General features: G+C 44.7%; 1 protein-coding gene across 2 annotated transcripts; it reads right to left on the reverse strand.

The window, feature by feature from the left end:
• Positions 1-20,459: 20,459 nt before the first annotated feature.
• Positions 20,460-59,048, reverse strand: TSC22D2 (TSC22 domain family member 2). Of its 2 annotated transcripts, XM_083177964.1 has the most exons (4): positions 56,959-59,048; positions 44,929-44,988; positions 25,696-25,747; positions 20,460-22,988 (listed from the first exon to the last, which is right to left on the reverse strand). In XM_083177964.1, the coding sequence occupies exons 1-4, from the start codon at positions 58,611-58,613 to the stop codon at positions 22,722-22,724; spliced, it is 2,034 nt and encodes a 677-aa protein (XP_083034090.1). In that variant the 5' UTR covers positions 58,614-59,048; the 3' UTR covers positions 20,460-22,721. The 2 variants fall into 2 exon arrangements, with proteins under 2 accessions (XP_083034090.1, XP_083034091.1); XM_083177965.1 differs by lacking the exon at positions 44,929-44,988 and having other exon boundaries at positions 56,959-59,044.
• Positions 59,049-72,089: the final 13,041 nt, after the last annotated feature.

A 72,089-nucleotide genomic window follows, 5' to 3' on the forward strand; every position in this document is an offset into this window, starting at 1 on the left:
GCCAATCCCTATTAGACTATGAATTTACTCTAAAAAATAGTGAAGTGCATTATTATTAGTTACTAATAATGTAGTGAAAAAAAGAAAAGAGAAAAAAGAGAGTGGTTGGGCACACATACCAATATAGATGTGTGTCAGTTTTTCCTGGGTTAAATAGCAGCAATATGTCTACAACAAGTAAATGAATAAAAAATATATATGCATACTGTATACAAATATAATAATAATCGCTATATTTTTCATAAAAAAACATAGTGCTTATTAGCTCAAAACATTTATAGCTATGTGCAAAAAAAAATCCCTCTCCTCTCCTCCCTTCCGCCTAAGTATCCTAAGGGCTATTTCACACGCTGCGGCTCCTGCCGGGCGGCGAAACCCCGCACGTCCAGGAAGCCGTGCCGCACACAGTAGTTTACATTGGAGGGGATGGCCGCAGCCATCCCTTCCAGTGGTGGGATCCGGCTGCAACCGGGCGGGCGGCCGGCCGGGCTGTGGCCGTCCCGTGTGAATGGACACAATTGTGTCCATTATTAACAAAGGTGTGCGGCACGGCTTTTCGCCGTGCGGGGTTTCGCAGGAGCCGGAGCGTGTGAAATAGCCCTAAGCATGATTATGACATTTTAGCCCCGCCTCCTTCTCGAAGACGCGCGGATTGCAGTATTTAAACGCCGCGGTCGGGGGTAGGATGCCGCAATCAGGGGGGTGAGGCGGGGGCCTCTTAGAATCTGAGAGGGTTGCCTATCTTTCCAGGGGGGGGGGGGGGGGCGACGACATTAATCTATGTTGAATTTTACATTTGCAACCAGACTCAGGGTGAGATGTACTGAGCCCTGAAAAGTGATAAAATGGAGAGAGAAAATCCACCAGCCAATCAGCTCCTACCGGTCATTTTTCAAACACAGCCTGTGACATGTCAGTTAGGAACTGATTGGCTGGTTGTTTATCACTCTCTATTTTATCACTTTTCAAGCTAAGTACACCTGGCTTAGGGACCCATTTATCAAGCAATATTTGCGGCTAAATCCCCGAAAACAAAAGAGCTCGGAAACCCTCCTGGCCGAAGCCAGAGCCAACAGCATCACCGTCTTCCAGGTGAGATATTTCAAGTCCGTTGAATCCAAAGGTTCAAATCAAGCCGACTGAAGGAAGGCTAGAATCACTTCCAGGTCCCATGGTGCCGTTGGTGGCACAAACGTGGGCTGTATATGCAGTAAGAAATTCTGGACTTCTGGAAACGCAACCAACTTCTTTTGGAAGAAGATGGAAAAGGCCGAAATCTGAACTTTTAGGAACCCCAGGTCTAAGCCCGACTGCAGAAAATGCAGAAACCGGTCCAGTTTAAAGTCCACTGGCAGAAAAATCAACTTCACACACCATGCCACAAATCTACGACATCTCTTGTGATAGGGTGACGCAGTTACCGACTTCCTGGCCTGGGTCATATTAATAATGACTGAGGAATGAAATCCCTTTTGAGCTTAGATCTGCCGCTCAACTTCCAGGCCGTCAAACGAAGCCGCCCTAAGTCCTGGTAGACAAATGGGCCTTGAACCAGAAGATCCCTTCTGAGAGGCAGTCGCCATGGATCTTCTACTAGCATGTCCAGCAGACTTGCATACCACGCCCTTCGAGGCTAATCTGGGCCAATTAGAATTGCCTCCACCCTTTGGCTTCGAATTCTTTTCAATACTCTTCCCACAGCGGGAGAGGAAACAGGTACACCAAATCGTACGAGCATCCACTGCCTCTGCATGGGGATCTCTTGTCCTTCAGCAACACTTGTTGACCTTCTTGTTGACCCTGGAGGCCATTAGGTCTATCTGTGGCACTCCCCACAGATCCAGAATGCTCGCAAATACCTGGGGATGCAATCCCCATTCCCGGGGTGAATGTTGTGGCGACTAAGGAAATCTGCTTCCCAGTTGTCCATCCTGGGAATGAAGATGGCAGATACTGCCACTGCATGAAGCTCCGACCAGGAGAGGATCTTTCTCTCTCATGCAGGCTCTGCATCTCTCCTTGATGGTTTATATAAGCAACCCTCGTTGTCCGACTAGACCCTGAATTGTCCGATTTTCCAGGAGGGATTGAGCCTGCAGTAGAGCGTAGTATACAGCTCTAAGTTGTTAATATGGAGCTGAGCTTCCCAGGGTAACCATTTCCCTTGAAACTGCACCCCTTGTGTCACCGCACCCCAGCCCTGGAAACTGGCGTCTGTTGTCAACAGAATCCAGTCCTGGATTCCGAATCTCCATCCTGCAATGAGATTTGGAGAGTAACGTCACCACTGTAACGACTGTTTTGCCCGAGCCGACAGGTGAATTAACCTGTGCATATGGACGTGTGACACGGACCATTTGCTCCGAGGTCCCATTGGAAGACCCTGGCATGGAAACTCCTGACTAAAGTGCCTCGATGGAGACCATCATTTTGCCTATCAACCTTATGCATTGGTAAATTGACACCTGCAATGGGGTAATCACTTCCACCAACAACTGTTGAAGTACAGACATCTTGTCCTCCAGGAGAAACACTCTCCTCTCTATCGTATCCAATATCATCCCCAAGAATTGGAGACGCTGGTTCGGAACCAGAGAGGATTTGGGTATGTTCAGTATCCATCCGTGTTCTGACAGCACACGTCTGATGGCGTCTATCACTCAAAGTAACCTTGTCGCTGACTCCTCTTTAAGAGTAGGTAATCCATGTATGGGATGATGTTTATTCCCATGGTCCTTAGAAGGAACTTCATCTCCATCATTACTTTGGTGAAGTTGTGTGGAGCGGTAGACAGGCCAAAAGGCAGGGCCTGAACTGGAACTGCTCGTCCAGTAGGGCAAACCTTAAGTATGACGTATGGGCCCCACACCGGTACGTGCAGATAAGCATCTTTCACGTCAATGGATGCCAGGAATTTGTTTTCCTCCAACCCCGCAGTCATCTCTCTCAATGATTCCATCTGGAATTTGAAGATCCGAGGATAAGGGTTCAACGTATTTAAATTGAGAATCGGTCTGACCGAGTCATCTGGCTTCGGCACTACGAATAGCCCCTTCCTAGAACCGGTACAGGAATAAATCACCTGGGACTGTACTAACTTTTGTATGGCCTATCTGAGAATCCTGCGATCCTGCGCAGCTCTTGGGAGTTCTGATCTGAACAACCTGTGAGGGGACGGTCTTTCATACTCCAGCTTGTAGCCGTGTGCAATAATATCCCTGACCCAAGGGTCAAGGTAGGATGCATCCCACGCGTGGCTGAAATACTTCAACCGAGCCCCCTCCGCGAGTATGTCTCAAGGTGGGGGGAAGACTGTCATGCTGAGGGATTGGGCGCAGCTGTGCTTGTGCTGCGGTCACAATTCGGAGAGGTCATTGCTCTTCTGGGCTTACCACGAGCACCTCTGTTGGCGTTGGAGCCACCTCTGGCCTTAGACTTAAACCTGGAAGACTGAAAGGACTGCTGGGTATTCCCTGAAAAGGGGCGTCTTACTTGTGTGGAAGCAGACGGGAGGAAGGTAGACTTGCCGGCCATGGCCTTTGAAATTAATTCATCTAATTCACTCCCAAACAATCTCTCTCCCGTGAAGAGAAGATTCTCCACACTGCACTTGGAGTCTGCATCTGCAACCCACTGCCGCAACCATAAGGCCCTGCGGGCCGATACTGCCATGGCTGAATTACGCGCATTAATAGCGCCTAGTTCCTTTTGCACCTCACACAGCATCTTTGCCGTATCTTGGATGTGGCGTATCTTCTCAGCTACCTGAGTCACATCCATGTCACCCAGCACCCCTTCCTGTATTTGGGTAGCCCATGTAAATACAGCCTTAGCCATCCAGCAGCTAGCCAGCACTGAGCGCTCAGACACACCGCTGGCAGTATAAATTTCCGTAACCGTGGCTTATGGTCAACCGTATACTTCAAGGTGGGAGACTCCGGTACAGGGAGTACCACCTTTTTAGATAGACGAGACACTGAAGCGTCCACCGCTGGATGCTCCTCCCACGCCTTCTTACCCAAAGGATCGAAGGGGAAGGTTGATTTAAAACTCTTTGACAATTGAATACATTTTTTCTGGGTTTTTACATGCTGCTTTAAACATATCTTCCAAAGCAGCCTGCTCTGGGGACGCAATGTCCTTCCTTCTATGTGAAACAAAGAAGGGGATTCCTCTACAGGATCAGCCAGAGGTAGGACTAATACCTCTCTGATGGCTAGGATTTGATTCTCTGTGCCTTGAATGGGAGGCTGCGACCCTTGAGTCATTTTCAATCTCCTCCTCTTCACCATTATCCTCACCCTCCTCTGTGTCAGAGTCAGGTGCAATGGCAGCCAGCGCCCGCTTGCGGGACATCCCTGACGTAGGTGTGAGAATATCCACCCTAGCTGTAGGCACAGATAAATCCTGCTGCACTTGCTTGGTTTGCAAATTATTCCCTGCAAGCTGTGATGAGACCGTCTCCAGCATAGCTTTCATGCTGCTGGCCCAGGAAGGTTCCTAGGTCTCACCATGTGAAAGGCCACTAAGCTGTGGAGAAGCACTACTGAGCTGCGGTCACATACATTGCTCACAAGTGTCTTGTGATGTAGAATTTGGAGTAAACTTGTCACTACATATCATACAGGTGAACTTTCCCACCATATTGGAGAATGTAACACTCTTCGTACGAGAGAGAGGGAGAGAGAGAGAGAGACAGACACATAGAGAGAGAGATAGAGAGAGAGAGAGACAGAGATAGAGAGACAGAGAGAGATTAGTGACTGATGGCTCAGGAGCTATGAAAGAGGCAGCAACCAATCAGATAGCGTATTTGTATACAAACACAAGTTTCAATGCTTAGTCGCATCTAGAATATTTAAAATACTCGGCTATATAGTAATAAAACTAACAATTTTCCAATAAAAGTTATAAGCATTCTTGCATAATTCTAATAGTGTTAGCCTTCTTAAAACGATGTTTATACTATCGATGATTTATCAGGCATATCCAGACACCAGTTTAAACATACATTGTAACAAGAATAACGAAAAAAAATAAAACCGCATATGGGGACCAGCACACCCGTAACCTTAGTACCCTAGATTGGGGGGATTGGTAAAACTTATGTATGTGCATACAATTATACACCAATGTGGCTGTAAACGCTACACAGTGATATACTAGCTTTCTCTCCTGTCTGAATCTTTCTGCACCGCTGAGGGGTGGTTGCTGCTGCTGTAATGGCACCCACAGCATAAGGAAGCTGTGTATAAGCGCGCTTTCTAGCTCCGGTCCTGCTCTGAGCTAAGCCCTGCCCCTCTATTGGAGCCAGGGCTATACTTATATTTATACTGGCGCCGGTGTTAAACATGTTAACAACAGATCAGAACATGCCCTGGTGGTCCACTGGCTGCTCTTGGCATCCAGTGTGAGCGGGGCTGTGCAGGGACACCGCCGTCGCCATCTTGCCGCACATGAACCAGGGTATTCCACCGTGGGGACACACCACCGAGGTCTTTAGGCTCAGCTAGGGGTATGCAGCGCGCGCATTGCAGCGTGCGCATTGCAGCGCAAGGCCCGCAGTAACAACACCCTCTCAGGTCAGTGGACCTGCAGCAAGAATCAGTTTGGTTCCTTAAGAGTCCTGCAACTGTCCCTTCCCCCGGCTTCCTTCGAAGCAGGGAAGCTGTATAGCCCAAACAGCAACCCCAAAATAACAAAGTAAAATAAACTGAAGAAAAACTCTCTGGAACTCCAGGAGTGTGCATCCTCTCCTGAGGGCACATTTTCTAAAACTGGTTAGGGGAAGTAGAGGGGAGGAGCCAGCACACCCAGGCTGAGGAAGCTTTATGCGACTGTCTTCTGACGCATGACCTCTATTCCTCAATGTATTGAGACCTCAGTATCCCATATTAATGATAGTGAAAGAATGGTAAGTGAGCGCATTCCCTTGGCTGAAAAGCAACCCCACTCCTGAATGGTCTGAGGCTGCTTTACTGTTGGCTTGACAACTGATGGTAGCACTCACTTTTCCTTCTCCAAGCTTTTTCCCCCCCCCGCATGTATACATCTGAATAGGGATTTATCGGGGAGAGTGACTACCCCAGTCCTAAGCAGACCAATTCCTGTAAATTTTCAGAATTAGTATGTCCCTGATGTTGTCTCTGGAGAGAAGTGGCTTCTTCGCTGCTGCCCTTCTTGACACCAGGCCATCCTTCAAAAGTCTGCACCTCACTGTGTACACATGCACTAACACCTGACTGCAGCCATACCATCACAAGCTCTGCACTAGTGATGCCCCAATCCCACAGCTGAAACAACTTTAGTAAACATCCTGGCACTTGCTGGAAGCCCTAGGTTCTTCACAACTACTGAACCTCTCTTGATGATCCGATAAATGGTTCATTGAGATGCGATCTTAATAGCAAAATCCTTGCTGTGATGCCATTTTTGTGCAAAGTTGTCTGCACATTTTCTTTAAGGTAACCATGGTTAACTAAGAAAATTTTCAAGAACCACCCTCCTTTTTCAGCTTTTTGTCTGTTATTCTCAAATGACCATGTCATTTTTTTTTTTGCATTTATAACATACAGTACAATACGATACATTACTAACATTTAACAAATACAGACATCCCCATACACATTTACCCCCCCCCCCTCCCCCGTCGTCTGAATGTATACACTGGAGATATGTATTTTGGTCAACTGCTCGCTTCAGTGTTGATTAAGCACCTTTTACGTATTTGTTTTCTTTTTTCTTTCCCTTTCTTTTTTCTTTCCCCGCCCCATGCTCTTCCTTTACTCATCTTGTATAATAATAATATTTTAAGTAATAAACCTGTCAATCAATTATAAATTAATTACCGTGCCTTTAAGGGCTTATAGCCGTGCATTTGTTTACGTGTTTGGTGTATCTATATATAATGTGTGTTACTTATGTTGATCATAGTGCAATACACAATACAATACTATTTAATAGGTAATATGTTGGTGTTGTTTTTCTTTCCTTATTTTTTTTTCTCTTTCTTCCTGTTTTTTTTTCCCCTTCCCCTTTCTTTCTCCTTCCCCCTTTATATAGGTATACATCTTGTGGCATTTGTGTTTACAGTGATCTGTGATATACATACTTTACTTTATACTGGTCAAACAGATTCCTATGTGGTTTACAGGGTTTTTACTCAAACTATTATCTCCTCCTCCTCTTGCCAGGTTAGGTGGTATTCCCACCATCTGTCCCATTTATCATGATATTTTTTTTTGTGTTTCTCGTATAGAACATATGTTTTTCATGTTTCATAGTTTCCCTAACCAGTGCTCTCCACCCTGCCAATGCTGGGCTTTTTGTTGAAAACCATATGCGAGCTATCACAACTTTCGCCATTGCAATTAAACTAATAGCATAGGAGTAGAGCATTGGTGTGCAATCCCCCTCGATTCCTAGACCCAAGCTCTAGGATCTAGTTGGGTTGTTAAGGATGTTGTCATTCTAATGTCGTTCCAGACTTTTTCCCAGAAGGAGTGAACTTCTGGGCAAGCCCAGATCATATGAAGAAAATCGGCCCCTGTAATCATACATCTCGGGCATCTATCATCCTCCCTTAGTCCAGCCCTATACATCCCCGTTGGAGTACGATATATTCTATGAAGAGAGAAATAGTGTATTTGCTGGTATCTAACAGAGGAAGTTGCCCACTTAATAGACCCCAGTACATTTTCCCAGTCTTCCAACAATATTAGGCCCAAGTCCGTCTCCCATTTCGTTTTCAATTTCTCCAGTGGGGATACGGATTGACATCTATTTAAGTTTTTATATAAACAGGATACCCGACCTCTGTTACCCAAGCCTTGGAGCGTTTTTTTTATCGGGGATTCAGATATGGCCAGCTCAAGCCCCCCAAATTGGGCCTGAATTGCATGCCGTAATTGCAGATATCTGAAAAAATATTCCTTTGGCAAATTAAATTCTCCTTGTAGTTGTCCAAAGGTCTTGAGTACCCCATTGATATATATTTGACGAATAACTGTGATATAATTTAGGTACCATATATTGTCGGAAGACATTTTTTCTAACTCTGGATATTTTTATTAAACCACAGGGGAGTTTCAGTGTCTATCCCCATCCATTCTGCTGGAAAGTGAAGGGATCTCCATATTAGCACCGCCTGGCGGAGAATGAGAGGGAGTCTATATGCAGAGATTCCTGATAGGAGTAGTGCAAGTGGGGAAGCCCATTGGCCTAACTGTTCTTTGAGATATGCTTGCAATAATGGGTCCTTTAGCTTCTTGACCCAGCCCACGAGATGTGCCGCTTGGGTTGCCATACAATAGTTTCTTAAATTAGGAAGCGCCAGTCCACCTTGTATTTTGGAGTTATATAATGTTTTATTTGCAATACGCAGTGTCTTTTCGTTCCATATAAAGGAGACTATTAACTTTTCTAGCGCTTTAAACAGTTTTTTTGGAATATAAATGGGTGAATTCTGCCAGATATATAAATATTTTGGCTGTATTACATTTTGAACATGTTTATCCGCCCAGTGAGTGTCATGGGTAATTTTTTCCATGTGTGCATACGGTCTTTAAATCTATCTGTTACTGGTTGAACATTAAGCTCCACATAACTCTTTGGGCAGGGAGTAATCCATATGCCTAGGTATTTAATTTTCGCAGTCCACTTTAATGAAGATGCGACCTGCTGATTTTCTGGTATATGACCGGAAATTGGCATTATGTTAGATTTCTCCCAGTTTATTCGTAGACCTGAAAAGTCGCCAAATTTATTCACTACGTCTAAAGTTTGCTGTAGGGATTTCCCCGCATCTTGGAGAAACAGCAGCACATCATCTGCATATAAAGCTATAACTTCTTCAATTTCCCCGATTTTAATACCCTTTATTTCTGGATCTACCCGTATTTGACATGCAAGGGGTTCTATAACCAATGAGAATAAGGCCGAGGACAAGGGGCAACCCTTTTGTGTACCCCGCTCCAGTTTAAAGGAATTTGAAATATACCCATTTACAGAGACTCTTGCCACTGGATCTGCGTAAAGTAGCTGTATCCACCTTATGAATTGGGGGCCAAAAGCCAATTTCCGCAGCACAGCCACATGTAATTCCAATCCACTGTATCAAAAGCCTTGGCTGCGTCCAGAGACACAACCAAGGCTTCTGATTTTAGGCTCTGACCTCTCTGCAAATGGTAATATAAACGCTGCAGATTTTGAGATGCAGTTCTCTCAGGCATGAATCCCGATTGCAGAAACAGTAGTCCAGCCCCTTGGTCTCACCACTCAGTCAACCCCAAATGAATCCCGATTGATCTGAATGTACAATGGTAGTTATTACGCGATTAATCCGCGTAGCAAGCATTCTGGCCAGTATTTTAACGTCCGTATTTAACAGGGATATTGGCCTGTAAGATTCCGTGAGTAAAGGATCCTTATCTTTTTTTATTATTAGTATAATCAATGCTTCTGACATGGTAGCCGGTAGAGAGCCCCATTCTAGTAGTTTATTAAACAGCTCTGTAAGATAAGGGACAAAAAAGTCTGCAAATTTTTTGTAAACTTCGGCCGGAATTCCGTCCCTTCCCGGAGCCTTAGAGGCTGGAAGCGATGATATAGCCTGCCCTACTTCCTCCCTGGAAAACGGGGCTTCTAATGACTGCGGGTCTACCTCGGAGAGGGATGGCATTGTTATTGAACTGAGGTACTCCTCTGCTTGTTTTTCCTCGAGTGCCTGCGCTGAGTCATATAGATCTGAGTAGTACCCCGAGAAAACCTCTACCATTTCTTCCCCTGTCGTGTAGCATATTTCCACATGAGGGTTTTTTACGCTGGATATTATATTATTGCTATTATTGCCTTTGGCCAGAAATGCCAATTGACTACCCCCTGCGTCTGATTCATAATACTGCCTGTGCCTGGAGAACATCATCTGTCTTTTTGATTTGTCGTATAAATATTCCACCCACTCCTGTTTTGCTTCTATTAACTGTGTTCTAATGCTACAATTCCCAGAGCTAATATAGTCCCGTTCAAGTTGTTGATATTTACTTATCATCTCATCTTCCTCTTTCTTAACCTTTCTTTTTATTTCTGCAATCTTTTTAATAAATGTCCCCCTCATCACTGCTTTTAGAGCATCATGCTTAATATCAATATTCGAATATTGCTTATTATCCATATAGTACCCCTCCCATTCTTGTACCAGACATTTGTCTGTACCCATTAGTTCCAGCTAAAAAGGGTTTAATTTCCAGGTCACTTCACCATGATCCAACGTTAGATCTATAGTCAGAAGGACGGGAGAATGATCCGAGGTCCCCTGTGGTAGATATTTTACATCGATAATTGCTGGAGCTAATATAGGGGATATTACGGCAAGATCTATTCTTGAATAGGTGTTGTGCGTGGGTGAATAGCATGAGAACTGTAGTGTTTCTTGGTTCCTTTGTCTCCAAATATCTATCAACCCAATTTCTCCTATTAGTTTTGAAAAGAGAGTGGGGACAACCTTGCTCGGAAAGAGCATCCTTGCTCCACTCTCCTTCCATCTATCGGCATTTTTACTCATAACATTATTAAAATCACCCATGCACAAGAGAGGGATTTCCGGGTATTCTGCTATGAATTTTAACAGTTTATATAGGACATCATTGTTATATGGGGGTGGGATATACACCGCCATTATATATAGGGGTTTGTAATTTACAATAGTTTTAAGAAATACATATCTACCTTTTGTGTCTACCAAACTCTTTTCAACATGAAAATTCTAATTTTTTTTAACCAAAACTGTTACACCTCTTGCGTTTTGAGTTAAGGTTGAATGAAACGTGGGGCTGATCCAGGTTTTTTTTAATGCCCTAACCTTGTCACCGTATAGATGCGTTTCGGATAGGCAGATTATATCTGCTGAATATTTGCAAATTTGGGACATCACTAGGGATCTTTTTACCCTGTTATTTAAGCCCCTAACATTCCAACTCATAATATTTAATCCTTGTACTCGTTTAGTTATATTACAGTATTGGTTGGCATAATGTTGGACACGAGTGCCCTAGTACTACCTTTTTATACATTTAGCTTTATAGTGCTTAAAGTGCAACGTTTTTCTCAATGACCCAAGATTACGTACATAAATTCAGGAATAAGAAACAGAAAAAAAAAACATTTAAACATTTAGACAACAGCCCATACATCGTCCCTAAGCAATAATAACGAAACAGACATACACATATAGACAACATCCCGTACATCATCCCTTGTGCCCACCCTAACCCACCCTGTATAACCTCTCCCAGAGGAATACCTAACTTCCTAAATAAAATAGTCTACCTATCTAACCCTTTTGGGAGATGCAGGAAATAATTTCCCACCTCTATCTATAGCATGTGGATACTCCCTCTAACATAATTGTTTCCCTGGTGAAGGGTCTAGCACAAAAGAGAGAAAAAAAAATATATATATATTTTTTTTACAAGTATAAAGGTTAATGGAGCTTGTACCCGTCAGGAACAGCCCGTTATCTGAACCTGGGGATTAACCTCCTCACATTGGTTCTCTGCTCGATCTGTCAGAACCTTTATCATCTTAAACAGCAACACAGTAAAAAAAAAATAATAATAATTTTAATGGTCATGGAGATACACAAGTTATGCAATATATGTCCGTACAGTTGCATGTAGGAGCTTTGTTCCTGTCACACGACACATTTTATATCATAGCATACAGCCTACCCTTGTCACCTAGATACTATTACTTTGGTAACACCAATTTTTTAACGTCTTGTTTTCATACTGGCTAAAGCATAAAAAACAAAGAAAAAAAAACAAAGAGAAAAAAAAAAACACCATAGAGTTTTCCTTATGTCAACCCCTAATGTTCACATAGCACTGAGTCGCGTCTCCACCCATTTTTCTGCTTCGATAGTGAAGAAGCGGGTAGAGTTCTCATAAATTACTCTCAGTCTTGCAGGAAACTGCATTGAATATTGTATATTTTTGTCGCGCAGTTTGCGTTTAACCTGCATAAAACTGGCACGACTTTTCTGTACCTCTATTGCAAAATCGGGGTATAGAGAGACTGCATGATTATCGTACAGCAATGCTGCCTTGGTACGGGCCAAACGTAACACAGTGTCCCTGTCTTTAAAGTGCAAAAAATTAGCTATTAGGGTTCTTGTAGGGGCTCCAGGCTTAGGCGCTCCCCCTGGTATGCTGTGTGCACGTTCAACAGCAAATTGTTGAGAGAATACTTCCTTAGTAAAAAGTTGTATCATCAAGCCTCCCACAAATTTTTCTGGGTCCGCACCCTCGGTTCTCTCTGACAGACCTACTATCCGTATATTATTTCGCCTCAGTCTGCCCTCCATATCTGAGAGCTTGGATTGAATGGATGTCACTTGATTTGATAAATCATCCACTTTTCTTTTTAAAGGGGAAATGTCATCCTCCAGCTGTGATATGCGCTTTTCTGTTTCAGTTACACTCGTTTACACGCGTTTTCTGCAAATCTTGTCTGAGGAGGGACACATCAGACTGTACTTGGCCTATTTTTTCCGTGACCCTGTGCACAGATTCAGAAATTGCCTGTATTATTTGCTGTGTGGAATGGACTGGCTCACTCATGGAATTGTCTATTTCAGTGTGTGGAGCTGGTGAACTTGGGACACTTTGAGTATTGGCTCTGGATGACTGAGTATTACGTGAATATTTTTCTAGTTTGGCAGCTGCCGCAGCTGCAGCGCCAGTTTTTCCCATACTTCAGTTATACCAAGGTTGTCTGTATAGGTCCAAAAGAATATTTTCGTGTACAATATTTAAACAGGCAGTCAATAGTTTAACTTTCTCTTATATCGTGGAGCAGGGGGAGAGCAACAGTTGGCACCTATGTGCTTCAGTGTATCCCTAGATAAAAGGGGGCCTTTCAATGTGCCCGCATCCAACAATATAAGCAACAGGGGATGCACTAAAAAAATAAAATAGGATTTTAATACCTACCGGTAAATCCTTTTCTCTGAGTTCTTATGGGATACAGGGAAGTCGTTCATAACGATGGGGAAAAGAGGGTTTCCGTAGGAGACAGGCACATATAAACTTTTATACAGGGTGCACTGGCTCCTCCCCTCCCATCTAGCCAGTTAATAGAAAACTGTGCCGAAGGAGAAGTACAATATGAGAGGAATATGTGTAATATTTAACGTGGTGAGATTCATCCAGCACACCCAAACATAACTTTCAACATACAGATACCCCTGTAGCGACCACAGAACACGTGGAAGTCTCAGGGCCTTATAATATGTCAACTATTGACAACATTTGTAACTCTTTGTGTCCCAACTGGGACAACTTTATAAGAAATGTCACCTAAGTGACAACAACACTCGTGAACAGCTGAGTTACACAATGTAAACGATAAGGTTATTCAGGTAACCTCCACCCTTGTTAACCTTCAAAGGAACCAGGGTAATGAAAGGACCCAGTAGTGGTCCACGGCTCACCAGAGTGTGTAAGGCAGAACTCTGCACAGAGGCGGGCGCCCTGTATCCCATAAGAACTCAGAGAAAAGGATTTACCGGTAGGTATTAAAATCCTATTTTCTCTTACATTCTTATGGTATACAGGAAAGTCGTTCATAACGATGGGGATATACCAAAGACATCAGAACGGGTGGGATTTTGCAGAGAATGCCGCAGCACCGCTTGCCCAAACTGAGTATCTTCAGTGGCCAAAGCATCAAATTTGTAAAACTTGACAAAAGTGTGTTGGCCTGACCATGTAGCGGCTCTACATAATTGTAAGGCCGACACTCCTCAGGCAGCCGCCCAGGAAGTCCCCACTGAACGAGTTGAGTGGGCTTTCACCCCAGCAGGCATAGGAAGCTTTGCCACCACATAAGCCTGTTTTATGGTTGCACAGATCCAGCGTGCAATAGACTGCTTGGAAGCAGGGCGCCCAATCTTTTGGGCATCATATAAGACAAAAAGTCCTTCAGTCTTACGAATTCTTGCCGTTCTCCGGATATACACACGGAGAACCCGAACCACATCCAAAGCTGTCGGCACCTCAGACTGAGGGCCACTAGCAGGAACCACAATTGGTTGGTTCACGTGCAATGCTGACACCACCTTGGGAAGAAAACGCGGATTAGTGCGTAATTCTGCCCTGTCTTCATAGAAGATCAAATAAGGGCTCTTGCAGGTTAACGCCCCCAGCTCAGAGACCCGCCTAGCCGAGGCTAAGGCTAATAAGACCACCGTCTTCCATGTAAGATATTTTAAATCTATTTCCTCCAGCGTTTCGAACCAGGAGGATCGAAGGAACGTTAGAACGACATCCAAGTCCCATGGTGGAGTTGGGGCCACAAAAGAAGGCTGTATATGCAAGACGCCTTGCAGAAACGTCTGTACTACAGGTATATTAGCCAGCTTCTTTTGGAAAAAGACAGACAGTGCAGACACCTGCACTTTCAAGGAGCCTAAACGTAGGCCCAGATCCAAGCCAGATTGAAGGAATCTGAGGAATCTATCAAGTTTAAACTCCGCCGGAGCAAACTTCCCTTGTTCAGACCATCCTACATATCTCTTCCAGATATGGTGGTAATGTGCAGCCGTTACCGGCTTCCTAGCACTCGTCATGGTCTTGATGACTGATGTGTGAAATCCTTTATCTGTTAGGATCTGCCGCTCAACCTCCAGGCCGTCAAACGAAGCTGCTCTAAGGCCTGGAAGATGCACGGACCTTGCATGAGCAGGTCTCTTTGCAGAGGTAGACGCCACAAGTCCCTTTGAAGACTTAGAAGATCTGGATACCACGTTCTTCGTGGCCAGTCTGGAGCCACTAGAATAACCTCGGCTCCGTCTCTCCTTATCTTCCTTAGCATCCGAGCCACTAGGTGAATCGGTGGGAAGACATAAGCTGTTGAACGCCCACGGTATGGAGAGGGCATCCACTCCCTCCGCCTGAGGGTCTCTCGCCCTGGAGAAGTACCTGGACACCTTCCAATTGTGTCTTGATGCCATCATGTCTACTAGTGGGGTCCCCCACCGAGCCACCAGAGCACTGAACACCTGGTGGTGTAGGCTCCATTCCCCGGGGTGCTCGTGGCGACTGAGAAAGTCGGCTTCCCAGTTGTCCACCCCGGGTATGAAGATGGCCGACAGAGCCTGACAGTGACTCTCTGCCCACGACAGGATCGTTGTTGCTTTCCGCATGCAGGACCTGCTTTTGGTCCCGCCCTGCCTGTTCAGAAACGCCACAGTAGTGGCATTGTCTGATTGGATGCGGACCGCATGCCCGCTGAGGAGAGGGGCCGCCTCCAGGAGTGCATAATACAATGCACGTAACTCCAAGTTGTTGATATGGAGACGTGTTTCCCAGAGGGTCCATTTGCCCTGAAAGGACTGACCCATGGTCACAGCACCCCATCCCAGGAGGCTCGCATCCGTGGTGACTAAGGCCCAATCTTGGATGCCAATCCTTCGCCCTGCCAGCAGGTTGGGTGTGTGGAGCCACCACTGGAGTGACAGTCTCGTCCGAGACAACACCACAATCTTCCGATGCATCGGAAGATGTGAACCGGACCATTTGCTCAGTAGATCGAGCTGGAAGATCCTGCTGTGGAACCTCCCAAATTGGAGGGCCTCGAAAGAGGCCACCATCTTTCCTAGAAGGACAATGCACTGACACCTGGGGTGTTTTCAACAAGTCTGTGACCAGCTGTTGAATGGTCACAATCTTCTCGTGTGGCAGGAACACTCTCATGAGAGCCATGTCCAACACCATCCCCAGGAACAGGAGTCTCTGAGAAGGGATCAGAGAGGACTTTGCTAAATTTAGGAGCCAACCGTGACCCAACAGGGTCTGCATGGTAATCTGTAAGGCCGCCTGCAATTCCTCCGCTGACCAAGCCTTTACAAGCAGGTCGTCCAAATATGGTATAACACAGATCCCTTGTTTCCTGAGAACCACCATCATCTCCGCCATCACCTTGGTAAATATGCGCGGGGCTGAGGACAGGCAGAACTGATAGTGATCGTTCAGCAGCGCAAACCTCAGGTATTTTTGGGTGAGGTGGCCAAATTGGGATGTGGAGGTAGGCGTCCTTCACATCCAAGGATGCCAAGAACTCCCCCTCCACCAGTGCCGCTATCACGGTCCGCAAGGACTCCATCTTTACAGTCAAGAATGGGTTTAGGGATTTTAGGTTCAGTATTGGGCGAACCGACCCATCCGGTTTTGGGACAACAAATAAATTTGAATAATAACCCTGCCCCCTTTCTAGGGGAGGGACCGGGGTTATTACTCTGGCCTGCACCAGTCTTTGGATTGCTTGCTGCAATACCATTTGGTCCACTGGGGAAGGCCTGATTTGAAAAACCTGTGAGGTGGTTGTTTTGCAAACTCCAGCTTGTAGCCGTGCAAAATAAGACCCCGTACCCAAGAATTGAGGCACGAGGCTTCCCAAACATGGCCGAAGAACGCCAGTCTGGCTCCCACCTCACCGTCATGCTGCAGGTTTACTTGCAGCTGCCCCGGATGACCGCTCTGTGTTGGCCGAAGCAGCAGGCTTCCTGAATTTACCTTGGGAGCCTCTGGCTGCATTTGAACCACCCCTGGCTTTTGGGCGGAATTTGCCGGTCCGAAAGGACTGCTGGGTGTGAGAAGGGAAAGGACGCTTGGGCGCCTGTGGGGTTGATGGCAGGAAGGTGGACTTCCCTGCTGTGGCTTTAGAGATTAACTCATCTAAATCGCTGCCAAACAACCGTTCGCCTGTGAAGGGAAGTTTTCAATGCTCCGTTTGGAGTCAGCGTCAGCCATCCACTGCCAGAGCCAGAGGGATCTGCGACCCGATACCGCCATGGCTGAGTTATGGCCGTTAACGGCTCCTAACTCCTTCTGCGCCTCACACAGAACTTTAGCCGTGTCCTGAATATGGTGTAATTTTTCAGACACCTGTGCCACTGTCATGTCACCCAGAAGGCCTTCCTGAATCTGGGAGGCCCATGTATATATAGACTTTGCCATATAACAGCTTGCTAAAACTGGACGCGGGCACGCGCCACTAGCAGTGAAAATGGACTTAAGGGTATTTTCAACCTTTCTGTCCGTGGTGTCTTTCAGAGAGGAAGACCATGGCACTGGAAGCACCATCTTTTTTGCTAAACGAGAAACCACTTCACCTCAGGTGGCTCCTCCCACACTTTCCGTCCCGCAGGATCAAATGGAAACGGGGTTGTAAGTTTCTTAGCAACTTTAAACCTCATTTCTGGGTTTTTCCACGCTGACTTAAAAGTAGTCTCCAAGTCAGTCTGCTCAGGGAAAACAACCTGCTGTTTTTTCTGAGTGGCAAAGAAGGAATCCCCTTCCGAGGACTCAGCTAAGGAAAGGTCAAGCACCTCCCTGATTGCCATAATTAATGGCTCGGTGCCCCAGAGCAGTGAATGTGAAGCATAAGGCTCCTCATCCTCCCCCCCGTCCTCTGCACCAGACTCAGGGGTTTGGGAGGGTGCACTTCTCTTACGAGATACCCCAGGAGTAGGAGTCATTATATCAACTCCAGCAGAGAGGATAGCAAGCTCCCTTTGCACTCTCTGGTAGTAGCTAACTGTGTTGTTACAGTTTCTAGCATGGATTTCATCCCTGCTGCCCAGGCAGGCTCCTGTGAGCTGTTCCGTGTGCTACTTTGCTGTCCAGTAAGCTGTGGGGGAAACCCACTACTTTGAGGGGACATGCAAGGCCCACAAGTAACTTGTGAGGAAGAAGCTGGCACAAACTTATCACTGCACACCATACATGTAAGTTTCCTCACCATTGTGACAAACAAACAATCTCCCCTCACACACAGAGCAAACACAGTGGATATGCGGTGTGATTTAGACACAGATAATTACTATGTGTAGTATTATCTGACCAGTCTATAGCTTAACAAGCTAGTGGGGTGGTGTACAAAGGGGACCAATACACCAAACAACCTGAGCTCTCCAATTTTAAGAGCTGGTATACAGTACAGTAATATAACAGTACTTTCAGTGTATGCAGGCAAGTGCACAAGCGCTGAAAACCTGATGCTGTCTCTGCTAGCAGATTCCCTCTGTTCCACACCGGTGAGGAGTGTCTGGAGCAGTACAATGGCGTTTCCAGCAGCCAGGGAAGAAGCAGGAAGCAGGTTTTGGCGCCCTCACAGAGCTATGGTCCCACTCTGGGTAAGCTCCGTCCAGCGTAATGACGCCGGAGCTTACCTGCATTTTTATACTGAGACTGACATTGAAAAAATGTCCAACCCGTGGTAAACTGCCCTGGACAGTACAAGAGGCAGTACCCTGTCCCAGTGTATGCGGGGGGGGGGGGGGGGGGTTGCGCAGTCCCTGTGCAGGGCACCACCGATACTGCCGCTGCCATCTTGCCGCACAGTAACCCGGGGGACACCGGGGTAGTACTCACCACACAACGTCTTCAGACTCGACTAGGGGTTTGCGGCATGCCAGGGGTGTGCGCGCTGCAGCGCAATGCCCGCGATAACATCACCCACGCAGGACAGTAGTCCTGTGGCAGGGACAGCTCGGTACCATGAAGTGGCCTGCAGCTGAACCCTTCCCCCAGTCTCCCACGACGCAGGACTGCTGTTGAGTCCAAAACAACAGTCCCAAAATAATAAAGAAGATAAACTCTCTGGAGCTCTTCCTGATGCGTGCTTCTCCTGAGGCACATTTTCTTAAACTGGCTAGATGGGAGGGGAGCAGAGTGGAGGAGCCAGCACACCCTGTATAAAAGTTTATATGTGCCTGTCTCCTACGGAAACCCTCTTTTCCCCATCGTTATGAACAACTTTCGTGTATCCCATAAGAATGTAAGAGAAAAAAAAAAAAAAGACAAAGAAGGTTTAAAAAAAAAAAAAAAAGTTTAAAAAAAAAAAAATTACCTTTAGTGGTAAGCCCACCTTTCTGGGCAATGCCCTCTGCCAACTGGCAAGTCTCTAGGGATCCAAAGAGTAACTGTATCAGGCGTCGCAAATGGGTTGCCACAGCCTGGTGTAACACAGTGTGTCCGAAAAATGGGAGAGGGATATTCAGCACAGTAGTAGCCCACCTTTCCTGTGTGGGCCGGTGCGGTGCCTCAGTGTTCAGTCTGCTCCCTAGGAAAAAATGAGGAGTTCTCTGCAGCCGTCCCACCTGGTGTTGCCCCTCAGCACAGTTTCCCTTTGCAGTCACCACGCTGCTAATAACTGCAGATACAGCATGCTGCTGCTGCTGCTTCATGCTACACCAAGCCACACCTCCCCCCTCAAATGACAATGTCAGTGATCTCAAGCCTTGTCCTTATAAACATTCTTAGCAAGGGGTGGGCAATAAGTGGCCCTTGAGAGCTCTTTATGAACTATACATCCCAGCATGCCTTGCATCAGTTATAACCAAGGCAAGGCATGCTGGAATGCGTAGTCCACAACAGCTAGATACAGTCTTCCACATGCTATTTCCCCTATGTGTTTACTGTCCATCTTTACACATAAAGCTCACATGCAGGGCCCTCATGTGTTTTTTTTTCCCATCCTCACTTCTTTAATCTTCTCCCACACTTTTCCTAGTGATAATGTAAGGGCAGATTTCTGAAAGCAATAAAGTGGAGAGGGATAATATACCAAACTCGTGTCATTTTTCAAACAGCTTGTAAAGTGACCAAAGCAGACTGGTTGACACTTAGGGGGTATTCGATCTGGGGTCACGGCTGACGTAACCCTGTCCCGTTCTCGGTCTGCTCGACCAAGGAATCGCAGGCAGGATTCAATGTCCCGCCTGCAGATGAACGAAAAAGGGGTGTGGCAGCAAGCTGTGGCCGAGCGCTCGTCACTTCCCGGCCGTTCGGCAGAAGGAGCCCGACTGCTTTTGAAGTCTGGCTAATTCTGCCGAGCTCCCCTGTTCAATGCTATTGAGGAAGACAGCATTGAATAGGGCCCAGCGGCCATCTCCCCCGTCGGGAGATGGTCGCCAGTGATTGAATACCCCCCTGAAGCTCTCTCCAACCTTTGAAAAACTTGCCATTTAATTGGCAATGCTTATGAACTATTAAAACACCTTATCCTTTTATAGTCAACTGTAAGCTCTACCCTACTTTCCCTTAAAGCAGGGCTGGGCAATTGCAGCCCTCCAGATGTTGATGAACTACACATCCCAGCATGCCTTGCATCAGTTTCAGCATGGTCACATAGCAAAACTAATGCAAAGCATCCTGGGATGTGTAGTTCATCAACATCTGGAAGGCCGCAATTGCCCAGCCCTGCCTTAAAGAATAGTGTATACTTTAAAATGTTTTATTTCCTTAAAACATATCCAGTTATTTGTTAAGTTGAATATGACAATAACTAGAATAATGAATGGTCAAAGAACGAGAGAAAAAAAATAAAAAAAGACACCATGCAAGTGACTGCTTTCTCCTCAAATATGTAGTAGAGATCGGAACATTCTGAAACCACAATTTGAACAAAACTGCAATTTAATAATTTCAGAAAAGTGTGTTAAAATAGTTATCTTTACAATAATTGGACAAATGTGCTATTATACACAAAGATGCTTTTGCAAATGTATATATGAAATGTACATTCGTATCCTGTTAAATTTAAATACTCCTTATACACTGCACATTTTAATCTGCATGTTGAATTTATTAAATACATTAAAATCTGCAATGTAACAAAACTTTGTTTTCTGCATTCGGAATTTTTAACACCATTTTAAAATGAACAAAAAGATGGCTCACTTCAGTTTTTTTTTTTTTTTCTGTATTACAGCTAGTGTATATTACACTGCGGCGTCTCAACCCACACCAGCCGTTTGCTCTGTTTATTGGACGCAGTTCACAGATTACATATTACAATACGAGTGCTGGACAAAAACATGAGGTACGAAAGTGGTTCAGAGATTATAGGTCATGCAGATCATGCTTAAAACAAAGAAAGGAAATAATGTGAATGAGAGAACACTGAATAAAAATTACAGAAAATGTGCATAACAAAATAAAAAAAAAAAATACACAGCTTTGCTTCTTTGGTTACAAAGTAGGTTGAACAATTTCACAGTTTTTTTTTTATCCCACCCTAAAAAAAAAAAATAATAATAATTCACATAAATGGTCTAAAAAGCATAGGAATCATGGCATTTTTCTCAGTCAGAAAGAAGAGAAATGAACAAAGTTTTCTTCATCAAAATAGCTAATCTATCATTTATTTTAGTATCACAATTGTTACTCTCCTGTACAGGTGCATTATGTTTCCATACTTACACTCTTTACAAAATTTACATTCAAACTGGATCTTTTCTAGCTTGCAAAATAAATACCAAAAAAGGTAAAATGGTTGTTAGTGTTCGATATACATATAGGTCTGGGTACGTAGACTCGGTTATTGCAGAAACATCTACTAAATGCAACCCTGCCTCTCTTCTAAATTATGATACGATTTACATTTATTCTCTAAATAAGAAAAATAAAACAGAGTGTCTGTGACATTGTTCATACATATTAAGAAAATAGCAGCCCTGTAATAAATAAAAGACAAACATTAAATGAAACTAAGAAAGAGGCAAAATGTTACTTATATTTAAAGTGTGGTGGCTCCCACTATGCACACAATGCTTAGTTTTGTATACAAAGCACTGACATAAACATGGCTCAGTATAATCGAATGGTGACACACACACCCCCCCCTTCCCCCCCGGGAGAGCCACCACGCCTACATAAGACCCTTTGCTGAATTTCAGACATCAACTATTGATTGAGGCAGCATTTTATGTTGTAGAAAACCAATTTCGAAAGCACTTCATAGGATTAAATAAAATATTTAGGTAACTGCTGGACCAATTTAGATGGAAATGGTTGCGATTGATCACCATCAGCTGAAACATGCGAAGCCACAGCAAATGGCCCGTCCCCCTTGACAAGCACTTCAGTATAACCGATGTAATCAGAAGGTGCCATGCAGATATGCACTACAGTTCTGCATATTGGATACATGTATAATGTAATCCGGTGTTCTAGAAAGCTGTAGAATGAACCTCAATATACTTTGTTCTTCCCATGTATAATGTAGCTAATCTTTAGCATGGTGCGGAGACAGGCCCAGAGCATATGCAGAGACTCTAGCTGAATGTATACAAGCCTTAGTTCTGGACACCACATATAAATAGAACGTGTCTAAGCCTATGGTAAGAAGCAAAAACAATGAAGTTACACGTAGACCTTATCCAAACGGCCAAGGCACGGCCTGGCATGCACTTCCGCTGGTCTGAACACATTACTAAATATTTATCAGTATGGTCCTAAACCCACTTTTGTAACAATATGGGGAAGCTTCTTTTGTCATTTATACATGCAGGTTTTCTAGAACATAAACTGCTGCGTGTAGCCCTTCCAGTGTAAGAAGGGCTAGTGACCTGCACACATTCATTGCCAGTATTCAAGGAACATGCGTGTGTACATATTACATACACACATACATTTTCACAATCCAATTCTGATAAAACCTGATACATAATGTAATAAGTATCACCTCTCCCTCAGTGAGAGATCAGGGAGTACGATTGTCTAATACTGAAAAGGCCAAACACAAATAAAGCATGGCTACTTGCTCTCTTTTTCCATATTTTTTTCCCCCTGTGTTTAAATGTGGAGAGAACAGCAGTGGCACACAAGGACAGACAGCTCTCCGGTTGCTGAATGAGGCGAGGAAGCAGTTTGTACAGATTACGCAGAGGATCCATTCGGTTGCTGTGGTGGGTTTGCGTTCTGCGTAGCAGTGAGAGGAGCTGTAGTCACTGGAGGCTGTTGTTGACAGATGCTGGGACCTCCCTGGCCCGAGAGTTGAGACAACTGATCGCTGTTGGAAAGGGATTTTAACAGTGCATTCTCACGTTCAAGTGTAGAGTTTTTCTCTATTAATTCCTTTATTTGTTCCTTTAGGACTTCCACCTCTTCTCTTACTGCGTACATCAGATGGCTTTTCACCAGGTCCTAGGAAAAAAGAAGAGTAATTAAAGATTTCATCTAACTCCTCTAATGAATTTCCTAGTGTCCCATATTTGAAGCAATAATGTCCCCTTTATTTAGTGATAAAGTGGAAATTTAGAAATGGTTTTATGGTAAATCCAACTTAACGGCCCAGCACCATCTAGCTCTGGAAGATCTGTGGAAATTAAACACTAGAGTTAACTACAAATACCACTAAAGTGACTGCCTCAGGAACCACTTCCTCTGCCATGATTGGGCACACTCTCCAGTCAGTCATACAAAGTCACATGTAAAGCAAACCGATCAACAGACCCTACTCACTGAAGTACCTGCCTGTGTCATATTAGCACAACCCCTGGTTAGTTCAGTCTGAGGGGGAAGTTCACAAATAAAACTGGCAGCACATCAATCAGGAAAATCTATTTTCTTGCTTCAGTGTTATGAAGAGAGTTATACAATAATACAAGATGTAGCTTATGTAAGTAGTTTACGCACTTTGGCTTCATCATCATGTTAGACAAGCAGCAGATAGCATTGCTGGAATTACACTGTTATAGACCGGACCTCTACCTATTACAAATCAGCAATGGTTTAATTGTCAGTGCTCAAGAATACATATTTTGTAAGATAAAGTATCTTATTACTTATTTCATTGGTGATCCCCCTACAGGGGATATCAAATAGTTTTAAAAAATGGGGAGGAGTGTCCATTATCCCTGCTTGAATCGTCTTGAGGGGGCACACATCGGTCAGGCCAACAACTGGTTCTTGGATACCTAAACAATGCACCTCACACTTTCCATGAAGGTAGCCCCTTAACAGGTCTAAACTGGTGAGATATGGTGGCACCGAAAAGTCCAATTCTGTTAACGGATCAAGCTTCCAAAGAAAGATTCCCGGACAGGAAACAGAAAAAAGGACAGACGCTGAGAAGAGGGCCAGAACTCACTTTAGAAATGGGCTAACCGCGGTTTATGCCAATCGTCAAGTGTGCCCAAAAGGTTATGTCTGAAGGATTTGTATGAAAATAGGTGGGCTAAATACTGATACAACTAAATGGATTAACTCACTTGTGCATGCATATAGATAGATCCAGAAAACATGACTTGTTGGAGGTCTTAATATGTATTTCACAAAATTTCCCAATTTTAAGTACCTGGAATTATATATGAACCTATAGGCCATAATGTAATGATATACAGTATTCTACCCTTGCAATTCAATACTCCTAAAGGATGTGTACAGCATTCAAGGACTGATAATTACTTTGTACCTTATATTTCCACTTTCCTTCCTCGGGGCATAGGACATGCTGTGACTTATCTGTAACTGGACAGAATTGCTTACTTGCCAGCATAAGTATGACGGTGCTGCCATAACATGAATAATGAGAAAGCAGCACACAGAAAGCAGAAGTTCCATGACAGACCTATGACCAAACTTCCCTCTAATTGCAGTGCTCTTTGCAAAAAAAAACAAAAAAAAAAAAACGAATGGCCTTAATACGGCATCTCGACTGGTGAGACTGCATATTATTTAACTTATTTAACCAACACTCAGTAAGCAATGACTTATGGGTACACTGAAATGTGACATTCCATGCTTGGTGCATTTCTCGCTCTTCTACATACAGACTGTCAAAATGGGATGATCAATAAGGGCGAGCACCTGCAGAGCATTAATTCCATCCGTCCATAGCAGTGGCACATTGATTTTGTATCCTGATTATTAGCAGTTGGGCACAACTATAAATACTAAGTGCATCCTTTGGTAACCTGCAGGGTTTTGGCAGTTTATTGAACTGGTAAGAAATAATTCCTTAAAGAGTCAATTTAGAAATAGAAATGTAAAATGTTATGGGAACTTTCTGTCACAGTATTGAAATAGATTGTGTAGAAAGCTGCAAGACCGGTTTGCACTCCAGTAACTTGAGATTGTATACCTTTCAAATCTGTACACCCCTCACCTACACACAGCATCAAATCTGTACACCCCTCACCTACACACAGCAGTCACAACTATCGTGGAGGCCATGTTTGCATGAAAATGCAGCTTCTAGATTGACTAGACCAGCGTTTCTCAAACGGTCGGTCCTGACCCCAAAGTGGGTCCCGAACTTCTCAGTATGGGGTCATGATTCCATGTTGCGGACCATCAGGCTGAGGACTTTCTAATCTCAGTCAGTGATTCAAAGTCTGAAGTTAGACAATTCAACAGATTTTCAGACTCCTCCCATCATTTTGTGCCTCCACAATGCTGCCATGTATGTGCTGACCTTCTGCAGTAACTTGCTGGGGTCCTGTCATTTTGTCTGATGGGGTCCAGAGCAAAATAGTTTGAGGACCCCTGGACTAGACGTTACTTACAAATGACAGTGATTGAGCCTTTTGCTTGCTGCCTCAAGAGCAGTTAGGAAAAGGCTTCTTTAACTTTAAAAAGTACCCTTGGGATTTAAAGGATGGGGGGACCCACAGAATCCTGCATTTTGTGATTGGCAGAATAAAAGGTGACCACACAGACAGACAGTCTTCTCACCATAACTGGAGTTGTCAAGTAAGCAGCAGTCCGCTACAAATGGCAGTTTTTCCAATGCAACAAAAAATGGCAGGAAGTAGTCCTCCAATGCAGCCATTACCCAGATCAAACTCGCATGATAGACAAACTGAGAACCAATTGTATTATTGCAGATCTATATTAGGTCTCTACTCACCATTGCCTGTTCTATTTTGTTGTCGATGGCTACAACATTCGCACCCGATGCACTAGGAAAAAGAAAAAAATAGCAAAATTACAATTTACAAAGACATGGTTACAAAAATAAAGCAGACAGATCAAATTAATATGGTAGTCAGACAATTAGCCAAAAAAAAAAAATCTAGGATGTAGCATCTTTCACTCCTTTATACACACTCATTTGCCTAGTGGGTGCAGTGACAGCCACTCTGTATACCAGAGACAGTAGGCTACAGCTTTAACCGCACAGGAAATAGTTTTACACAAATACAAAGTCACAGATACAGCATAATAGAAAAAGCTGCAGCATCATTGCACTTTAGACTAATTAGCACATAGGTGTAGAAATGTTAAATTGATTATTAAACAATAAAGTGGATGCGTCATTTCCCAATGATTTATAGATTGCGAATAAGATGCACATTTTAAATGAAAGACACTGACCAGCAAAGGGAGGCGAGACTGAAGCCACATCTGTATGTGCCTAAACCACTTCCTATAAAGAGGCCATCTCCAACACATACTGTATATGAATGTACAACACAAACCTGCAAAACATACCTATTTGGAATAGCTATCAAGCACTATTTCCAACTCCCATAAGGGTAGGTGATCTATATTTAATGCTATATCAGAAGTACTCCCAGAGCAAGAATTAAAACTTTCTCTTTAGTGTAAACTAGCCACAACGTTGGCAGGTTGTCATACATAATATGAAGAGTTAAATCAGATTCCCATCAAACATTTTCAATTATGGTTTCATATGCTCCCCCACCCCATATAGAAACAGTAAAACCGTAAGTCCTGCCCTATGACCAAGAGGAAGAGTGCAATTTTAAATAGATCCAGCTAATGGGGTGCACATACGCTTCGATTTTGACACTTTTTCAAATAGATTTTGATGTCTGTAGTCTACACTGAGCACATATTAGCCTTTTTAGGTGGAGGCTATGAGCAGCAAGTGCAATTTCTGGCCATGATTATTCAAGACTACACGCTCTTAACCATCTGTATTATGCTAAAAATAAAATTCTCTATAATACAATACCACATCCAACCTAATGCACGGTTGGCAATCAGTACTTGGTTGTATGAGTTCTAGTAAAACACAGAAAGAAGTGTAAATGGTGTGGGTCTACAACCGTTGAATTGCACTCGCCCATTATCCCATCCTTTTAGACAGATCTAGAAACAAAAATTGATAAAACCATAAGAAACTAATACTTTGTGCTGAAATATCAGCTTTAAAGTGGTAGCGGTAAAACCGTTTGCGCACAATAAGTATATCATTAGTTTCAATGGAGCAAACAGACATGCACAGGCTTCAAAATGTTCTAACCAGTCATTGAAGCATATTCAATATTCTGAAATGGAAGTACTGCATATGCGCTCTTGCACTTATTAAAAAGGCACACAGGTAAATAAGACTGGAGTTCTGTTAGTGCCTGATAAAGTGCTATAGTGCACTAGGAGTGATGTTACTCAGCCATCTACTGGGAGCACTGGAACCTGAGTTTATGCTGACTAGTGCACACATTGGACTGCAGATATTCTTTAGCAACTCAAGAACCCAAGTACCCTTTGGTATTAAAAAGAGAAATAGAATAAAAACACTATATTCTGAACATTGTTAGTACAGAGAGGGATAGGGGAGAGAATACATAAACGTATATTTTCATCTCTCGTGCCTATCTGGGTAATAAAAGCCAATGAGGTAAGGCTAAGTATTAATGTAACAAGCTCAGTGTTTCAGCACCCAAGTGTTTCCTTCCTCACCACCACAGCTACAGCGCAGTTTCATTATTACAGTCAGCATGTATTTCTGTATCACTGTTTGTAAGATTATTGGGGCGAGCAAAATATGGTTAGCCAAAAAATAAAACTTCAAAGTTTGCAGAAGAGAATAAAAATGATGCCTTTGTCATAAGATGCATGCACATTCAACCCGTGTATCCCCCAAGGGACACGTTTCAAGCCATAGAAATAGAGCTGTTCACACTGCCAAAGACAGCTCTGAAACGGGTAGGACACTGCTTTTTAACTAATATTTGTTAAACGGTTATAGCACCCTGGAGCTTTCACACTGCAGCTCTACCCGTTTTAAAAGGCTTAAAAAAAAAAAAAAACCCCAGCAATTTACCGTTTAGAGCTGAAGTGTGAAAGGGGTAGACCAGTGAGCCTATCCCAACTGGTGGGTATTGTAGGGTTTGAAAGTAATACACTAGCTTGAAACAAAATACATGTTATGGTTGCCACAACACATTGGGCGGTATTCAATGTGAATACCTGCGAGGTGCAGCGAATCCTTTTTAGGATTCGCTGCACATTCGCCACGTTCAGGAGCCAGCGGGCTCCGGTATTCAACGTGTCAGGGGCTCGCTGCCCCTGACAGGCGAATATGAGCTCCTGCGGCGAATGCCGCAGGGAGCCTGAGGAGGGTGCCAGGCAGAGAGATGGAAGTCTCTCTGCCTGCCCCTGAACGTTTGTGGGGGGCAGGTGGGCTCCCCGGGTGCCAGGCAGCACAGGCTGCCCCCTGGGGGTGCCAGCAGGGGAGCGTATATTCACTACACACGATCGTAACGATCGTGTGCAGTGAATATATGAATATGTAATGAGCGGCTCGGCTCCGGCGCCCCCTGCTGGCTGCTGTGTAAAAAAAATAAAAAAAAAATAAATATATATTTTTTTTAAATTAAAAATATATATTCATGTGCTTACAACAGCACATGAATAAAAGTAGCATGCCCCTCAGAATAAAATTCCTGATTTTTTTACACCAAATGTAAAAAACAAAAACACTTTATTTTAAAAGTTCACATTCCACTTCTCCATAAAAAGATAGCGATTCCTACTCGGTGAATCATGGCGAAAAAAACCTTCAAATGTATTCGCCATGTGGTCATTGAATAGGGTGATTCACCGTTTTTGTCAAAAATTCTCCAAACAGCACAAATTCGCCATAAAAACATGGCGAATCAGGCTCATTGAATACCGCCCAATGTGTCAATGTTCATACATTGCAACTAAGTTACTAAATGGAGGAATGTGGTCACTTAAGAACTAACCAGTTATCATGCACACAGTCAATTAATAGACTGCACTGCATGTTAAGCCACTGATCTCAGATTCTACAAGTTCAAAAAAATGGTCTTTGTAACTGGGACTGGACGTCACAATGGCACTGTGGGAAAATAAGACTCACCAGTAAGTTCTCACACATAAAACAGGAGAGCCCATGTAAGTGTGTCTCCATGCCATTTCCTCTTGCATGTAGAGTTGTACTCCAGAGAAACCCAGAGGAATGCAAGTCTGCCAGCCTTCCCTTCCTCATGTACTAAGATGTAAGAGATGTTGCCCACGACTCATGCGTCAAGCCAGCTGATAAATGATCCATAAACAAGGGGTGGCAACAATCAGGGTTGTGAACCTTTCAGAAGACTGTTAAGTCTTCAGTTGTTCTAAAGAATCCATTCATCCTAATTAGATTACACTAAACTAATCAAGACTAAATTTAAGAGACGTTTTGCTAAATCAGATACAAACATTTCGGATAATTTGCGCTGCACATGTTCAGGCTCATGAAAGATGTCATAAACTTATGCCCTCTACACAAACCAGTTCCCAAGGTTTTTTTAATCATGGTGGCCTAGAGCAGGGATGGGGAACCTTTGGCCCTCCAACTGTTGCTGAACTAACATCCCAGCATGCACTGCTACAGTTTTGCTATTTGGCCAAGCTAAAACTGTAGCAAAGCATTCTGAGATGTGTAGTTCAACAGCTGGAGGGCCGAAGGTTCCCCATCCCTGGCCTAGAGTATTAGAATTTCTCAGTACCCCTTGGCCAAAAGTTTCATGTTGAGAATGTATTTGCAGAACTCCGATCCTGAGCTTGGGTACCAATGCAATTTCAGGATTTAAGTATAATAGTATTTATATTATTCAGGTGAGGCAAGGCAGCACAATACAGCAGCAGAATCATTTTCATCAACTCCGCAACAAATGGCAAAATGATTCCACAATGATTAACCATTGGCCAAAATGCCATCGATATGAACAAAAAGGAAATGTAACTAGGATAGCAGTGATGCCTTACATGTCCCTTTGTGCAAATCTGCTAGGGGGTGTAGGTCATTTCCTAGACAAATACACAGAGTAAAGATTCAGTCTTAAAACACACATTCAAGCGTTTGCGTTACAATTAATGTTGAATATTTAATTTCGGCAGTTAAGCTGCTATGGCATACAAAGCATTGACCCCCATTTTATATTTTAAAGCCAACTGTCCTGTAGTACCATATACAGGTCTATGGTGAAAAAAGGAATGCATCTTTTGCCATATTAGGCGATGTCATTTGCGAATTATAAAATGAAGGTTACATTTTTAAAATACACAATTTACTAGTTTTACCGGTTTTGATACCAACAGCTGGAAGAAATGATATGCTGCTCTCAGCAGAAGAGTTCAGCGGTGTGTCAGCTCTTCCAACTGCACCCTGCTAAGCGGCATGTCAGAGCAGCAGGAGGGACTACATTTTCCCATGTGGACATTGCAGAGAGTCCCAGGACACAATGCTGGGGCTGCAGCCTGGCATTTCCAGGTAAATGATGTCACAGATATTGTTAGTGCGTATGTATCAGACATGCAGAAGGGGTGTGTGTGAAGAATGTGCCCTGCGAGCCACCCCATGAGTTCTGGGGTGAGCTTAGAGGTAGAGGTGAAGCCTTATGGGCAGTCCTATTTGCTGCTTGGCATTGCGATGCCCAGGTTAACCAGAAGATCACACATTTTCTCGGAGGATCAGCAGCTCCCCCCACCAGCTAGCCAGCAACATTGATTGCAGTGTTAATCCCAACAGCAAACCCAGCTTTTATGTATTCACTGTAACTGCACCAAGTGCCCCCCCCCCCCCTAACAAGTCACATGTGACACCTTGCTTCTCCTCATGCCACCTGTTGTACACCACAGCTGCCTTAACCCTTTCAGTGCCAACATCTGAGATGTTCAAAATATCCGCTAAAAATGCCAGCGGCGCTCACATTTGTTATATACATCCAGATAAGAAAAAAAGTGTAAGATTTCCCATATAAAAGATAAACATTAAGGTCATTGATGAATAAAAAGGTTTTATTACACCTATTTTGACAAATTCACTTGACACAAAGGGTTAATAGCTGCTGCTGCTTGTCTTATACACTGCCAGGCTGTTGGGGCTGCATTTCACTACACAGTCCCCCGTCACATGTAGAGCCTGGTCCCAGAGCTTTAGGATAGGTTTCAAAGGACAGCGCCTCCTCCACTCATAGTCCGTTATTCCCTCCATTTACCAGACAGATATGCAGCCTACCCTATTAACATTTCAGACAAAATAAAAAAAGGTTATAAAATTTTATCCAACATTTTCCTAAATAAGATTGGCCAAAATCACCAAGGATTTTATCTACAGCACATACCAATGAAGCACACTTGTCCTCAGCATTGCAGAAGTTGAAAGAGCTGTAGAAACCATATAAAATCTTACAGGCATTGGAATCAATGCTAAACTCTGCCAATCTGAGCAAAGGGATTGACTTTGTAATTGAACTGTGCAAAGCCAATGAATTGGAGGTTAAGACCTTAAAAGCAACTTCTCCAGCCTGTACCTAAAGCAATCTTCGTTGAGTTCAAATCTCCCTTTTTAAAGCATGCCCCTTGTGCTCAAGACAATGCTTTGTGCTAAAGAAATTGTCAAATGACTGCGGCTTTTTAATGTGCACAGCTTCAATTCACCCAGGACGAGTGCTACACTGCATCTTTTTCCATCTTCATGACACAGACCTGTTTATGGGGACAGAAGAGGGTAGCCTGCTTCACTGTGGCACTGCCGTGCGGCATACACCTCGCTTTAACACTACCTTTGAGGAGGGAAAAAAAAAAAAAAACAACAACTGTTTGAAAGCAAGAGTATATATGTGCAAGTGCTACATTTGAAAAACTATGGATATAGAAATGTGACCAGAAAGCTCAGCACATGGGTTATCAGTCCGAGGACACAAACATGACCGATAACAGCTGAGCAGACTCCTATAATGCAAGAGGTGGGAACCCACAGATAAAGAAGCACTCCCTAAAAATGTATACCTTAATCAGATTCAGAAGAAATCTTTACAAATGTGTCATAGGATAAGAACAATTGTATGAATCATTATTTCTCCACTGACCTAAAAAGACTATGTAAACCCCAAAGCTGTCATTGTGTATTTGTGTTGACTCATACTTTATCCCTAAGTCTACTTTTGTTTGTGAAAAAATAAAAGCAGTATAGTCAGAGGAAGGAAATTTATATAACATAGCTTCCATACTTTTATAGAATTATGTACACAGGGAAAATAGTAGGAGACTGAAGAATGTGCAGTACCAAAGATTCTAAGTTCCAAATGGATAGATCCATAAACATCCAGGCAAGAAGAGATGTAAAGGATGAACTACAAATGCTCTGTTTCTTGTGACAAGTCTCCTCAACAGGGTTGGCTGGTTTAAACCAAATTTTTATTTTTTATTTTAAACTGTATATATATATATATATATGCTATGGCTACAGGTACAACACATTCAATCAGTGTCAAAGATATTCTGAACACTAGGCCGGCTCAGGGTGAGCGACGGTAGGAGGCGCCCGGGAGGCGAGACCCAGTGAGCAACAGAGTAGGGTAGGGTGCGGGAGGAGGGCGGCGCTGGACGAGTTGCTGCTGCTGCTCACCAGACACCGTCCTCTTTGCCTCAATCTGACGTTTTTTTGTAAATTGGATCGAGATTGCCAGAAACTGCAATCTCCATCCAACTTCAGATATCAAAGAAATGTAAATAAAAATTGTATTTAAATAATTGTGACAGGGAAAGGCAATATACTTTGAATTAAGAGTTTATAAAAATAATTGTGACAGGGAAAGGCAATATACTTTGAATTCAGAGTTTATAAATTCACTATATAACGCTGTACAATTTGATGGTTATAGATTCAATGTGGAACTTTTCCGATAAAATGAACTGGGATACTTGAAGGGACCATTAGAGGAATTATATAATCTCATTGTGTTAATCTTGTCCCCCCATGTGAAGTATGTTGGCGACAGGAGTCACCTTCCTTTTTTTAAAGGTGTACTAAATAAGTAATATTTTTAACTCACGTAATTATTCAAAACATAATAGAACAGACGTAGTCAGTCTTTTGTGCAAGATCTCTTCTACGAGCATACTGAGCAGTCAGACTTCTTTTTTCTATTGGTTTCTAGAGCATTGCAGTTGCTATTTTGTGGTTATATCACTTATCACCAATATGGGGGAGATTTATTATTTTCCCCATCATATGTAATTCCCATTTAGGGAACACTGAAATTCCTCATCAGGGGAGTAACTAGAAGTTTGTGGGTCCCATAGCAAAATCTTGAAAGGGCCAGGGTATAGACTGAAAAAGACAAGAGCACAATATGGGGCATAGAAAAAGTATCATATGGAGGGACAGATGGATAGAGGGACAGGGGGAGGATATAGACCACATGTCTTCAACCTGTGGCCCTCCAGATGTTGTAGAACTACATGTTCCAGCATGCCCTGACAGTTTTGGCATGCTCTCATAGGAAAAAATGTGGCAATGCATGTTGGAACATGTAGTTTCACAACATCTGGAGGGCCGCAGGTTGAAGACCCATGATATAGACCATGGGTCCTCAAACTGCAGCCCTCCAGATGTTGTGAAACTACAAATTCCAGCATGCCTTGCCACAGTTTTAACACTCCCTTATAGCAAAACTGTGGCAAGGCATGCTGGGATTTGTAGTTTCCCAACATCTGGAGGGCCGCAGTTTGAGGACCCATGATATAGACAGAAAGCACAATGTGTGGCATAGATAGACGTAAGGGGGATCTAGTGGTCAGTGGAACTCAGGTTATGCAGCTTTTTATTTGTGCAGGCAATACCACTGCACCCAATTGAATGATTATTTTTCATTATTATTTTAAAATTAGCGCTAAATTCAGATCAGGGTCCAGCAGATCAATTACAGTCCAGGAGGCAGAGCCGTACTTAATGTAGAAGCAGCTTCCGGCTCCGCTGCCGCCCGCAGACCTTCGGCGCACCACAGCTCCTCAGTGCCTGCTGCAGAATGGCAGCGCCTACCACCAGAGCCTCCATGTAGGGAAATCTTTTACAGGCAGGTAAAAATTTAAAGTGTAAGAGGAATTTAGGAAGGCCACTCTCCTTACACTCCACTTCTCAATAGGGAGCCATCCCAGCAAGCTCCTGCTGGAAGCGAGGTAACCCTGATTAAAATTAAAACAAAACCTACAGTTTCCTACTAGAATGGAGACAGGAGAAAGACACACGGGAGAGGGAGGAGGAGACTATTATACGCAAGGTGGGTGGTCTCTGAGTCCTGTCCAAACTAGGAGGAGAAAGGGAATATCCCAGTGTCATGGCTGCCATGGAGATCGTGGAGAGCTGTCCTCCATGTGGGTGTAGACCGGCGCACATGGAGGACAGCTCCGCAGAGCAACGTGGTTTGACCAAGGTGTAAGTGGTTTCTGTTTTGCTGTTACAACAACTGCAATAGGTCCTAAATTTAAGTTTACCAGCTACATTTTTAACTAAAATTAGCAGAGAAAAAAAAACCACACACACCAAACACACACAGGGGTCAAGTCTATTCTCTGCCCAGTGAATAGTGCTGGGAGAGAGTTCCCATTTTATCACTTTCGAAGCGTAGAGAATCTGGGCCAATATGCTTTGCTAATTTAATTATTAAGTTATTTATATAGCGCACACATATTCCGCAGCGCTTTACAGAGAATATTTGAACATGCACATCAGTCCCGGCCCCAGTGGAGCTTACAATCTATTCCCTACCACATATACACGTGCACACAGACATTCTAGGGTTTATTTTGATGGGAGCCAATTAACCTACCGGCATTTTTTTGGAATGTGGGAGGAAACTTCACATAAGCATGGTGAGAATATACAAACTCCACACAGTTAGCGCAATGGTGGGAATCTAACCCATTCAGTGCTGTGAGGCAGTAATGCTATCCTGACCAAAATGTCAAGTGTAAGACACGTTGCTGCAAGTGACAGTTGCATGTGTTTAGGTCAATTGCTGTCATTACACAGTAAACAAGTTGGCCCTAACACTGAGGCGTGTTTCATTCCACTGGTACTTGCTCATTCATAACAAGTTACGCAATTATCAGCAGGCACACAGCATGTTACATATCTACAGGTTATATTGCTGGAGATATGCAGCACCAGCAGGTTATCAAAATCTGCATAAAAGTCCATACACACTGAGCGATTTTCCCGGAGGCGGACGAGTTTCTATAGCAGGACACTATGGAAAGCCATCCACCCCATTTTACTAATCTGTCGTTAATACCAGTAGATGAGCAGCCGAGCCAGCGATGATGCGGGAGCATGTATCAACGCTCATCACTGGCCTGTACATACTGGGTGGCTTTGGAGCTGAAAGCAACACAAAACGAGTAAACTGACTGCTTTCAGCTCAAAGTCACCCAGTGTATGGGCCTTTTGCGGGCTACCTCTTTTTACCCAATAATCTTTAGACTACATAAATTATTAAGTTAACCATTTGAAAGAGGACTCTATATCCGCGCGCGCACAGGTTGATAGACTGAAAAATGCACTGTTACCCCGGCTCCCAAAGGTTGGGTCCCCACCCATCGTAGCATAGGGCAATGATTCCTCCGGCTCAGAGGAGGGTGGACCCCCGGATGCTTTTGTCACTGTATCGGGGGGTGGTCAGGCAGTGCGCGCACCTTGGGCACATTATTAATGTAAGCAACGCACCAATGTCAGTGTCAGGCTCGGCCACCGCCGTCATTGTTGGGGGCATGCAAGCACCTACGGAGGTGCTCGATTTCCTTCCCCCAAGCTCTCCCTTGCTCGCAGCTGAAGATACCTGCCTGCACACACTTTATTGCCACAAACACTGTGCAATTTGAAAGACGCAATGCGATTGAAACTAAAAAGTTCACAATCACATGTGATAACCACAGTGTGTGGGCACCTTAAGCTGGGAGAGGTGCACAGACCTCAAGTGACAACTTCTGTTAGAAGCATCATATAGAAGGCCGTTAGTGGGTCAGGAAAGTATTACACGGTACTTGTTTCCTAGCACGGCCACAAAGATCTTGATCGTGGGCATCGTGAGTAAAAATCGCATGCACTAAAAAATCGGGTGCGATGGTACCGACGCGATGCCCGCGATTTCCCCATAGGGAACAATGTTAAATACCTCAATTTACCCGCGATGCCCCCGATTTCCCATAGGAATCAATGTTAAATGGCTCAATTTACCCAAATAATCATAGGGAACAATGGGAAATGGGCCAGAAAACCCAAAAACCACTGAACACTGAAATGTCCCCCCAAAAGTAGTTGACGACACCCCGCGATCAACGCAAACCCGAAGCGTGGCGAGCGCAGCGAGCCCGCGAGGGGCGGCGGTACGCGTCCTCCGACCTTTTCATACCCCCACTATCCACGTCGGCGTGGAGTTGAGAATAGAGTGGCGAGCGCAGCGAGCCACCGAGCCCGAAGCGTGGCGAGCGCTGCGAGCCCCGCGAGGGGACACCGATACCTGTGAAGCCCGCGAAGGGACGCGTTTACCTGTGAAGGTATCCGCGTGCGCTCGCCACACTATTCTATTCTCAACTCCACGCCGACGTGGATAGTGGTGGTATGAAAAGGTCAGGACGCGTACCGCCGCCGCTCGCCACGCTTCGGGTTCGCGTTGATCGTGGGGTGACGTAAACTACTTTTGGGGGGACATTTCACTGTTCTGGGGCTTTCTGGCCCATTTACCATTGTTCCCTATGATGATTTTGTGAAATTGAGGCATTTAACATTGTTCCCTATGGGAAATCGGGGGCATCGCGGGTACATTGAGCCATTTAACATTGTTTCCTATGGGGAAATCGGGGGCATCGCGTCTGGACCATTTAAGCCTTTTTAGCCGCATACGACGCGACCGACGCGATTTTGACTTTTTTCAATGTATTTCAATGGGATTGTGGCCGTGCTAGGAAACAAGTACCTATTACACATTTAAAGTGTGCCAAAAGGCTGATGTGGTTTGTTTTTTAACTTTAATATATAAATAAAGGTACTTGTTTCCTAGCACGGCCACAAATCTTATGGATCGTGTACCTTTAGTTAAGGTACACGATCCATAAGATGGACCCGATTTCCTTTGAAATCAGGTCCATTTGGCCGGCTAGGACAAAATATCGGGGGCATCGCGTCGGTCGGGACCGTTAACAATGGTCCCGACCGACGCGATGCCCGCGATTTCCCCATAGGCTTCAATGTTAAAAAATATTTTAACATTGAAATCGTGTCGGGAAAGGTAAAATATTGGGGGCATCGCGTCGGTCGGGACCATTAACATAGGTCCCGACGCGATGCCCCCGATTTTTACATAGGCTTCAATGTTAAAAGATTTTTTAACATTGAAATCCTGAAAAAATGTGAAAAATGTAAAATGGGCCAATATGACCCATTTCACATTTTAGATGTCCCCGTCGTCACCCCACGATAGACGCCAACCCGAAGCGTGGCGAGCGCAGCGAGCCCGCGAGGGGCGGCGGTGCGCGTCCTCCGACCTTTTCATTCCCCTACTATCCACGTCGGCGTGGAGTTGAGAATAGAATAGTGTGGCGAGCGCAGCGAGCCCGAAGCGTGGCGAGCGCAGCGAGGGGACGCGGATACCTTCACAGTTATACGCGTCCCCTCGCGGGCTTCACAGGTGTCCGTGGCGACGCGGACACCTGTGAAGGTATCCGCGTCCGCTCGCCACGCTTCGGGCTCGGTGGCTCGCTGCGCTCGCCACACTATTCTATTCTCAACTCCACGCCGACGTGGATAGTAGGGGAATGAAAAGGTCGGAGGACGCGCACCGCTGCGCTCGCCACGCTTCGGGTTGGCGTCTATCGTGGGGTGGGGTGTACGCCGTGACATTTGGGGGGGTTGGGAATATTTTACATTGAATCCAATGTAAAATCGTGTCCCAGGGACCCGATTTACATTTAATTCAAAAAAAAAAAAAAAAAATCGGGTCCAAAATCGGTCGGTCGCGACGATCGCATCGCATGCGACCAAATCGCATGCGATACGATCGACCCGATTTTTCCGACACGACCACCCCGATGTAAATCGGTGTGGCCGTGCTAGGAAACAAGTACCTAAATAAATTTTAAATTACTAAGAAATTTAACTGGGGGAAAAAAAAAATAAACCACTTTCAATGTATTTGAGGGGACTTTCGAAAAAGAAAAAACCCAAAAGCAATTATTTTGGAGAAATACTTGAATGAAACAGTGTATTGAACTACAAGGTGAATTTGGGGTATTTTTTTTTTTTATCCGCAGAAAGGACGTTTATTTTATTTACAGTTTCTATACAGCGCAGCAGATTCTGTTGTGCTTTTTAAACTGATGACAACACTGAAAGATCAAACTGAGTAAGACAGAGGTTGGAGGGCCTGTAATTAATGGTCCACTCAGGATAATGGAACTAAAAAAAAAAATGCTAATTTATTCATTAGGGGTGGGGGTATGCACAATATTACACTACTGCAAGAATTTAAATAGGTTTCCTGGTTGTGAATGTGGTTACTGCAGGTCTAGAGCAACATGAGACCCATGCTGGACATTTCATATAAAAAAAAACTTTCCCTTTTTTAGTTAAACCACTAGAGTTGCCATGCTATTTTAGTCCAGCAGATGGTGCTATTACACAACGTTAAGCTGGCCATAAATCAGGACAATTTCCCTTTAACTCCCTGGCAGCTACCCAGACCTGATAGATCTTATGCGTGTAATTTCACATAAGATCGAACTTAAGATCTGCAACTGCTAGCATACTAATCATTAGTAGCATCTTCAGATCACGTTTGCAGCACATATCATACAATCCATCTCGAGACCTTCAGGCCCGCGAATCTGATTGTAATCTTACCGAAACAACTCATGATGTGCACAAAAACATGCACAATACATTGCACAAGCTGTCCCAATCGTAAACGTGGGCCTGAAATCGTTCTAATGTATTGCAGGCAGGGCTGGATTTCTCACTAGGCCCATGAAGGATGGGCTTAATATGTTGTGCCTGGGGGGGAGGTTGGTGGTGTTATGTTGTGCCTAGGGGGGGCCAGATCCCTAAATCCGGCCCTTGCCTACCCTTGGTGGGGGAGTTGTGTGTCCGTGGGTCAAATGACCCACAGTGCAATGCCTGAAATACAAACATTGCACAGCGGGGGCGTGGCTAAAATTACAAGAATGTCATCCCTACCATGGCCCCGCCACCCTGATCTGGCAGCCAGAAAGTAGGCAAGTATTATGTATGGCCAGCTTTAAATCTACATATGGATAGAACATACAAACACAAACTTGAACATGGAATTCAATCATAGAAGTTACAAAAGTTTTTTTTTTTTTTAACATTCAAAACAAAAAAAGCATAAATATTGTAATCAGGGTCATGTAAGAGACTGACACGCTGATGTGCATCATAAAGCTCTGAGCAGCACAACTGAGGATTGCAGCTTACACAGTATACATTGTGCAATCCTAGCACTTGCTGTATATAGTTCTATTCACAACATCCTCTTGTATATTTTAATTTTACAGCAATTGCTGTACCACAATAGAATATATAGCCACAGCTTCCCCATTTAGCTCTTAGGGGCCCATTTATGATTTAATAAATAAGTCTAAATACCTGAAAGCACAAGTTTCCGGGGGTTATCCGCAAATATGTAGGTAGGTATGTATGAGACTACAGCAGGTATCTGCGGTCCCCGCTGAGATCTCTCCTACACCGCTCTATCCTCCATATGTTTCTATCGCTTCGGGTACCCGGGCTACCACCATTCTGAGATGGCAGCAGCCCATTGTAGCCTATAGGCTACAGACTGCACTGCCGCCTGGTCAGTACCATCAGCGCTAACGGCGCATGCTGCCCATTACCCACCCGAGAGCACCGCAGGGACCAGCTCCTTTCGAAGCAATGTCCCTACACAGGTGGGAAAGGATACATCCCCTTAATAGGATAACATATCACAATGCGTTTCTAGGTGGTAATATTCCATCCAGATTGCATTATATATGCGGTCCTTAATAAATAGGCCCTTTAGTAACAAAACACAGAAGCATGTGAGTGTGTAAGACAGAGCAGCAGATGGAGGCATTCAGCCCCAGCGTATGCATGGGAAGTCACACTTCCAGTTCTCTGTTCTCTAATTGGCAGCAGTGTAGATGTAAGAAGGATTTCGCTACCAACAAAATTACTTTCAGATCACAATAAAACTTTGCAGTTATGTAAAGTGAAAAGTAGAACATATACAATATTGTTTATGTGCATTAGCAATTACAGATGTGTTCTTTCCTGCAGTCACACCAGAGGAGCCTCTATGCACAACATATGGGGGAATGTAGCCTTGTGCATCTACTAGGACACACAAGGAGACCACTGATTAACCGGACATATGAATATTGTACATCTGTGTGCAACCGGGTATCAGCCGCAACTACTTTCCAATACAAGTTCTGTTCAGTATACAGATTCCATCACAATACACAAGTATCAAATCACATTAATCAGCAGTCTCCTAGTCGCATCCAATGTTATTAGAGCCGCAATGGACCTGACTTACATCAGGCACCTCACTACACGTCGTTCTAAAAGGCTTAAATGTACAAAATCCTATCTGTAGACATTGACAATAGTCGGGGTTGGATTAACGTTTTAATAAAAGAAAAAAAAATGTAATTATGTAATTCCATTAGTTCTAATACTGTGAAACATTGCTGTGTATAAGGAACCTTGATCAATAAAATTTCCGGATTTCTAACAATAAGGGGGGGGGAAGATTCAATCCCGGGTCACGACTGTCGATCCGCCCCGACAGCGGTGACCCTGGCCCCGTTTTAGTTTTCGAAAATCGCCAGATATGATTCAATGTCCCGCTTGGCGATCAGTGAAGAGGGAGTGTCTGCATAAACAATTCATGGGCGTTATTGACAAAATGGGCCAGACAGCTTTTAATGGTCGGGCCCATTCTCTCCATCTGCCTCTTCAATGCTGACGGGAAAAGACCGCATTGAATATTCACCCGTCGCTATTTCCCCCATCGAACATAGCTTCGGGATTGAATACACCCCCTTTACTATCCAAAGTTATTAGGCTTTGATTGGTTTTATTTGAAGACTTAAAATCCTATTTTAAATTGTGTCCACATGGGCTTATCCAACAGCCACCTATATCTATGGCCACCAGGACCCGGCGGGATGCCGACATTTGCTGACTGGGAAGGAAGAACAGCACGGCGAGGGCCATGCTGTATTACAATCAGTAAAAAGACTGTATATCTATAGCGCACCAGTGATTTTCAGCCTAGGTTAACACAAAATGAACATGAATCTTTAAAGTCCGTCCAGGCCTGAGGAATCCGGTCGGCAGCAGTGATAAGCCTGAAAGCGCACTAAAGCCTATCACTGCTGCCGACCGGATTCCTCAGGCCTGGACAGACTTTAAAGATTCATGTTGCCGCCCATTGTCCTTTGAGAGATTTTATACCCCTTGTGCGTGATATGCGATTTTACTTGAAATTTTTTTTACAGTGTTACTTGGTATGAAAGTGATCCATTTACAAAATTGTGTAAGTGTATTATATATGTGTTTTCGCCAGTGATAAGCCTGAAAGCGCACTAAAGCCTATCACTGCTGCCGACCGGATTCCTCAGGCCTGGACAGACTTTAAAGATTCATGTTGCCGCCCATTGTCCTTTGAGAGATTTTATACCCCTTGTGCGTGATATGCGATTTTACTTGAAATTTTTTTTACAGTGTTACTTGGTATGAAAGTGATCCATTTACAAAATTGTGTAAGTGTATTATATATGTGTTTTCGCCAGGGTTGCACAATAACCTTTTCTGGTACATGCTGTATTGAGCAGCATGGCTCGCATTCCAAGATAGTAGAAATAGATGGGTGCAGGATGACTCACCTACTGTCGGGATTCCAACAGTCATTTGTCAGACATTGGAATCCTGACTGTTACAATCTTGACAGTCGGGATCCCGACTTATAGGGCCTATTTTCCCTCATGGAATAGAAGAGGTGGCGAGTGCATCAAGCCACGGAGTCTGCAGCATGGCAAACACAGCCAGACCCTGGAGGGCTCCTGACTGGTGATATCCAGTGAGCGCCTTATAGCACACACCCAAATAGACTGCGCTGCCTAGTCTATTTCTACATTCCATTCTGATGCTGCAGGGCCACACATTGGGTGTGGCATAGCATGGTGCTATTTGCAGTATGTGCTATGAGATTTTGATTATATAGCCAAATCAATCGTGCAAATCACACAATGTGTACAGAGCGCTAGACTAAACAATTAAAACATGCTACCCCCAATATTTCAATATCTGCCAAGACTTATTCAATCCTGTCAGTTTTCAGACGAAACTCTGCTACAGATTTGGCTCTTTGAAAGGCCGAATCTGCATTCGCAGAAATGGATGCTAAATTTGTGAATTGGCGGCCATGTCAACGGAAAAATTTGAATCACCGAAAGTAGGAGACAAAAACAAAAAACAAACAACACTGAATAAATCGAATACAAACTCAACCTATTCTATGCAAAAACATCAGATCTTTTTGAAGATCGTAAATGTCTGCCAGGAATGAATACTCCAATAGCTTCAAACATCAGCTCTCCTAATCCAATTACTGTGTTTTTAAAGCAAGATTTCTCTTAAAGAAAAAATAAAATAAAAAAAACTAATTTTCATGAGGTGGCCTACAATCTGCCCCGTTGCTTGACTCCATATTCTCTTGTGGAGATGGATTATCCTGCCATCCGTTCACAGACAGAGCATGAGAAGATGTAATGGCTCACGTAAAGCACGTTACGCTTGGGCTCGTATTGTGATGTGTTAAATACACCCAGTAAATAAATAGTGACTAACTTGTTAATTCCGCTCATCAAACTCTAGGGATAAATCTCATAGCAACCTTAACGTTAAGGCTTAAAATAAAGCTTCCCAGAGGAAAGAAACTCCACACAGAATAGCGGATATATTTGGCTGGAAGTTTTCTGCATTGTAACACCTCAAACCACTGCACATTGCATGTTGCACACTTAAACATTTTCTACGTAATACATAACCAGACAGTTAAAAATGCGATAAAGTTTTTCAGTAAAATGATATGCAGTATACAAAATAAAATAGAAGCATGCCATTAATAATATTACAATAGTAACAAGGCATAACATTTTAAGCATTGTGATTACATGAACAAACAGATCACAGTATGCAAGACGCAACAACAAATTTATATGAAGCGCAAATCGTGACCAAATTACAAGCCGGGAGCCCAAATGTTTGCAGCACACTACAACATTAGTAAGGCATATCTTATGCACTAAAGTCAGAATGATCAGGGAACTAATTGATTTGCACTGGTGACACTTTCAAACCACGGAACTCCTTATGGCACTATTCAAAAGCGCTCCTTAAAACCTGTATTTATTAATGGACTTACACAGGACCTTTTCAATAAGGGAAATTAATCTTACCTTTTTCCATTTCTTTTTTTTTCTGTTTGGGACTTAGAATAAGTTGCTAAATCAGTCAGAGTTCACATACTGTTAATCCAACTTATTTTTCTTTAACGGTATCCCTGCTCCCTTGACTGCTCTAATCCAGTTCCAAGATCTTCCAAAGCAAAATAGAAATACTGTAGATCTAAAAAAAGACTAAAGAAAAAAAAGTTGTACACAATTAGATGATATAGCTCCCTCAATATGTATTAAGGATCACAGGATTTGTGGGGATGGAGGTTTCTGGAGCAGGTGGTGGCGTGTCAATGGGGGCCCTTTAGTTCGGATGTGGGGCTGCAGTGCCTTATATAGGGACAGATTTCCCCGCCAGTGGGCTTTATGGGAAACATGACCAGAATAAGTTCTGTCAGCTCTACAAGTAAGAAACACATATATGGCATGGTATCCAGTACTGTTCAATGGAACAAGAGGTCACATTCTGAGGGACTACAGTCAGAATACATTACCATAAATTACACTGATTGCCCCTATAAAAACCAGGCAAAAACCAATACTTCAGAAAAACACCACTGATATTAACAAGTCATAGATGAGGAATTAACTTTTGTGGGGTTTACTGATAAAAAAGGAATTCCATTACAATAGGAAGGTCACTACTTTGTGCTGTAAAAGCTTCCTTCACTATTATACCTCATTATGCTAATCAAAACCAGTAATAATTAAAAAGAAAACAAATTTGCTTAAATGCAAGTTCTGGGCTAGTTGCGTAGTTATATTAAATGATTGCCAAGGAAAATTATAATGCAAAAGACGTTTCTCCCACAAGAGGGGTCAGCCTATGTGCTTCCATGTAATAGCTTTGTTAAATACAGTTTAAAAAAATGGAAAGACAAATCTGCAGGTAGCAGGAAGGGGCTTAACGAATCCCAGCTCTTCAGGTATTCAGAATTGTATAATTATTTGCAGAATTCAGTGATCAGCTTCCATTGGAAAAAGAAACAAATGACAGAAAAGATAAAAAGAGAAAGGTGCAAAATAAAAAGTTAATTGGCAGAATACTTGTAGAATTTGATGTGGTTTTCAGAAAGCAGTCACTTCTTCCACACATAGGAATCTTACTTTCCCATAAATATAATAGAGTAGGAGCCTCACTTGGTGTATGAAGTTGAACTTTCAAGCACATGGACTGGTAGAGCATATACAAATTATGATTTAATGCAGCTATAATGGACTCCTGACTGATGGGGCATTAGACTGCAAAAAAAAAAAATATATATATATATATATATTACACGCTTCTGATTTAACTCCAACCACTCCATAAACAAATAAATCCTGGTGTGGTGGAAGGAAATATCAACTCAGATAATATGTTGAAGATTAGAACTGGATTTGAGCATTGAAGGGAGCAGGTAAACCTAAGGGAGAAAAATAGTTACTTCAAAATTAAATTGCACACATCCCAATTGCTACATCAGCCAGCAGAAGCTGAATCATTGTGATTGCCCCGTCAACATATAGTTAAAGCAAGAATTAAGGCTCATTGCAAGCTGTCCATGCAAACTTCTGCACATGGTCAATTCAGTGATCATACCTAGAACCCAGTTTCTTTGACTTCACTCGAAATGCTTCATAGAAAGCAGAGGAAGGATTCCTGTGAGACCCAAAAATTACATAAAAAGGTTTAGCAAACACTACATAAAAACAGGAGTGTCAAAAACAAAGAAAAGCAGGCCTACATACTATGCTTATGGAGCAGATAACTGTAGGTGCCTTTACACATACTGTATTAGAATAATAAGATCGAAACAAAGGTGATGGTATGAACGGATTACAAAATTTAGTTTTGCTCAAACTAAAATTTTGACTTAACCCCTTGCCCTAGAAAGCAAAAAGGAGGGCTTTCCATCAGGGATCCTTGTTGCCCAGGAAGCTGTACAGATATTGACAACTTGGACATAGCGCAGCCAAATTTTTCCCAAGGATCGAAACGAAGGCCCCTACACACTGAGCTGATTCTGATGAATCAGGACTTCAAATTGGCCCAAGTAGGGTCAGTTTGATGTCCCCTCAGGACAAACTGTCCGTGCGCATCGGACCAGCATCTATGTTCAAACCCGCTTGCCATCTGACCACCCGACCTGGGACTTCCCCCTCCCAGTGGCATGCCGGGCAGGAAGCATGGGCACATGTGAACCATCACAACAAATTGGGAAGGTCCTGGGTGGCTCGCAGGGTATCGGGTGGCCATACACTGTTGCGAGACATTGCCGCTTAAGATTTAGAGGGGAAGGGTGCTCTTTGCCACTAGCTAGCACCCAATGGAGCCATTGCTCTTCCAATCTGTCACTGATAGCTGCAGGAGGGAAACAGTTCAGCTCCCAGCATGATGAGCGGAAACATGTAGAGTTAACCATTTGGGCTACCAGACAGTGCTGATCACACTGCGCCTATCAGCAGCCTAAAAGGTGCGTACACACTAGGAACTTCATTTTGCAAAACTTTTGGTAACAATAAAATAGTTTGAAAGAATTAACTTCTGCCTAAAGCGACCAGGAGCAGACAAGTAAGTAAGTACTTTTTCCTGTGCCAAGTGCACTACAGTTCAATCAGAGGACAATTTTAAAAGCGTATATTTAATACCAAATTCATTAAATTGGACATGCCATGCCAATTCTAGAAAATGAATTAACTACACCAAAAAAAAAAAAAAGAAGATTCTGTACAGTAAACTTGTACTAAATATATGTTTATATACCAGATGGTCTTGGAGCGAGATATGAATTAACAAATTATTTGTATTGTGCATAAACATTGCAATTATTCCAGCCGATCCAGCATAATACGTACCCAGACTGCCCTCTAATGCGCGATTGCCATTACCTGTTTTGAAGTAACAATTAAGCAGTTCAACGCAGGTGATGGCAATCAAATTACAACTGAAGAACAGGAGAATTGTATTTTATTGAAGGGGTATGATATGCCCGTCATAAACCACAAGATATGTAAAGTATTGCTAGAATACTGTAACATTGGCAATATCCGAACACTATTTTAATTAATAAAATGGTCTAATACACTGTCAAATGATAGAAGCACAGAGGGGGCAATTCAATTGTTTCCCCGGTGACTGGCACTAGGGATGGTGGTAGCCAATTACCATCACTCATTGATTGGATAATTGCTTCATCGTACACTATCTAATTAGCCCCAATAAGCCGCAGCATAAGCAGTAACAAAAAGACAAGTTTGGGATGTAAAAACAAGCCTTAAAAAAAAAAAGTGTCAGTCTGCTATGATTGGCCAACCAGATACTAGCTATTTTCTACTAGAATATGCTAAATAAAGTACATTCTGATTGTCCATAGCAATAGCCGATCTGAAATAGAACGCCCATCAGTAAATTTCCCCCTACATATCTAGAACAGTTACCCTATTCCAAAAACAAAGAAAGGTGAAATTGTGATCTCTATGACGATACCAGCTACTGCTACCACTAAAACGGAGAAGCACAAAGAATGCGAGCGCACATTACAGAATGGATTTCTGGTGAATGAATCATCTCAGAAGCTGAAAAACTACATCGGTGGGAGTGCCTCTAGCTATTACTTTGAAGGCTCATGCAGAGACAGATCATTAAGATATGCAAGTAAAGAAAAATAAATATTTTACAATTAGGTAGGATAAGAAACCTGGTGAAAACAAATGAAAGCAAAATCAAACACTACTGTCCCAATAAGACCCTCCTTTTACTACAAGGTTCAGATATATTAGGTGTCTAAGTTACCACACCTTCCTGACCCGTCCTTCTGGAACACTTAATTCCAGCTCTTTCATGGAAACATGTTACATACCTCCCAACATAACCCTCTCCAGGAGGGACACATTGCTCTGCTCCTGCACTTCCCTCTTAATGTATGATTGCCATCACCTGTGTTGAAACACCTTTCTTATTAGTTAACAAGTTCAACACAGATAAAAGTTATCATGTATTAATAAGAAAGTCCAGGAGCAGAGCACTGTGTCCCTCCTGGAGAGGGTCATGTTGGGAGGTATGATGTTATACCTCCCAATGGCAGAATTTATTATATCAACTTTCATTACAGTCCACTGTAGGGTTATGCCACACCAAATCCACAAAGTGCATACACACTGTATGCACAGCTCTGATGTGGGAAAGTCGTGGGCTGAATTGCTCAGTGCATACACACAGAGCGATTATCGCCCACCTAAGTATACTGTGCACTTTTTTGAGAATAAAGAAAATTGCTTTGAAACCAGGAGTTATTTGAACGAAACCTTTATATGAGGAGATACATCAGGCTGGTGTAAGCCATCGTGTGAGCACCTATTTTTTCTGTTTGTGGTGTATGTGAACAGCTTAAAGAAACCTTTATAGGTTTTCGAACTTCTGAATAAATTTATGCTTCATGTCAGTGATTCTAAGTCTACACTATGGTGATCCCATAAAGACAATAGAGCAACAACATCTATAGGGGAAAGATTCGTACCCCTTCTGAAAAACCCTTTGGTCTCAGACATACTATATATATTTTTATTTTCCTCTCTTGTTATGAATTACCATTGAGAACGAAAGGAGGAAGTTATCATACACTTTGGACATCAGGTGATAAGAGCGCCATTAAAGGGCCATCATTTTTTCTGTGTTTTGTAGTTCGACTTTAGGGGGCTTGGCAACCTCCATTTTTGATGGTCTTTATATAGCTGCTCTTGGTGCAGTTTCAAATCTGTCAATTATTGTATATTGTATATAATTCAGTGTGTATGCACTATATTTATCCAGGAGTTGCAGGCAGCTCAAGGGAAAATTTTATGTACACCGTTCAAGTCAGAATCGCCTAATGTGTATCCTGCTTAGGTGACAAAGATATTGGAGTCAGCGGGGGCCTGGCATCGATAAGTGCGTACACACGTGAAGGGATCTACTATGTCAGAACATGTAGGACAAGGGACGGGGGTCGTTGATATTAAATTAGTTTTCATTCTAGCACCCACCATCTTTGAAAACCCATGCAGTTCCCTGCCTGGGGTGTTGTCGGCTGTGGTGTTTCTAGCACAGGTCTGGTTTGCATAGCAGTGCTGATATACAGACCACACTGTGCTAGAAGCACTACAGCAGACGGCGACACCGCAGGCAGGGAAGAGGAACTGCATGGGTTTTCAAAGATGGCGGGTGCTAGAATGAACACTAATATTCAGTGTACACACTAGGTGATATAGTAAAAAATATCGCTCAGAAGAATCCTTCTGAGCGATATCACCTAGTGTGTATGTGGCTTTAAGTTCTAAGGAAAAAAAAAAAAAAAAGGAATCTTCTTAGTATAGCATTAAGACTATGCCTCTTCCACCCCCAGAATGGGTCATATTACACTTAGCTTTGACAGTACCCAATTCTTGGCAGCAACTGAACAGGAAACCGTAAACCAAACTCGTGGCTTTCCTAAGCATAATAATCAGACAGCAATGCAGTTCTTAAATTCAATCAGTCCAACACTTCTGCGAATAACAAGCATTTGAAATGGTCATTCTGATAATGGTATGATTTATCAGCTTCAATTAACAGTGCACAAGTAAGCCTTTAAGCAAATGAGGCAACAGGCACCTTGAAATGAGGGGCTTACAATCAGGTTTTCAGCTGGCTAGCTGATGTAGCTGACAGTTCACAAATACATCCATTCATTACAGTTCCTGGAATGCAGCCTGCGCAGTTCATACTGGTCAGCTATCTATGGAAAATGATCTGTACTCTGTTCTTATTCCAAACAGTCATTTTACCTATGTGCCAAAAGTGGAGGACTTTTCAAGGAACAATCTCCACCTACATATAACCTCTTACTTAACTAAGGTTTACATCCTACGTGGGAACATAAAGCAGCCATTAGAACCAATATATACACACACATTTCGCACACAGCATGTCAGCTTCTTCAGCATTAATAGGATATTACAATAGAACACCCCCCCATTCAAGGGTAATCAAACCCCTCCTGGTTACAACAGCCAATGTATGCTCCCACTAGGAACAGTCTAGCATTCCCATTACTCCCATGAGGAGACAGAAGTGGTTCCGCCTATCAACAGCTCAGACACTATTCAGCAATACTCAGGGCTGCATGTGCTGTTTCAGGAAACATGTTACAGTACAAGGGTTACATCAATGAAATACCAATTTGGGGCATCAACTACATTTAAACCAAAATGATCAAGCAGTCCAAATCAATTTGTGTTTCAAAATCAGTCTGAATGGAGAACAAGGACCAAATATATGGTATACAGGTGGAGGCTCTATTCAAAGTGCTTGGGTACCAGTAGTACTTTGGATACTTCCGTATGCTGGAATATTTGCATAGTATAATAAAAGGAGTCTTTGGGGATGGGTCCCAATCCTCAACAGGATTTACATAAAATTACAATATACACCTTTACACAGGGGGCATCAATTGTTTTTTTGATCTGCAATAACTATTGGGTGGCCAATGTTGCAATTAAAAAGGTTTGGGGAATCTAATCTCTACCCCCCACCCATAGCCTGAAATTAAAAATGTGTAATAATTGTGTGCATAAAACAGTATAAGGCAGGCATGTCCAACGTTGGCCCTCCAGATGTTGTGAAACTACACATCCCAGCATGCTTTGCCACAGTTTTGCTATTAGAGAATGCTAAAACTATTGCAAAGCATGCTGGGATGTGTAGTTTCAAAACATCTGGAGGGCCAACGTTGGACATGCCGGGTATAAGGCATAAGAAAGCACAAAGGTGTAAAGGCCCTCATACACTACTGCAAGTTCTCTGGAGGTGATAAGTCCCTGCCGATCCCTCGTTCAAGGGCGGAACAATCACATCCAATATCATATGCGGGCCTTTTGCATATGATACACCAAGGTCTCTGAACCATGCATCGGATGTCAAACACATACGAATTGTGCCGCCCCCCCCCCCCCCAATTTCTCGGCCTGATCCTTCTTCTGAATTGGGTGAAAAAGCGGCCAAATTGCACTAGTTTATGACCAGCTTAACTAGCTCAGTCATGCTCAAAAAGTTTCCAGATATGGAAGACGAAACCTGTACCACATCTGTCCAAATAAGTTTTAAATAACCACATTAAAGACCGGTCTGGACAGTGCAAATATAGGCATATAAACAGTCCTAACTCTAAAATCATAGACACTGGCTTAGCAGCATTCATAAACATTAAGTCACTCTCCAAGATGGCAGGGTGACCTAAAAATCGAATATACCTCCCTTGTCACAGGAGTAATTAAGCACTAAAGTTACGTGTGCTTCTCAAAATAAACAATGAACTCCTAAATAAAGAACCAGTTCTACCCAACCCATAAAAACACGGGACTGCATTTAAGCTATAAGGAGGTTGTGAGATTCTGTGCAGTGACATTTTAATCACTCTCTCACCCAAACAGGAGATCCAATACCATGTATTTCTGTACTTGCTCCACGGAATCACAAGTTAAGAATAGAGTGCAATTAGAAACACACATAGTAGTTCGTTTTGCCAATCTCCAGACATGCTTGCACAATGTAACTGCATTGGGCAGATTAGAGTGAACCCAACATGTTAAAATTGGATTACCCAAAGTTTACCACTTTTACTTATGGCCAAAACTCCCTGAAGCCAACCATTGGTGTACCCAATTCAGTATACTACATTACACTTTCAGCTATACACTGGATGTATACATTTACCACCCACTCTATAAGCATAGTATGGTCTCATCTTAGCCAAGAGTTGCTTTTCAACCACAACAACAAACAGGTTGAACTTCTGCAGCAAGCAGAGTACAGAAGTTCAGAGAAACCATTCCATTTTCTACAGTGAATGCTGCCTGCTCGCTCCAATTGCCTATAGCAAATATTCCCTCATTTTACCAAGTATAACAAAAAAATAAAAATATATATAAAAAAAAAAAAAAAAAGGTACTCATTAAACCAAGTTTTTTTTTTTTAATGAAAAAAAAAAAAAAAAAGGGGAATAACCTAGTGGGTGGTACATGAATAAGGCAAATACCAAATAGAGCACAATGCTTATATATTCTTTGCTTTGTGCCAATTCAATGGAGCCTTCAGCATTCACAAAGGTTTGTTAAAGACATCATGGAGTTTAATGGGTATGTTCATTTCGGGCTTAGCAAATGCCTGGCAAGACTTGGGATGCCTTTTGCCTGCCTCTGACCCCATTGAATGCTGTTCTGCGTTGAACTTGCATTCTTTTATTATGCCCTTGTCTGCCAACTTTAATACAGGTTGAGTATCCCGAATCCAAAATGCTCCGGAACAGAAGATTTTTGGATAACGAATTATTCTGTATTATAGAATATTTTTATATTTGGATGAGATCTCAAACACATGAAATACACACAAATGTATTTTATTTGTGCATGAAACAAGGTTTTAAAACATGAAACAAATTGAATTTGAATGCCAAGCAATCATGTCCTTGTTGGTTTAGTGCCAGTTACATGTTATTTTCCCAGTAGTGCCAGTTACAGATGTTCCCAGTAGGTTTTTATTAAAAATTGCAAAATCTAAGTACATTTTGGAGACTATGGTTTTCAGAATAATTTGGATAACTGATATTTGGATAAAGGGATACTCAACCTGTATTGCAGAGTTGCTCACGTACATTGCTCAGTTTTGATACTGAAGATTACAGCTGCAAGATATGTTGATAAAGTATTTTTGGTGCTTTGCTATTAAATTACCTTCTGTACGATTTTTATTTTATTTTTTCTCGACTTATTTAACTGTTTGAGTGCCAACATATGTGATATGTGCAAAATATCCACTAAAATTCCAGCATTGAGAGAGATAGATAAATAAAAAAGTCCAACTACTGGAGAAACACAGCCTTCCTCTCTATTTTGAGGAAATCCCAAATTGTGTTCACCCTGTCTTTAAAACACAAAAAAAGGAAATATAGGGGAGCAATTAATACCAAAGTACAGGTTTAGTAAAACTGCTAAGGGGGCAGAGCTATTTAACTTATTTGACATTTTATTATTGCCTCTGGGATGGTGTAATTACTGCCTCACAGCGCTGAGGTCATTGGTTCGATTCCCAACTTGGCCCCAACTGTGTTGAGTTTGTATATTCAACCCGTGCTTGCGTGGGTTTACTCCGGGTACTCCAGGTTCCTCCCACAATCCAAAAATATACAGGTATTTTAATTGGTTCCCAACAAAATTAACACTAGAATGTCTGTGTGTGCGTGTACATGTGGTAGGGAATATAGATTGTAAGCTCGACTGGAGCAGAGACGGATGTGAATGTTCAACTATACTCTGTAAAGCGCTGTGGAATATGTGCGTTATATAAGAAACTTAATAAATAAGGTGTGTAAGAAGACAAGACAAAACAGACCAAGTCCCTTTAAAAACAAAGTACTGGCTTACCTAATGCAGGGCATGCACTGTCATACCTGACATTTTATCGGAAAGCCATCAGATATCATTGCCGTAATCTGTGAGATCTCACATTTTATGGCCATAAGATATTTGCTTTCCTTCCCTGGGGAGGAGACCTTTCCCCATTCCTCAACTAAGTGGAACAGGAGAAATGTCAGTCACTTAGGTAGGGCGTGCATACATAGCCAAAGCACTTGACATGCAACATGACAATTCTGAATATACGACAGATCATTTGTGGTTGGCCACAGCTACACACTAAAGGGCTTATTTAATAATGCACTTCTGGCATAGAATATTAAAAAGACTACTTCAGTAATTCCAAGCTGGGATGACCAATTCTAACAGCTGTACAGGTTTCACCACTGAAAACATACCCTTTAGGTGTTCAGCATAACCAGATAAAACATGAAAGCCATCAATAAAAATGTATAGATGTAAGCTTGCAGCAGGGCCCTCCTACCTCCACTTTTGTAAAGCGCAATGGAATCTGCTGCGCTATATAAGAAACTGTAAATAAATAAATAAATAAATAAATAAAGAAGAATGGCAAATATATGTTGGTATAATAGAGAAGCTGATTAGGACATGATTAATATTAACCCTTTGAGGGCTATTTCACACGCTCCGGCTCATGCCGGGCGGCGAAACCCTGCACGGCCAAGAAGCCGTGCTGCACTCAGAAGTTTTCAATGGTGGGGATGGCCACAGCCCGGCAGCCGTCCCTTCCAGTGGTGGGATCCGGCTGCAACCGGGCGGCCGAACCGTGGCCGTCCCATGTGATTGGACACAATCGTGTCCAATATTAACTACTGTGTGCGGCAAGGCATTTGGCCATGCAGGGTTTCGCCGCATGGCCGGAGCGTGTGAAATAGCCCTGAGTGCCAACATCTGGGAGAGGTTAAAAATATATGCTAAAAATGCCACCGTCAATCACATTTGTTATATAAATTCAAATTTAAAAAAAGCTTTCCAATATAAGGTAAATATTACAGGTCATAAGGAATAAATCTTTGCTTGCCAATTTCACAAATTTTTACAAATTCACTTGGCACACAAAGGGGTAATTTAAAAGTTATTGGTTTACTCCTATAAGCACTAGGTGAACTAAATAAGAAGAGCCATAAACAGAAGTATTATGGGGGAGATTCTTTAAACTAAAAATGCGCTAAAAACCCAGTGATCGGGGTTTTTACCGCATTTTGAGATGCTCTAAGCATCCCCTGCTGGGTTATCGCGACAGGGGTGGGGGCATCGGGTGGGGGAAGCCTATGGGCTTCGAACGCGACCCACCACCGCCCCGCACTGACCCCCCTCCCTCACCTGTGTCCGGGCAGCACAGAGCTTTGCTGCCCGGACCTGACAGCAGCAGCGCCGGGTAAAGGAGGGAGAGGGGAGCCGCCGGGACCCACCAACTCTCACCGCAAAGGACAGCTCTTAACGCAAGAGCTATCCTTTGCCATAATTATCGCATATGTTAGTGCATATGCCATAATTATGAATGCGATGGGCAGCAAAGGGGGGGCGGAGGTAGGGTGCGGATTAGAACACTTCCCCCTATGGCTCTTGAAGCCTTCATTAAGCAGCCTCCAGCTCCTTCAAACGTAGTTTTCAGAATGGCAATAGAACTTTTAAGGGTTGTTTAAAAGGCCTAGGGATTTTAATACAGATTGAGGTCTTTCATTGATTAAATGATTCATTTATTTGCTGAGATTAAGAGTAATGTGCAGACCCTTTGAATGTTAGAGAGCCATCCAGTTCTGCACCCAACCTGCATCATTGCTCTAGAAAAACTGCTAGACACACAATGGTATACCATTGGACAGAGCAAAGCACTGTTTCAGACAAACCCACTAGTCCAGGCATGTCCAAAGTCAGGCCCGAGGGCCAAATGCGGCCCGTGCGGTCATTTGAAGCGGCCCACAGCCTCCAGCTGAAAGCGGGCAGAGCATCAGATGTGGGAAGCACAGCACAGAACACTAAAGGTAGGGACCCGGCGAGCGCACCTTTACCTTGCTGTCTGCTGCAGTGAGGAGGTGCAGGCCGCCACAGTCAGATGTTTGGCGTCCTACCCCTGCAATCGTATATCACCCTACTCCACAACCACAGTGACAGCAGTGTTTGGGTAGGGGGGAAGCAAGGGGGAAGTTTGCTCCCGTAACATGCAGAGCGGAGGAGGGCAGCAGCGGAAGCCCAAGCATCTCCTGTCCTTGCAGTGCCTGCTTTGCCTCTCCTACCTCTGGCTCACACAAGGGTCTTGGAAACATACAGAGAAGGGAGGAGGAAGAGTGGGGGACATACAGTGAAGGAGGGTCAGGCTGGGGGACATACAGTGAATGGAGGCAGTGATGGCCATTCAGAGAAGGGGGAGCAGGGGCAGGCTGGGGGACATACAGTGAATGGGGGCAAAGTGGGGTACATAGTAAATGGGGGTCATACAGTGAATGGGAGTCAGGCTTGGGGACATACAATGAATGGATGCACTGATGGACATTAAGAGAAGGGGACAGAGTGAATGGGTGCTCCCAGTGGAAGCTATGTTAAGCAAATCATGTAATAGTCATTAATTTTAAATGAATGAAAACTGTGCCACTGAAATGATAGAACTGGTAATGTACAACTACTCTCTCAATGATACGAGGCATTGGTATTTAACCTCAGCAATACAATCCAGGAAGCGTTCAGCATGCTTGCCAAATGAGGTCACTGTAAGTGTATATACATTACTGGTACTAATAAAGCATTGGGACATAATACAGAAACGTCTGAAAACAAAAAGGGCTAACGCAGTTAAAATCAGCTGAAGTAAAGATTAAAATAACCAATCTAAAATCTTTACCAAAGAGGTTTAAGAATAATTATAAAAATAACGTCCGTATAGATTGTAGACAGCAAGTACCTCTATTACCCAGGCTGGTTTTATTTCCAATTGGAAACAAACTGAAAAGCGCAACAGAATATGCTGGCTCTGTATAGGCAACTTGTGTCCCGTTTAAACAGAAAGCACAAAACTAATGCCCAATCTCTTCTATATGTAAACCTTTAATAAACAAGTCTTTAATACAGGCGATGAAGCTTCCATTCCATTATGGTCAAATTTGGCAAATGTGTTTATAAGGTTTGGGTGTTTAAAATAAAAAATATATACATATACTCAACTCTTGCAAATTAAAGAAGCTTGACTTAAAGATCATCCCCACTTTACCAACAAAAGTTAACCTAAAGTTCCAAACTGCTAAAGTGCTCAAATGATGCACATCATGTATATGCAATCTTGTCACTGAAGTCATCTTCTAGAACAGGGATGGGGAACTTCTGGGCCTCCAGCTGTTCTAGAACCACACATCCCAGGATGCCTTGCAACAGTTTCAGCATGGCCAAATAGCAAAAACTTTAGCAGGACATGCTTTGCTGTGTAGTTCAACTACAGCTGGAGGGCAAAAGTTCCCCATCCCTGTTATAGAAGAAAACTAAAAAAAAAAAAAAAAAAACACTGTCTCCTAGTAAGTAGTAAGGGCCACAGCAAAAGATTATACATAAAATAAGTGTATATGGCTGCCAATAATAACCTGTTAGACAAAGTGGACCCTATACGAGGGTAAGGGTATCAGATGTGCACTGCTATTCGTAGTTATGCAAATATGCCTTATTTTCTACCAGATTATTCGGAAGGAACATATACACCTGGAAGCAGTGTTAGTAAATAAGCCCTTCTTATCAGAAACCACTTTTTAGTGGTAGCCAACTGCTGTATTGCTCGTGACAAATGAGGAATAGAGAAAGTGCCAACATTGTAGTATAAGTTTCTTACCAGATACACCGCATCATAAAACATACCTAAAAATCAGCAATATATTAAAGCATAGATCAAACATACATATTAATTACTGCCATGTGTCATGATCGATTAAGACGCACTATGTACTTATGGAGTACATTAAGCAGATAGGAAGAGGTTTGTGTGTGGCAGCAGAAGTAGTCCCTCATCGTGACTAGTGCAAGGTTGACCATCGTTGAACTGGAACCGTAGAAGATTGCACCTTGTTTGACAAATTCTCTTTTCAACACTATAAAACCTGCTGTTCAAGTGTGTCATTCAATTGTACATAAACAGAAACTGTGCTCAAGTTCCTGGAAACAAGGTGCACTCATAGCATTAAGACAAATGTGAAACGCTTCATACCTGTCATCCTCACCATCAACAGGGATGGATAAACCAAATACGTGAAGGGGATTTGTTAGAGCGTCTGTGATAGGAACTTTCACAAAAGACTTCTCAGAAATCAGGGAGATTGGTGGCTGAGGTAGGGGTTCCGACTTTCTTCTATCATCAGTCTGACCAGCCAAAGACTGTGCCTGAAACAAATTCAGGTTAGCCTGTGGCAGACCTATATGTACACTTGTACCTTGCACTGTTGGAAGCCCAGATGTTGGAATTAGGCTGTTACTCCTGCTCACAGAAGTATGGCTACTTAATGGAGACTGTACAAAAGTAGCAGGAGAAATTGGCATAGAAATAGGAGTGGTGGAGCCACTACTTGCTAGTCCAGAAACACCAGTACTGGGTACAGTCTGCACTCCAGGTGTTGTGGCATTGTGTCCTCCAGGAATGCCTGGCACCTGAGTACTCCCACTCACTTGCTGCTGACTTGTAGGCTTTTGCTGCACCAGGCCAACAGATGACACCGCTGGCTGTGCCACACCTCCAGGCTGTTGCATATGTACTGGGTGGCCCTGGTTAGCTGGTGCACTATGTAGGAGTCCTGATCCCTGGCTCACAGAGTCACCGGGTACAGGGTGAAGACCCATAAGCTGAGCTCCACCAGCTTGCAGATGCGGGCCCGGTAGACCGGTGCCAGAACCCGCAGTGACTGAGTTTGATGGCTGCTGGGCTGCTCCCTGTGACTGTATAGCGGGCATGTGCTGCACAGAGGACTGGCCGCCCATCATGTGTCCCGGCTGCATCTGGGCCTGGCTGTAAGTAAACTGTTGGGACTGGCTGAGAGCGGCCTGCTGCTGGCTGATAGGCATGGCTGATGGGGCAACGGGCACAGGGCCATTGTGACCACTCTGCAGAACGCTCTGGGTGGGGATGTAGGACTGTCCTTGCTGCAGCGGCTGGGAGGTGACAGCGGGATACACTGGCTGCCCCGCACCCGGAGGCACCGCTGCCCCGCCACCCATTGGATGCTGCTGCTGGCCGGGCTGACTGATCACAGAGTCCGCACTGAGCGAGCTGTCAACGCCAGAGTCCGCGCCGTGAGCTACGTGCCCAGTGGTCGAGCCCCCTGTAGCGCCCAAGCCGCTGTCCGCAGAGTGATCGTAGGTGGTGGTGTGTCGGCCGGTGTCCCCGCTGCGGGTGATCAGGCTGCCTCCCTCGGGCTCCCGATCGTAGAACTCCGTGCACGTCCAGCGGCCCCTCCGGTACGGCTCTCCAGAGCCGTGGTCTAGTTTGATGACCCGGAAGCGAGAGGTGCAGGCGGCCGGGGGCTGGGGGGCGGCTGCTGCTGCCGGGGGCTTCTGCTGAGGGCCTGCCGCTTGCCCGCCACCTCTCATCCCCGGAGCCTCCTGCGGCAGGTTGGGGGAGGTGGTCCCGGAGGTCTCTGCGTCCCCCACGTTGTTAAGGGTCTCCTCGGACGAGCTCCGCTCCGGCACATCCTCTGGCCCGTAGTCGGTAGCCCGGGACACGTCGAAGATCTCGGAGGAGACGTCCTCGGTGTGCGACTCGTCGGGGTCGTCCAGGCTCTCGGTGTCCTCGGTGATGCTGCTAGCCGCCTGCGCCGTGGTCACGCTGGTGATCTGGAAGCAGCTCTTCTTCTTCGCCGGCATCTTGGACATGGCGAGGGGCAGAGCCGGGGAACGTCCCCCCCCTGGGAGAGGCGGCTCCGCCGCTCCGGGTCACTGGGGGAGTTCCCGGGGTCACCGAGATCAGCTCTAGCGCAGTTCAGACATCCCGGCTCTGTGTGCGGGCCTCTCCTGTCACCGCAGACCGGGGATGCAGCAGATGGAGGTGCCGGCCTGGCTGGGGAAGGCTGGGCCGCGGCTCCCCGGCTCTCTCCTACCACCACATTGCGGGGGACATGTCCGGGATAGGGTGCGGCGCTGCTGTCCCGTCACAGAGGAAGCGAGAGGCGCTGCTGTTCCTGCTGCCGTGAGGTGCGTGAGCTTGGGAGAGCAGCGGCGGCGGCGGCAGGGGATAAATGTCTGTTAGTGACGGCGGCCGAGCCGCTCCTCCTCTCAGGACACGCCCCTCTCTCACGCACACTCCGCCCTCCCGTCCTGCAACATGGCCGCCAGGGGCACTGCAGGGAGAGAGCGACGGCTGGGCGGGAATGCAGGCGCGTCTTCTGCGCTTCCATTGGTCGGACTGTGGTGACGTCACTGGAGGTGCCTTTTTTCACCCCAGGCTCAGGTAGTATAACGGGGGCGGAGGTCGGGGCAGGGCTGCTGTGATGCTGCTGTGTCACTGCTCGCCGCTCGGTGCCGGTTTGCTGCTGCTGCCGCCTGCCGGATCCTGCACAGCAGGGGTCCCCAGCAATGACGGCGCAGCGGACATTGGGGCAGATGTATTAAGCCTTAACAAGAGATAAATGCAAGTGTGATAAGGAGAGATAAACATCCAGCCAATCACCTGCTAACTGCCATGGTAGAGGCTGTGTTTGAAAAAAGTCAGTAAGGAGCTGATTGGCTGGATGTTTATCTCTCTATCACCCTTGCATTTATCTCTTGTTAAGGCTTAATACATCTGCCTCTCTATGCCGTGATAAGTCGGCGTCCGCGATAGCTGAGCATAACATCCATGCGTTAACATCCATATGGCGTTATGCCCTGCAGCGTTCTACCGACATTTACGCAAGCATATTCGGGGCATAATAGGTCCCGCCCAATTGCTGTAGAAACTCCGCCCATTTAATGTAAGCTCCGCCTCGTTTGAGGTTCGCGATTCGGGGCTGTGATGGCAAACAATCAGCTTGCTGGGCGAGATGCATGAAAGTTAAAATTGCGGCCAAACCTCCAAAAAATGCACATTTCGGAGGTTTGGCCTCAGCCCCAATGCAGTACATTCCGGGCATCCTTGCCTACTTACGTGGAGAGGGAATATACGTGTGCAAGTGTGCAAACCACCTGCAATAAAATAACCTACCCCTACCGAAACTATAGATAAAATAAAAAACTTCTCGCCCTCACATAACGTCATATACATCCTCGTCAAAGAATAAAAGTGGTTCTGGACACTACAGAATTGGGACGCGGCCCCTGGCTCTAAGGGGGCGTGACTTTGTGGAATGTCCACAATCGCGAAGCCATGTCTCTGTTTTGCTGATGTGGGGGCAGGGCCAGCACTCTCCCTTCTATCTAGTGAGTAGACATTAGCAGCATGCAGGAGGACTCCCTACTGCCGCCCCCGACCCCTGCTGTGGGAGGCTGCCGGGTCCAAGTGGGACGCAAGAAAAAATGGGATTGAAATGGGAAAATCGGGACAGTTAGGTATAGTTTCAGGGTGGGATGTACTAAAGGGAAAATGCGGTAAAACCCCCGTTTTACCGCATTTTCCTATGCACTATTACCCGGCCGCACCGTTGTATCGCCACCTTTGGGTGGCGATACCCTATAGAAGCCTATGGGCTTCTTTCCACCGCCTCGCCGACCCCACCTCTCCCCCTCCCTTGGGCTTACCTTCTTGCAGGTCCTCCTGGACCCCGGAAGGTAAGCCCTCCCTCCCCCTATCAAAGCAGCCGGACGTCCTTCCGGCTGTACGGGGGAGGAGGAGGCGCCGGGGACAGCCTGCTTAGCTGTCCCCGGCGTGTAGGCATCAGGAGCCGGCTGGGAGGTGACGGAGACCCCCCGCAGACCAGAGTACAGGTATCGCGGGAGGCTCTGTTACCGCACCGCGATGCCAGCCGCATATGTTAGTACATATGAGCTGGCATCGCGGCGGACAGCCGGCGAAGGGCGGCGATGTATATGAGCTAGTAGAATACGCTGTGCCCCTGAGAGGGTGTCATGCATCAACCAGAGGGCGTGTCTAAATCCATCTATGGGTGTACCTTTCGCCACTAAGGGGTGTGTCCTGCAGTGGCAGAAGAAAACTCTGGAACACTAAGGGCCTGATTCTGACGGATGTTTCTTCCTATAGCACCGCATCTTCTGGGAAGGGAAGAGTGTAAGAGATGGAAAGAGAGATGGAGAGTGATAGAATGTGCCTGTGTGAGAAGAAGAGAGGGTGGGGGTGATTCAGTACCGCTTGCTAAGCAGCAGTTCGCTGCTTCACACTGCTTGGCCGAACGCCCGAAGGGGAGAGAAATCATTTGATGGTCTGGTTCGGAAATATGTCACTCTAAAGTCTAAATATGTCAATCAGTCTGAAGGCGTTCGCACAGCGACCCTACACTATTTATTGCTGGCTATGTTGACATAGGTTGACTTGGACTTAAGAAGTGAACAGTGGCCCTTGTTCAGATCTGATCGCAGTACAAATTCATTCTTAAAATGGGCAAAACCATGTGCCCTCCAGATGGGGCAGATTTAACATGTGCAGAGAGAGTTAGATTTGTGTGAGTTATTTTGTTTCTGTGCAGGGTAAATATTGGCTGCATTATTTTTACACTATAATTTAGATTTCAGTTTCAAAACACCCCACCCAATTGTAACTCTCTCTGCACATGTTACATCTGCCCCACCTGCAGTGCACATGGTTTTGCCCATTTTGAGAACAAATTTGTACTGCGATCAGATCTGAATAAGGGCCAGTGTCCAATCACTTTGGGCGTGGTGCCTCATTATGCTTGGCACACTATAATAATCTAAAGGTACCCACACACTAGAATGATTTTTTTGCCGATTTCCGATAAAAAGGCCGATATATCGTCTGATGTTTACTGAAAATCAGCCGATATCGGTCCGATGCGCGCTCCCGTGGACCTTTTGCTAAATCTTCTGATCTTACGTGCTGCATGAAAGATCAGAAGATTTAACAAAAGATCCATAGGAAGTTTGCACACGGAATCTTCAGGAAAATCTTTGATAAAGATGTGCGCTTGCCTGAAATCTTTTGTCCAGGACATACAAAAGATTTCAAGGCTAATTTATGCGCATATCTTAAGATTGCAGATCTTTCTAGTGTGTGGGCACCTTAACTCTATGTCCACTAGGATTGTAAAGTATGAACCAAGTCAACCTGCACCAAAAACACGCAAAAAACTCATGTCAACCATGTGACCGTCGACCATGTTCCTGGTGACCTAACGCTTGCTTCTAACTTCCGGTACTTTTGATCCAGATGCCATCAACTATGTTTAAGCGTCTAAGCCAGTGGTTCCCAAACTGTGTGCCGTGGCTCCCTGGGGTGCCTCGGGACACTTGCAGGGGTGCCATGGCTTGGTGGTCCAGAACCAATTCAAATTATTTATGATCAATTATTTATGGACAAAACCAGTGCTGGTGTCTGTCAATCATAAATATGTGTACAATCAGAAGCAAATCCTGCCCTTTACTATGTAAATGAACTTAAGAAATGAATATAAACACAATCTACTTAATTTTCTATATATATTTTTGGGTCTAGGGGTGCCATGGAAAAATTCTGATACTCTAGGGTGCCTGGTCTAAGCAGACGAATTAGACCACAGGTTTTCAACCTGTGGCCCTCCAGATGTTGTGGAACTACATATCCCAGCATGCCCTGAGGGGTTTTTTTTGAATAAAGTTTTTTTATTTTGCAGGTAGTAAATACAGAGCAAAACAGCGAGTCAGACACTGTGCATATGAATCAATTGGTCCAAATCAGTCAGAATGAAGCATCAAAATGTACATTGCGTTCAAATACAGTATTGTTATTTTACAAATGAATACCTCAACTGATTAATAAAGTATAAAAGTAATTTCGCCAATTTCCTCTGACTGAGTAGCCATCTTATTTTCTATTTTTTAGGATTACATAGTTAAAGAGGCAAACAATAGAAGAAAGAGAAGGAAAGAAGAAGAGAAAGAAGTAGATAGAAAGTAGAGAATCTTTAGTCACTAATGAGTGTGCACATGTGGGGGTCCGGTTCCACCCAGAATAGCGTGTCAGTGGGCATCATTGATTACCTCGTACTTAGATGGATATTAGCCTTATGGTTATCAGCATTCACATCCCGCAATATATATACTGGCCCTGGCTTCATCGAGTATGAGCGGAGTGCGGGGATTCCAACCACCTGCCCCATATCTTGTCAAATTTAGGAAGAGTGCCCCTAGACATATATACGTATTTTTCATGCTGTACTGTGGTGTTAACCAGTGCCCTCCACTCCGCCACCGTGGGTCCCAGGTCAGCCATCCAATGCCTAGCTATGACAACTTTAGCAAGGGAACATAAGTTGGTCACATATTGACCCTCAGTGTTGTTTAGTGAAGTGCTTGCTCTACTACCCAGAATACACATCCTAGGGGTCAGGGCCTGTCCAGATATTCCAGTAGATGTTATAATCAACTTAACCGCCACCCAAAATGAGCTAACCAGGGGGCACTCCCAGAGGAGATGCCACAGGTTCCCCTGCAGATCCCCACACTTTGGGCAGGCCGAAGAAGCCCGTCCTCCAAATTTAACCAGGGTGGATGGGGTCAGGTATGTTCTGTGTGTGATAAATATCTGAACCTGCTGAAACCTTGCAGAGACCGTGGCATGCCGTGACGAGGCCAATGCCTCCTCCCACTCCTCCTCCTCAAAGGTTCCAACATCGTTCTCCCACTTGGCCCTCAGGGCGGGAAGTGAGTCTTTATGTATGAAGGACAACAGGAATGAATAGGCCAGAGAGATGGTTTTGACTTGTCCGAGATTGACCAGGAATATTTTTGCTGGGGAAGCTAGTAGTTCAGGGGGGCCATTGTTAAACTGGGTATTTAGGGCATGGCGTAACTGCAGATACCTAAAGAAGTGCACCCGGGGCAGCCCAAACTCCTCTCTCAACTGCTGGAAGGACTTCAGCACAGCTGCCTCATATATTTGTCCAATCGTCTCCACTCCCCCAGACGACCACAGACTCCTACCCGACAAGCAGGCAAGTTCAGGTAATTTGGTGGAATGCCAGAGGGGAGCTCCAGGGTCTATAGCTGTGTATCCCATCAAGGATTGGACTTCCTGCCATATCTTAACGGCCTGGACCACCAAGGGGGGGGCGCCTCTTGGCACCCTCCCACCCAGTAATAACTGTGTGGGTGTGATATCGGGACATATTTGGTGCAAAAATGTGGTCGGGAGTGAACTTTGATCGGTGTCCTGCACCCAATGCCTAAGGAGTGAGAACTGGCCAGCATAGTAATATAGCCTGAATTGTGGTAGAGCCAGGCCCCCTTCTGCCCGTGGCCTGGTAAGGGTGCTAATACTAATTCTGGGGCGTTTGTTGGCCCATATCAATGAAGACAGTAAGCTGTTTAGGTGTCTGAAAAAGGAGGCAGGCACGTACACCGGGGACTGATTTAGGACATACGTTATTTTGGGCTGTAGGATCATTTTGACCAAATTGACTCTACCAATAACATTTAGGGGTAACTTGGTCCATACCGACAGTTTGTCTTTAACCATGGACAGCAGCGGGTCTAGATTCCTGGGTATAAAATCTTGACTAGTGTTAGTGATAATGATCCCCAGGTACTTGAAGTGGGAGACCCAGCTAAGTGGAAGAGGGATGCTCATGGTCACGGGTGGTGGACCTCTCAGGGGCATGATGGAGGATTTGGACCAGTTCACCGTAAGTCCGGAGAAGCCGCCAAAGTCCCCCATCAGTCGCAGGGCAGTCGGCACAGATAGTCTATAGTCTTTTAAAAACAGGAGTAGGTCGTCAGCATAAAGTGCTACTGTGTCCGTTCTCTGACCCAGTTGGAGCCCGACTATGTCTCGGTGTGTCCTAAGCAGACAGGCAAGTGGTTCCACTGCTATGGCGAAAAGACCAGGAGAGAGGGGGCATCCCTGTCTGGTGCCCCTTCCCAGCGCGAAGGGAGGTGAAACATGACTATTGACAGAGATCCTGGCCATCGGGGAGACGTATAACAACTGGACCCACCTTAAATATTGTGGACCGAAGCCCATACGTTTCATTACCTGCCATAGATAGGGCCACTCGACAGAGTCGAAGGCCTTATTTGCGTCGAACGAAACAATGGCTGAGTGGGTTTCCTCACTATGGGTGGCCTGAATATGGGTGAACAGCCGTCTTAAATTTATACTGGTGGACATGCCCGGCATGAAGCCGGTTTGATCCGGGTGGATGATTGATAATATTACATTATTTAACCGAATGGCCAGGATCTTTGCCAAGATTTTAACGTCCGTGGCAATCAAGGAGATGGGTCTGTATGAGTCAGGGTACTCAGGGTTTTTCCCGGGCTTGGGTATAACTACTATAACCGCCTCAGACATAGAGTCCGGTAACACGTTGAGGTCGAAGAGCTCGTTAAATAGCTTCAAAAGCTTGGGGGCAAATGAGTCTAAATGCATCCTGTACAGCTCCACTGGGACTCCGTCTACCCCCGGGGCCTTACCCCCAGGGAACGACCGAATCGCAGTCTCTATCTCAGTAGTTGTGATGGGCGCCTCGAGGGAAGACTTAGCCTCCTCAGACAGTGTGGGCAAGTCAATATGGTCCAGGTATTCAGTGAGTTCCTCCTGCGTGCATGTTAGGCGTGTGCGGTACAACTCCCTATAGAAGTCTAGAAATACATCTGCTATTTCTTGGGGGGATGTCCTCAGTACTCCGTCAGAGTCAAATATTTGGGCCACAGAGTTTGCGGGGCGGTCCAGGTATACCAGGTGAGCCAGGAGGCTGCCTGTTTTGTCAGCATTCATGTACAGTCTATGGGATTTAAACAGTAGACTACGAGCATTGCTCTCCTCCAAGTGAGAGACCCAGGTGTTTTGTGCTAGCTCCCATTTTGCCCTGGACTCCTCTGACCCCTCCTCCAAATGAGTAATCTCTGTGTTCCGACATTCATCCTCCAGTGCAATACCCTTTGCCTTATGTGTACGTTTAGTGGAGGCTATTTTAGATATAAGGGTGCCTCGTAGGTATGCTTTAAATGCCTCCCACACTATCGGGGCAGGGGCCGTGCCTGTATTTATGTCAAAGTACCCGTCCCACAGGTTCTGGAGGTCCGAAGATTCTCCAAACTGCAGTAACCAGGAGGGATGTAGCTTCCAAAAGGACTGTCCCCTCTGGCATTCCATCTCCACCGTCAGTAACAGAGGAGAGTGGTCCGAAACGCCCCTCGCCTTATAGCAAATGTTTTGGAGTCTGGGCAGCACTGAGGGAGTGACGAGGGCCAAATCAATACGCGAGAAGGAGTGGTGAGTCTTTGAAAAGCAGGAGTACTGGGTGACCGCCGGGTGTTTTAGTCGCCAGGCATCTCTGTAGCCAATTGACTCTACATATTTAGCAAAACTTGTGGAGCGGTCATCAGGGGGGACGGAGTCGGGGGGCCACCATCTGTCTAGCCTTGGATTCATTAGCTTATTAAAGTCCCCGAGACATATAACTGGTGTGTCGGGGGATTGGGCCACATAAGCAGCTGCTTGTTTTAAAACGTCATAGTTGAAAGGAGGTGGGACGTAAACCGCTAGAATAAAGAAGGGCTGGGAGTATAGCTTACACTGGAGGAAAACGTATCTGCCCAATGGGTCGGTCTTAACATCAATCAGCACAAATTGCACAGACTTGTTTATTAGTACTGAGACCCCTCTAGAGTGAGTAGAGTGTGAGCTATGGTACACCCACCCCACCCAGGGCCTACGCAGTGACATTAGTTTGTTTCCTTCCAGATGGGTCTCAATCAGGCAGGTGATGTCCGATCTATACTGCTTAACCATTTTGAGGACTAGAGCGCGTTTAACTCTATCATTCAACCCCCGGACATTCCAGGCTAGAATATTAAGTTGCGTCATGTTGGAGTATCGGGAATGGGCCATGCGGAATTGTGGTGGTGATACTGCCACCTTGCGGGTCTGAGTAAACTACAGCTAACATCTGAGCAAACCTCGTATCCCCCAATTGCATGCATAATAGATCATAGCATTTAGTGTGACTAAAAGAAAGAAAGAAAAAAGAGAGACAAGAAAAAATGGAAAAAACAATCCCAACATAATACACCCCCTCCCTGTATACCTCCCCCAACCTAGGCATACTTGTATCCCTAAACCTTGTACCTAAGAAACTACCAAACTATGGGAGCAATCAGTTAATAGCTACCAATGCAAGCACCGGGGCCCCCTGGCCATCTATTGCCTACACTTGCCTACAACATTATATGTGCGAAAAGAAAAACAGATACATAGTATTTATCAATGTACCCCCCCTGCCTCCCCCCTCCCCCCCCCACCCCGTCTATAGTATAATATATTAACAATTATAACACAGTTCTATTCATATTCACGGTAATCAGCAACAACAGCTCCACTCGGGTGGCTTGGGACCGTCTGATGTGCTCAAGTGAAATGAGAGGAATGTCTAAGTAGAAGAGGATTAATTCTTGCTTCTGGCAGCTTGAGGTATCAGGCTGGGGCCATCTGGCGGGCGCCTGGTGCAAAACGATCAAGCCATGCTGCCACCTCACGAGGACTATTGAAGAATTTAGTCTCTCCCTCTGCTACCACCCTTAGCCGGGCCGGGAACAGCATAGAGTATGGGAGGTCTAGTTCGCGTAATCTGCGCTTCACGGGAACAAATGAGGCCCTCTCCTTCTGCACTTCGATAGCAAAGTCAGGGAATGTGGAAATGGTGGCGCCATTTCTAATCATAGGGCCTTTGGTGCGGTTCAGGCGCAGGATTGTGTCCCGGTCCTTATAATGTAGAAGTTTAGCTATGAGGGTTCTGGGTGGAGCACCCGGAGGGAGTGGACGAGTAGGGATTCTGTGTGCCCTTTCGACAGCAAATTGGGAGGTAAAAGATTCTCTGCCAAAAGTCTCAATAAGCCAGGCCTCCAGGAAAGCCTCTGGCGCCGTGCCCTCCTCCTTTTCTGGCAGGCCTACGAAGCGGACATTGTTTCTCCTCAGACGGCCCTCCATGTCCATTAATTTGTTCTGGATGCTTGTGACCTGTTGAGTCAGTGTGGATACCGTGGTTTTCATAGGATCAATTACATCCTCAACTGTTGAGACCCGGGTCTCAACCTCCCCCACCCGCTCCCTAATACGCTGCACATCCTGTCTAAGGAGGGATAGATCGCACTGTACCTTCTCCATTTTGTCAGATAAACGTTTCTCAGTGCCAGCAATGGCCTCCAGGATTTGTTGGAGAGAGGGGGGTGCAGGTAAAACATCATCACCAGGAGGGGCTTCAGAATTGGCTGAGCTGCCAGAGTTCTGTCCGGAGTCCCCTGGGGGTGGCTGTGGGCCCTGCGCCTCTTGTCCTCTTGCAAATTTGGCCAGCTTTGCTGCAGAGGTACTGTGGTTCTGTTTCACCATAATTGATAGATGTCAGGCTGGTATGTCCCTTCTCCAGCTAAGGCAAAATCTGTTGATGTAGATTATATCACTTGCTCAGGAAGTGGGTTGCTAGGAGAATGCAGTGCAGGGTATATATACAGGTATATACAGGGCAGTTCAGCAGGGGTGAAATATAAGGCTCCACTCAGGAACTGCAACAGGCCTGTGTCCCAGTGTGCTTGTATGTGCACTGATGGTCCCGAAATGGCGCCCGCAGCACAGGGCTCAGCTAGCTGTGGGGTAGTGGGAGCAGGTTGTCCAACCCCCCGGAGACACCCTTTTGGGTGAGGGGTGTCCACTGGTCTGCGGATCTGCGTTGCCCTCAGCTGGGCATATAATGAAGGGTAGTGGTATTCCCTGGGCGGGTGCAGCGGGCTGGGGATGCGGAGTCTCGCTGGAGGGGTCTCTGCGGGCAGTGTGCTACCAGCGCCAAGATGGCGGCCGCAGCACGGAACTCACCGCGCTCCAGACAGGTGCTGGGACTCAGGATTTCCCCCTCGCCGTGGGTGCTGCTGTGCGATGGAAGTTGCCGGCGGGCGGGTGCTCCAAGGGGGTCTCGTCCGCTACTCCGTCTCAACAGCAGGCGTGCGGACAGACGCGGGCTGCGTGGCGTGGGGAGGGAGGCCGCAGTCCTCACCTCGGTCCGGCGGGCTGAACAACGGCGCCGGGACCTGATTTTCCGGGCGGGCTGCTCGTGCGGGGTGTTGTGGGGTCACCTGGCAGCTAGCTGCGGCGGTGTCGGGCGAGTTAGTAGGCACAGGATGGGTATTTCGGATGGGCAGCCAGGGAGCTCCTGCCGGACACGTCCTACCCGCTCGCCGCCGTAGCCACGCCCCCGCCCTGAGGGTTTTTTAGCATTTTCTTATAGGAAAAAATGTGGCAATGCATGTTGGAACATGTAGTTTCACAACATCTGGAGGGCCACAGGTTGAAGACCCATGCTAGACTAAGCATGGTCTCAACATTGTCGTTCCATCGACCAGATACATATTCTGTAGTACTGTCACCATTTTTTTTCTACCAGTATTTGTTAAATCGCTTCAAGGTTAGTAATATGAGGAAATATTATTATTATTAATAATAATAATAATCTAAACTAATAATTCCTATAAACTAAGCTAAGTAATTGCCTAGGACAGTGGTTCCCAAGTTGTGTGCCTAGGCTCCCTGGGGTGCCTTGCAGGGGTGCCTTGGGTTGGTGGACCAGAATCAATTCATATTATTTATGGTCAATGTACCAGGCAAAACCAGTGCTGGTGGCTGCCAATCATAATATATGTGGACAAACAGGAGCAAATCCTGTCCCTCACCAGATAACTGTGACATATAAACACAATGCACTTCATTTAATATAGTTTTTCTGAATTTCTCGATAAGAAGCATTTGGCCTAGGGGTGCCTTGAAAATATTTTGATGTTTTAGGGTGCTGTGATTCAAAAAAGTTTGGGAACCACTGGCCTAGGAGAAGCAATGTCACCAAGGGGCATATTATATTTACTTAATGCTAACATGTTGTCGCAATAGGAAATTACTTATTGGGCCAATGTATTAAGAACGTCTTGCAGTGACAGGCTCTGATAAGAAAAGAAAGTGATCGCTTACTATTGCATACATGTGGTCATCTCATATTTGTTATTAAACATTTGTTTAGTTGAGACAATAATAGGCAAGGGTGACCACTTAAGTTACTGGCCCAGTCTACCTCAGAAAGGTCTATATCCAAAGATACCATTTAGAAACCGGCCATATTTACTTTTTAGCACACAACACACAGAGAGAAAATGTTTGCTTTGTGCACACACTTAACTATGTTAGTTGTATGCTGCTCACTGCCGGCACCTTTTTGTAGTAACCTCTGTGCTGCTAAAATGTACCAGATATGGAAAATGAAAGGCTGGGCTGAGAAAGTAACATAACCAGTTAGAAGAAATGACCTGACATTTTATCCTGTAAATTCACTTGTAGGTCTGGGTCTTGACGTATGTGTATGACCTATGCATAAGCCCTCTGGGGGACGGTATGACAACATTCTCAGTAATGTTGCTTTTTGGGGCTGTCTGTTAATAATAAAGGCTACATTTTATCTACTAAATTTATAGGAAATGTACTCTAGCTGTAACCAATGTTTTAAAATAAATACAGTTTACATGCTACTTGAATGATACTGTACTTCATTAACGCAACACTGGGAGAGGTAGAGATAATTATTATTTGTGTATATTTTCTCAACACTAATTACTTATGCCTACTAAATTAATGGTCCTAACAGAGGCTAGCAACACAATAATTAACAGTAGAACAATTAAATGCAGTAGAACAGGAGTACAATAGTTTAATCAAAGCTTTAATAGACATACAGTATAAACTTTTGGTACTTGTTTCCTAGCACGGCCACACCGATTTACATCGGGGTGGTCGTGTCGGAAAAATCGGGTCGATCGCATCGCATGCGATTTGGTCGCATGCGATGCGATCGACGCGACCGACCGATTTTGGACCCGATTTTTTTTTTTTGAATGAAATGTAAATCGGGTCCCTGGGACCCGATTTTACATTGGATTCAATGTAAAATATTCCCAACCCCCCCAAATGTCACGGCGTACACCCCACCCCACGATAGACGCCAACCCGAAGCGTGGCGAGCGCAGCGAGCCCGCGAGGGGCGGCGGTGCGCGTCCTCCGACCTTTTCATTCCCCTACTATCCACGTCGGCGTGGAGTTGAGAATAGAATAGTGTGGCGAGCGCAGCGTGCCACCGAGCCCGAAGCGTGGCGAGCGCAGCGCGCCCCGCGAGGGGACGCGTATACCTGTGAAGTTATACGCGTCCCCTCGCGGGGCTCGCTGCGCTCGCCACGCTTCAGGCTCGGTGGCACGCTGCGCTCGCCACACTATTCTATTCTCAACTCCACGCCGACGTGGATAGTAGGGGAATGAAAAGGTCGGAGGACGCGCACCGCCGCCCCTCGCGGGCTCGCTGCGCTCGCCACGCTTCGGGTTGGCGTCTATCGTGGGGTGACGACGGGGACATCTATAATGTGAAATGGGTCATATTGGCCCATTTCACATTTTTCACATTTTTTCAGGATTTCAATGTTAAAAAATCTTTTAACATTGAAGCCTATGGAAAAATCGGGGGCATCGCGTCGGGACCTATGCTCGCCACGCTTCGGGTTGGCGTCTATCGTGGGGTGACGATGGGGACATCTATAATGTGAAATGGGTCATATTGGCCCATTTCACATTTTTCACATTTTTTCAGGATTTCAATGTTAAAAAATCGTTTAACATTGAAGCCTATGGAAAAATCGGGGGCATCGCGTCGGGACCTATGTTAATGGTCCCGACCGCCGCGATGCCCCCGATATTTTACCTTTCCCGACACGATTTCAATGTTAAAATATTTTTTAACATTGAAGCCTATGGGGAAATCGCGGGCATCGCGTCGGTCGCGTCGAGACCATTGTCAACGGTCCCGACCGACGCGATGCCCCCGATATTTTGTCCTAGCCGGCCAAATGGACCTGATTTCAAAGGAAATCGGGTCCATCGTATGGATCGTGTACCTTAACTTAAAGGTACACGATCCATACGATTGTAGCCGTGCTAGGAAACAAGTACCAAACTTTTTCTTCATATGGCATAAACATATGTTTTAAAAGATTCCAAGCCAAATCTAAAAACATGGATGTTGTCCCACCTCGATTTCCCCAGTATTCTGTGTGTCTCGCGTTCCTCGAAATCCACGTCTTGTCTGGCAGATAGCTTGTTGATGGCATCTATAGTATGACACTTCCAGACAGAACAATGCATTAAATACTCCAAGGGATATATATATTTGCCAGCTGATGGGAGGAGGG

The sequence above is a fragment of the Crinia signifera genome, chromosome 3 (genome assembly GCF_055691185.1).
Source record: "Crinia signifera chromosome 3, ASM5569118v1, whole genome shotgun sequence".
NCBI classification, from domain to species: domain Eukaryota; kingdom Metazoa; phylum Chordata; class Amphibia; order Anura; family Myobatrachidae; genus Crinia; species Crinia signifera.

What these genes read in the sequence shown, in the direction of transcription:
- TSC22D2 (XM_083177964.1), bottom strand. Translation starts at nt 58,613, where the DNA reads ATGTCCAAGATGCCGGCGAAGAAGAAGAGCTGCTTCCAGATCACCAGC. An exon ending in GTTGATGGTGAGGATGACAG is followed by an intron (nt 44,989 to 56,958) that starts GTATGAAGCGTT and finishes TGGGTCTCACAG; the next exon opens with GAATCCTTCCTCTGCTTTCT. An exon ending in TCAAAGAAACTGGGTTCTAG is followed by an intron (nt 25,748 to 44,928) that starts GTATGATCACTG and finishes TCTTTTTCCTAG; the next exon opens with TGCATCGGGTGCGAATGTTG.